Source organism: Syngnathoides biaculeatus, chromosome 7 (genome assembly GCF_019802595.1).
Source record: "Syngnathoides biaculeatus isolate LvHL_M chromosome 7, ASM1980259v1, whole genome shotgun sequence".
NCBI lineage: Eukaryota > Metazoa > Chordata > Actinopteri > Syngnathiformes > Syngnathidae > Syngnathoides > Syngnathoides biaculeatus.
Genome location: NC_084646.1, coordinates 3,577,697 through 3,644,660, shown reverse-complemented (window position 1 = coordinate 3,644,660; position 66,964 = coordinate 3,577,697). Strand labels below are relative to the sequence as shown.

Below are 66,964 nucleotides of genomic sequence, written 5' to 3'. Positions count from 1 at the left end.
AGAGCAGGACTCCACCTCGGACAGCTCTTCTTCCCGGCTGGCTTTGCAGGCCGCCCTGCTCGACGGAGGTTCCGCATCGGACGTGACGGAGCAGCTCGACTCCAGGTCGGACACGTCGGCCTCGTGGGTGGAGCCCGCGGGAGTGCAGGGCTGCTCGGGGCTGTGGAGTCTGGAGGCCCGGGTGCATCTTCTCAACGCAGACGTCTGCGGGTCTCTCGTTGCTTCTTGAAGCCGTCCGCTGGTCTCCGCCAAGTCACGGCGCGTGGGGATCTCGGCTTGTCGAGGAGTACCGCTCCTGGTTCTTCTACCCGTGGATGGAGTGGCCTGCATGGCGACAGGGGAAAAACAGCATGAATGCAGTTTACTCTTGTGTTTTAATAATTTCTACAAATGTAACATTTGAGATATGTGTGTGTAATTTTAATCTTTGTTCTTTATTTTCCTTTTATGCTTTTAAGTCTTTATGCTGTGACTGTGAAATTGTCAAATGCTATACAATAGTTGTCGCCGTAACGTTTGTTAGATATAGTGGCGTCTTAAAATTTGAGTTTAATTTGTTTTGTTACCATGCGCATCGCTCAAAACACTCATTTCTCAAATCATCTTCCACATTTCAATGAATGAAACGCTATTAGTGTTAAGGCAGTGGTTTCCAAACTATTTGCAGCATCTTCCTTTTGGAGATTAAATTATTTACTACATATACGCATAGAATTAGCTTGCAATTATCAAAAAGGCCCAAAAACAAGGTCGTGGTTCCGATACTTCCTAACTTTAGTATGAAATACTATGCCTTGTCAAAATAAGGGCTGGGTAACATCGTCTAAATGAACAAACGAAAATTTTGTTTGAATTTATTTTTGTTTTAAATAACTGTAGACCACATCTAACAGAGTGTAAGATCAATGGAAGGTGCGTTATTTTGTAAGGTTTACGGACAAGATCAATAAATATGAGCGTAACATACATTTCTAATCCATGTGTCATCTTCCGTTATTTTGAAAACAATACAGTATTTCCGAGATTGAGAACTAATACAGAAAACTGAGTGAGATTTCTTTTTAATAAGTATTAATTCGCATTAGTTTTATTTGTCTGTAGCAAACAAATGTTTGTGGCCACGAAGTCGTTCGAAATCTTTCATGCGCGCGGTGGCCAACGTGTGTCGGAGCAGCCGGCTACACGCAGCAGCCAAAACATTATAAACCTTCCCCAAAACGTCTCATATTGCCCCAGGAAAACAAAATGAGCGTGCGGTGTTCGGAGAAAGTTAACGACGCACTCACCTGAACAGGGCAGGACTGCTCAACGTTTGTTTTAGTTTGAGAGGACTCACGCGCTCCCCTCCTGGTGGCCACCATCTTGGATCAACGTGTCTTTTCCGGTTGGGAGACCAGGCAAAAGCAATCGATGCGCGGAGGTCAGACGTCGAGCGTTATTGTGGATGCTATTAAATCGATAAATATGAAATGTTGCTTTTTTTGTGCTGTACCTTTCCGTCCCTTTCACATTTTTTTTTATAATTAACGTATTAATATTGATGGCAACGTGAAATTAAAATACGGGCTACATGTGGCACCAAGGGCGATTCGAGGACCAGAGGTTTAGGGGTAAATTTTACTATTTTGTAAATTTTAATACAGAGTACCAGACATGACATGAACCTGAAAAGGATCCAGCAGTGGTGGTGTGATGTTCATGAGTTCTACAACAAGGCATTCAAAGCACTCAATTTTTTCATTTTTTTCAAATTGTTCAAAAATTTAAAAGAAATAAATGCTATCTTCACTTAAGTAAAAAAAAAAACAAAAAACCTGAATATTTTATACTTAATGTAACAGAAATTTTCATCACATTTTAAGTATATTTAGATATACTTTGAATATTTAATATAAATTCTATACATCATCATCATTTATATCATACACTCCGATCTTAAAATTATTTAAATCCAAACAGTAGTCTTTTACATACATTTTAATAAAGCCAATTTATGACATACCCATGAATGACAGTAGACATGTTTACAGTACAGCAGAGATTATTTTCAAGCAATTTACTGGATCATGTGAGTTTTGATTCATAAATAAAAATACCTTATAAAATGTCATTTCAAGATCTCTGGCACTGTCAAAAAATATGAGGTTCTATCAATATTTAATCTCATGACAAGTCACAAATGAGGGTCATTTTAACAAATCATTAAAATGTTATATATATTTTTGAAAAACAGCTTTCGATGGTAGAACTGTATCTGAATTATTGCATTTTTTTTCAATGTGGAATGAAAATGGTAAAATATCTAGAAACTGAACAAAATCTGAATTTTATAAGCCACTTCTCTTTCACAATATACAAATGATTAGGAAAAAAATAAAGACATACATTTTTTGACTTTGCAGTCGAATCGAAAGCTTGATAATACGAGCAGATGCGAGGAAGAGACGATCAGCTGCGGTGAGGCACTTCACATTTAAACAGGGCCGAGGGAACCACCACGCGATGTAAAGCTACGGGTCACGAGTCAACGCTTAGGCACACAACGACCTTTGACATTGACTCCCGAAAGGATAACAGTGAAGGCTTGTCATCATAACTCCATCCGGATCATTTGATTATGGATAGCTGAGTTTTTCTTTGAGCATAACATCCTATGACAACTTAGCACAAATGTCTAGCGTTGGAGGTATGTTTCGTGTATTGTCATGTGCGCACTTAAAAATGCACTGGAACAGGCCCACTTTCATACACTACTCACAAAAAAAATAATATTACCATAATTTCCGACCATTTTTCCCACACGCTTTCAACCCTGCGGCTTACGCAGTGATGCGGCTAATTTGTGCATTTTTTTTTCTCACGGCCAAAAGGGGGCACTCGAGCGGAAAAGGTAAGAGTGATGCCGGCGGAATATATGTGCAGAGGAAGTGACTTTTACCAGTATGTTTTTTTTTAACAGGCCCTGTTAGCGCTGCGCTAGCCTGTTGCTGCTGTGTTACTGTCGCGTCGCAATGCTTTTTCACAGTATGTTTTTTTTAACTGGCCTTGTTCGCGCCACGCTAGCACGTTGCTGCTGTGTTTCAGCGATATAGGTATGTTGTTTCTTTTTTTTTTTTTTACTGGCCGTGTTATTGCTGTCCTACTGTGTTGCTACTAAGCTAAGGAATTAAAACTTTGAAAACTCTTTGTGTACCCTCTTTCTTTGTAAACATCTCGTGTTTCAGCGCGGGTTTCAATGTGGGCACTTGCGGCTTTTACACAGGTGCGGCTTATGTATGCACCAAATGGTATTTCCTTTACAAATGTACTCGGTGAGGCTTATAATCAGGTGCGCTCTGTAGGCCGGAAATTACGGTAGTAACATTGGAGTTTTGGCGTGAAATTTCAGGATGAATCCACGTTGTAATGCAGCCCTTAAAATTGAACATAATTGGACCTTCGCTAAACTTGTAAAAGCAGAGTCCGACTGTTCAATGTTTCAGTACTTTTTGCAATAACAAGTACTTTAATGGCATAATTCATAAAGCTGTGAGAAGGCCTGCATTTTAATTTCATCCTGAAACTTCACCGAAAAACCAGATATCCCAAACTTTTTGAGTAGTACAGTACGTCGATTTTTCTTCTCCCAGAATGATTTGGTTCAAAAGCGCTTTCGCTCTCATATTTGCGCTAAACTTCACATTTACACCTGCTGCTCATCAAATTTTAAATCAATAAGTTTTGGAAATTAGGATTTCAACATTGGCTCTTTCAGCATATGAGATATTTATACACATTAAACCAAGGCAGCAAAAAAGTAATTTTTGATTAAAAAAGACTTTTTCAATTTCACCCATCCACTTTCTTTGCTGTTTATTCTCACAAGTGGCGCGGGGAGTGCTGGAGCCTATCCCAGCTGTCAACGGGCAGGAGGCGGGGTGTGCCCTGAACTGGTTCCCAGCCAATCAGAGGGCACATGGAGACAAACAGCAATCGCACTCACAATCGCACCTAGGGGCAATTTTGAGTGTCCAATTAATGTTGCATGTTTTTTGGCGGGGGAACATGCAAACTCCACACAGGCGGGACCGGGATTGAACCCGGGACCTCAGAACTCTGAGGCCAATGCTTTACCAGCTGAGCCAGCGTGCTGCCCTTTTTTTAATTTGATTAATAGAATTATGGTATATGGAAATAACCCAATACTTGAATTTTACAAAAATACTACGTATTTTTATATTATTATTATTACCACCCATGTTTCATATTGCATCATTGGACCGAAAAAGTAAATCCTAGTCTTGACGATACCTTTCACTGACCATGGCAATAAAATCCATTGCGATTGAGAAGAAAACTTTTTCAGAGTACGCGACAGTAAATGTGCAAAGGGGGACGTTCAAGTTGATTGGCGGCTTCCGCGTTTGCAAACCGTTGACTTTGCACGGGGTCGCGAACGGCTCCTTGTCCCGCTAGAGTTCCGGCTTCCTGGCGCCGAACAGGTAGCCCGTGGCCTTGATGATGCCGCGGCTCTTGACGATGACCGAGTAGCGCAGGAGCCACTCTAGCCTCCAGTCAGCCGCGCTCACGTGCTGCGTTCCCTCCTGCATTGCCTCCTGGAACGTGGACGCTGATATCAACTCTGGATGGAAACGAGATAACCCCAATTTGATCAGTTTCACTCCGCAGTCTGCTGTCACACACACACACACACATAGAATAATAGCTAATAACTATGAATATAGCACTGATTTTGCGTTCAACTTTACAGGTGCAACTTTCACACTGACAGTGCACTGTATATACTTTTAGTGACATATTTTTTTCTGATGTAAAATACAGTGATGCCTCGGTTCTCGACCACAATCTGTTCCAGAAAACGGTTCGAGAAGTGATTTGTTCGAAAACCGAATCGATGTTTCCCATTACAATGAATGGAAAAAGAAATAATGTGTTCCAGGCCTAAAAAAAATTGGCCTTTTAAAGCATTTTTTTTTTTAGCTTTTCCTGATAATAAAACTACACAGTAGAAATACATGTATAGTTTAAATACTTTATATAATAAAATTATTTAAGAAATATATTTTTTGCTTAGAATAGAGGCCCTGTAGCTCAGTGGTTAGAGCACTGGTTTGATAAACCAGGGGTTGTGGGTTCGTATCCCACTGGGGCCTCCACTCCCTGAGAAGGGTTGCGTCAGGAAGGGCATCCGGCGTAAAAATTGTGCCAAACATATGTGCGTTCATCTGAGATGACACGCTGTGGCGACCCCGAAAGGGACAAGCCGAAAGAAACTTACTATTTTTTGCTTAGAATGTATGCTTTAGTAGTAGAGTACGCTAGGCTGGGAGTGCATTGCCGTATCCGTAGCAACTCGGCCCCCAGCCTTGTAAACTTTTTTTTATTAACAAAAGTGCAGAATAACTTTAAACACGCAACTTCCCTTCTTTGGAGCCACAATTGGGGGATTAATATGGTAGTCCTCGATAAGAAGAAAAATAACAGGCACTACCAGGACAGGTCTATGCACAGAGGCTGCGTTATACAGAATAGCAAAAGTGCACTAGTTGCACCGCACGAGTTATGTTATTTACGGGGTTTTTTTTTTCGTGGGCCGTTCGAATTGACAATAACAAAATGTGTCGTAGGTGGGGAGCATTATGCTATTTCCGGGTTTTTTCGGCAACGCAGGAATTCATAACAAAAGCGCGTCGTGGGTCAGCTGGTCTGGCCGCGCGCAATATGTTATTTACGGGTTTTGTCGGGGGCGTTCGTGTACCAATTTTCTTTTGAAAACAGAAGCAAAAAAAAAAAAAAAATCTCAAAATTTTCTTTCGAAAACAGGGACGTTCAAGAACCGAGGCTTTACTGTATGTGCTTTGGGCGGATCAGCGGAGGTTGGAAAACAGTGAACTGGTGAATGTATTTCAAAATAAGGGATACAGAACACTAAAAAAGTATTCACAACTCATTTTCCACATTTTGTAATGTTGTGGCTGTATTAAAAAAAATGGAATACAATAATAACACCCGCCTCTCAAAATCCTCCAACCATGAACGTCAAAACTGAGCACAGGTGGATCCTGTTTATATTAATCACGCTTGAGATGTTTTTACAACTTAATTGTAGGCCATTTGCGGTAAATTCCCTCGGCTTGAATATCATTTGGAAAGGCACTTACCCGCATAGGTAAGATTCCACAGTTGCCAGTGCATGTCGGCGCACATCCCAAAGATTTAAAGCGAGTCAAAGCAATTACCTGTAGACTTTCGAAACAGGATTCGCTCAAAGAAAAGCTTCCAGAAAAAAAATAAAATAAAATAAAAAGCTGTGTGAATAATTTTGAGGGAGGGGAAAAAAAATGTAATCAATTTTGGCTTTGAGGCTGTAACATAACACGGGAAAACGGAAGCACTGTGAATACTTTATATTGTTAGATGATGTGTAGCGGGAAAATACTTCAACGGTGTTGATATCAATTCCAATCGCCATGGCAACTTCATGCCACTTTTGAATTGTATAAAAATAGAGCGACAATTTGAGCCCTGTTTTGACTGAACAGACACTTCTTTGTTAGGATTCATTTGAGGAGTATATTGAATATAAAGAGGCTCGCCAGCTCTGTCCTCCAAATACTCCAAATAAAAAAAAAATGCTCAAACATCTGACAGGAAAAGTCCATTTATAGAACAAGAAACAAAAATGAAAAGACTGAAAAAGAAGATGTTCACCCGTAGGATCGTTGTGTGTGAGCAGCTGGATGTCAAATTCTTTGGCGAAGGCGGTCAGCTCGGGGGGCATCACGCAGCAGGAAGCCAGGTTCACTTGGTTGCTGCTGGGCTTCACCTGGATCAGAACCATGCACACTCAGTACGTGTTAAACGTAAAACTCGTGACCGCGGCCCGGTACGCGACACATTTGCAACCGACCTGAGCCCAGTTGTAGAGCTGCTCCAGCAGGTCTTTGTCCAAGTCCGAGGTGCCGATGGCGGCGATCCTCTGGCTGCGGACGAGCGCCTCCAGCTCCTCCCACGCCGGCTGAAGCGGAGCCAGCGTTTGGTCGTCGCTGTCCAGGAGCCGGCGCGGCGCTATGATAACCGAGTCCAGCTGGGACACAGCCAGCGTTTGACAGGCTGGAGAGAGACACAGACCGTTAGGGGAATACTGGATAACACTTTTGTTTGAAAGATGCATTTATTTTGATCAATAAAACTCCTACTTACCCATCTCCACTGCATCTCTGATGGACGACTGACCCGACTCAAAGAGGAACAACTTGGCTGTCAAAACAAACCCATTGTTTCATATTGTAACATTTCTTTGACAGTTACAAATGCTTCACGTTCACATGTGGAAGCCATTAGGTAAGCCGATCGGGGTGTGTGTTGGCTTCGAGAAGTCAAAAAACAACTTTTTAAGACCTAAAAGAATGTGTAATGTTCCCAAATACTGTTTTGAAAATATTATTCTGTATAGAAAAAAAGTAATTTTCCACTCTAAACGAGTCAATCCTATCTTGATTTATAAATAGGGCTGCAACCAATGCTTATTTTAATCATGCATTGATCCGTTGATTTTTTCTAAATTAATGAATGAATCGGATGAAAAACAAATTTTCATGCTTTTTTTTTTAAAAAAGTAGGAGATTTTTTTTTTAATTACCAATGTGGAAAATACACAAAAATAAATTGATTATGATTCGGTTGTTGGTTTTGCCCATGACCAGAGAAACTCAGCAAAACTATTGATTATCCATCCATCCATTTTCTTCACCGCTTATCCTTACAAGGGTCACGGGGAGTGCTGGAGCCAATCCCAGCTGTCAACGGGCAGGAGGCGGGGTACACCCGGAACTGGTTGCCAGCCAATCGGAGGGGACATGGAGACAAACAGCAATCGCACTCACAATCACACCAAGGGACAATTCAGAATGTCCAATTAATGTTGCATGTTGTTGGGATGTTTGGAGGAACCCGAAGTGCCCGTAGAAAACCCACGCAGGCACGGGGAGAACATGCAAACTCCACACAGCCCGGGTCCGGGATTGAACCCAGGACCTCAGAACTGTGGAGCCCAACGCTTTTCCAGCTAATCCACCGTTCCGCCCTCTTGATTATTGTTTTCCAAAATAAAAGCAGCTATTTGCAAATGTCTTATTTTGATGAAATACAAGAAAATCAGTCTACTTTCATGTCGGATTACAGAAATCTGAGTTGAGAGCCTGTAACTCTGAGGATTTGGACATTACCCGATTAAAAGATGAACTTTTTCACCCCGACTTACAAGTACCCCAAATTTTTGGGAGTTATGAGCAGTCTCTTGCTGACTTTTTTAAAATATGTCACGAGACAAAATTTGAGGTACACGGCTGCTCAAGGGAATAGCATCAATTTTTAGGATACTGCAGTTTTAAATTTCTGTACATCAAATTACAAGTTTGATTAACGACTAAAGTACACACCTGAAACTTTAAGTTCGTCTCTCTCCTCAGGTACGATGGCATCTGTGGCCTGCGGGATGTTACAGACTACTGTGTCTGGTACGTCCTATCAAAAAAAAAAAAAAAAAAAGAAAAGATGATAATACTGTATATTCACTTTATTTGCCAAACGCAACCTGTGGACATTTGACAACCTTGACTTCAACATTACTATGTCCTGCATTTCGTTCTATACACATGTGACTCTTGCAACTTCCTTTCACATTGCAATTGGACTCCACTGGATGTTGTTCTGAAAGCAGATTAGCAGAGCTCAGCACAGCCAAAATTGCACGTCACCTCCCCTCCATGTGAAATATCACTCACCACGCTCCTTTCTCTTTATCTTGGCTTCCACTTTAACATGGTGGCAATGACATGATCACCATTTCATGTCACCCTCCTCAGCCGCGCCACTCATCCCAACCGACAAATGAGACTTTTGGAACTGCTATCCAGTACTGAATGAACATTTCCCATGACGGCTCCTTTTCAAGACACCTAAAGGCATCATTTGGAGTCTATCACCACAGCGGTTATGCCAGAACTCTGCCACCTGACCGTGTGGGGACACGCCCCATAAGATAATTACAGTACAACCAGCTAGTCGGTCTGGTCTTCAGTTCAAACAGTAGTACACTTCGCTTCCTCACCCTTGGTAAATACTTAAAGGTCAAGTGTCATCCCAATAAACATTCTAAAATAAATATTGTAATGAAAAATACATACAACGTGACTCACTTCAATGTCCGTACGAAAAATTAAATATGAGCGGAGAGCGCGTCGTCCATACGCAAAGTTTTGGAAGTGTCATTCGACATGCAAGTGGTCGCCATATTGGCTGCATTTTCTCTCCGTGATGTCACACTGGGACAGTCGCCACTGAAAACACGCTTTGCCACCTACTATGGGAGACGAACACGCCCCTTCTGACACGGAAGCTCTTTTCGAAGAAGAGAACATCTCACAACTGAGTGAAATGACCGGGGAAATATTACCCTGTCACTTCTAGCCATATTTGGATGATATGCGGATTCCGGCCAAACTGCATCTGGGCAAACCACCTCGGTAAAAAACAACGCTGCCCGCAGGCAACAACGACGGCCTGGCCAAACCACCCGTCCGATCCACCTTCGCGGCAGAGATGAGCCACCGCGGCCCGGTGCCTTGACGAGCCACCCTGGCCCGGCTCGGTGCCATGATGAGCCACCCCAGCTCAGCGCCGGAATGAGCCACCCCGGCCAAAGCCGTGCTCAGCGCCAACGTGTACATCTACACATTTAGCACCCCTGACTTAGGTGCACGGATCTTTTGTTACATTCTGAGAGGATTACGCCCCCCCCAAACTATGTTTTTTTTTTTTTTTTTTTTAGTACCTGTATACACATGTAGCTGTCATTTGGAACCCACGAAGCTCTCGTCCTTTGCACCCATGCAATCCATTTGTCACGACGAATCGGGTCTTTTTGAAAAATATGAAGAATTAATCCATCCTCCCGAGTGTTTGAACAATATCCAGCAATACAATGAGCAGGCATTTTGACTAACACCTTCCAGCTACCTTCCAGCAGGTAAAACTAGTGGAAACATACGAGACCGCTTGAGTGGGTGTCTGCTACTAACGTCACTTCCTGCTTCTTGTCGAAAACAAATCCCTCAAAAGGATTTTCATGGCGGGAGTTAAAAAAGCCATATACGTCAAAATCATGTTTTGTGGTTAAAAAACGGATGAGTTCATACCGGCTGCTGTTTTTTTCATTAATAACATACTAAAAATCATGCATTTTATGACCGTGGATCTTTAAAGTTAATGCTGATATATATATATATTTTTTTTTAAATCCTCATTGTGCATTTCTTAATTGTTCATATAGAATTTTCCATACATTTAGTATGGCTCTTGGAGGAGCGAAACAGCCTCTGAAAGGAAATGCGTTCCCCACCCCTGATGCAATGGGTCAAAACGGTCACCTCACCTCATTTGGGCCGTCTGTTGTGGAGAACCAGCTGCTCATTGTAGCTTGAATGCATTCCTGAAGCTGAAAAAGACAAACTTGCATTGGTTTGAAGTCGCCAAACGTTCCTTACAGATGATTCTCAAGACTCCAAGAATGTTCCCTGACAACTGATGAGGCGATTCTTCCAAAAAGCATACAGAGCGGGGTGTAGCAACAATGTTGTGACATCCACCATTCCAAAGCACGTGAAGTCACGTTAAAGTGCTTCTTAGCGGCTTCTGGGTGTTGAGGCCAGCTGCACCGAGAATCCAACACGGAAAAATAATGTGATAAATAAACACACACTGTAAATGCTGTTGAACACGTTTCATAATTGTGGAAGGGTTTCAAATGACAAGCCTGTGGCCAGAGTGAGGATCTCACATTAATGCTTGGGTTTCAAACAAAGGACAGTGTTTCAAGGAGGGTTAAAAGATGTGGTTCATATTTTAAATAAAGGTGGTATAATCATATTGGTGATGACATAACCTATGAAATGATATCCTGACAGACAGAGCTCTTGTGTGTGCTACGCAGGTTCTCCGCTTATACAAACAGAGCAGTTAGTGTTAATGCAGATGACGAAATAACTTCCAGGAATAAAGGAATGTTATTAAAGTTATGTAACTTAGCGCAATATGTTATTTTATTCACAATGCCATTTACAACATAGTAGAGGGCACCAGGGTTACCAACCTATACAGCAAATCTGGGGTAGCCCTTCGCCATTCATCAGTACCAGAGAAGTGGCTATCAATTTTTAAAAAATGCCTGTATTATCTCACAACAGTTAATAAACAAATCGTAAAAGGGGGGGGGGGGGCGTTTACCAGCCATGTTATGACACTTTCCTCATTGAGGAAATGTTGACACAAGTCACCGTCAGCCACGTTTCCCCTCTCAGGTTGTTTTCACACACCTGCTCCGCTAGCTAGACGGACCCTTAGCCTCGCTCGCTCGACGCCATAAAAGCGAAGTTTACCTCCTCGCCGGGCGAGCACGGGCATTTCTTCTTCAGCCGGGTTCTGTTGACTAAATTTCCCGTGTGCAGCCTCAGAGACTTGGCACGGCTCAGCAGCGTCCTCTTCGCCTCCGCGTTCGTGCCGTCGGGGTCCATTTGTCCCGTCTTTTGTTTTGTGGTGGGAGAAAATAATAGTCGCTCGAATTAAAAATAAATAAATAAATACATAAATAGAAGAAGAAGAAGAAGAAGCGACGATGTGACAAGAAGCAGGCGCTTGTTGTTGTTGTTAACTATTTATATGTGACTGCGCCCTCTTCGAAGGGACCAATAATACGGCTGCGTAAGATTTACTATGGGGAAAAAAAGCATAAAGTCAGGATGACTTGCTTCTTCCGTTTACGGTGACACAGTAATGGAGGAGGGAGGGAAAAGCCGGCCGTTGGGACACGCCCACCAGTAGTATCGACGGGAAAAAAAACAGTTTGCTTTTCATTTTATAGTTCCCCGACGCACAGCTCTTGATTAATCTTAAAATTATCACCTTTTCAAATAATTAAAAAAAAACTTTTGGATTCCTGTATTTTTTTCTTGGTTGGACACAACGGAAGCGGAAATAGATGAATCAAAATAGAGTGCGCATTATGAAATGATGAAAGTAGATTTTTTTTGGGGGGGGAATAATCGGTTCTGATATACGAAACTTCGAGTTTACGAACCAAACGCATCCCACAATGCTTTCATTTGTTTCTCCCTTCTTTTCTTTGAAAAAAATGTTTCACTTTCCATTACATTATCTTTTGTTTCGTATTTTTTTGTATTCAGTCAATTCATCAATCAATGAATCCATCAATCTTTTGAGATTGATTAATCGCTCAAAATAGGTACTGTAATTATGACTTCTCTCAAAATATGTACTGTAATTTTGACTTCACTTCTGTGTAACCACAAAAAGAGGTTCTGACCTCCGTCCATAGTCGTGTTATGACGCCGCTTGTATGAGCAGAACACTGTCAAAACTGAAGACCGCTCATACTTCAAATTTATAAAAGTATATATTGTGTAAGCTTATATATTTTTGATTAGAATACGAAGTTGTATTCCAGTTAGTTAAATACGGTACAAATGCATGTGTGAACCAAATATAAAAACAACATGTTTGACCAAAATGAACTACAGTTCATTGAAAACACATATGTAATGAAAATAATGTAACATTACAGAATAAAAACTTAATATAAATCCCTAAAAATGGCAAATATTCCTCCATAAAATTCTGTAAAACAACATACTGTTAAAATAAAATATCACTGACCGTGTTCAGCAAAACTTAATATAAAAGTAGTACACGACTTGACCAGCAGATGTCCCCAGTGCTTCTATGCAGCAATTGTCTTAACTTTAAACCTTTTAAATTAAGCATTCCTGTTGAAGTATATAATAATGCATGAGTATATCGTGAAGATATAAATGAATAAATATAAAGCATATATACCATTTAATGAGTTGTGCTTTGACAAATTATCAGAAACATTATCATCTCACTTTTCGGGCCAATTATTATAAAATAAAATAAAATTGTCTACACCAAACAACATATATTCAGGAGATACACACAAATGTACAGAGTCACTGAGCAATTTAAAGATATCAATATTGCGTTTATGCTGATAAAAAGAGCCTGCAAGTCCTTAAGAGCGGGTAGAGGTGAACCGACATCCTTTTTTTTTTTCTTGAGTTCCACCTGTCTGTTGTAGTCCAATTGTGCCTTTCTTCGCAGCAACATCAAACCTTCATCGTGCGTGATTATTATGATTTCATAATGATAATTGCATAATTCAGATTTGTAATTCAGGATTGAGAGCATTCGTTCACACACTTGTTAGTACTACTATTTGGTGGGCTCCCGGGAGAAGCAGTAGCGCTTCCTTTTGGCACACTTTTATGCTGTTATACTGCGTTTTTGTAAAGTATTTATGATAGTTTTTATAGTCATGTTGTGGTGGTGGCACTAAGACACAGGCCTCAAACTCAAGGCCCTGATTTTACAGTGGCTGAGAAGTACAAAACAATATCAACCAAGCCATCCATTTTCTTAGCCGCTTATCCTCACGAGGGTCGCGGGGAGTGCTGGAGCCTATCCCAGCTGTCAACGGGCAGGAGGCAGGGGACACCCTAAATTGGTTGTCAACCAATCGCAGGGCACGTTGAGACAAACAGCCACACTCACAATCACACCTACGGGCAATTTAGAGTGTCCAATTAATGTTACATCTTTTTGGGATGTGGGAGGGAACGGAGGAAACCCACGTAGGCCTGGGGAGAACATGCTAACTCCACACAGGCGGGCCTGGGATTTGAACCCGAGTCCTCAATACTGTGAGGCCAACACTATCCAGCTGCGCCATCGTGCCGCTGCAAAGCTGTAAAATATATTCAAACATATTGTGAAGCACTTCACAATTATAACGGCCCTGTGAGGGAAACTAACTAAAATGCGGACCACGACAAAAATGAGTTTGATGCCCTTGTACTAAGTGGTGGATTAGGTGGGTAATATATGTATGTGTGAGTGTGTATGAGAGAGAGAGAGAGAGAGAGAGAGAGAGAGAGAGAGAGAGATTCAAATGGTTAAAACAGTTTAATTTACATCTCCAAATGCATCCGCGATCCTTGCGAACATCTGGATTCAATCAATTCATTGCAGGGGATGAAGTAACTATAAATTTAGGATTCTTCCCTTTTTCCACATCCAGTGTTCCATTTCAGAGTGGACTCAGTCCCAACTTGCAACACTTGAAACTTTTCCAGAAGCCAATGACGGCGGCGATTCTCTGATGCCGTTTGCTTACCTACGGCAAACTTGCACTGTAAAGCCATTAACATTGCGCAACGTGTTCAACTACGCACTTGCAAGAAGCGCACGGTGGTGCATGTTCAAAGGGGGACTGTGTTTGCGCGTGTCCATTCGACTGAGGGGAGGGGGCTCGTTCATACGTGCGCAATAACAGTACAAAACCGCAACACCGAGTGCGGTTGTTTAAACTGAGAGTTGTGGGTCAGACCATTTTCTGCGAGTCGATCAGAAGGTACGTTCGTTTGCATGCTTCCACTTCATCTCTCACTTTAATGCACCATATTTGTTCACAATTCATCACAAATGCATGGATTTACACGGAATAACATGGAAAGAATTCTTTGAAAAAATTAATAAAAATCATGATGGTTGTTCGTGCTGAGGAAAAAAAAAACCGATGTAGAAGCAGCATTTTTTTTTCTTTGTTCGTTTCTTTCTTTGTTGTCTGGTTTACTCGATAATCCAAGTTTGTCTTTTGTTTTTTGAACAGCCAACCAGAACGGCAACAGCAGCCATGAAACTCCACGGTTTTTTGTTCCTCGTGCTGCTCGTCTGCACCACGCTGTGTGTGGCGCAAGGTGAGTGGGCCCGCGGGCGACGCGCGAGCGGCCGTTTGCGCCACTGCCGCCCAAAGACAAAAAAAAAAAAAAAAAAATTATTGGCCGGCAAAATGCGGCGCGCGCTCAAATTATCGGCGCAAATAAGTGCCTTGTTCCGCGGCGTGACGTCACTAATCGAGTGAGAGTATCAGTTGATGTACATTTTTTCTCCCCCGTGCGAGTAGTTTTGTTTTACTTTAGATGGCTGTGGGGGAGCAAATGTGTGACCGCATCTGTTTTTCATAATCCACATTCTTCCCTTAATTTGCTTTTAGAACCGCTTTGGTCCCTGGTTTATTGTTTTCATTAATGTTTTGCAACCTTCAATTTGAGGAGACGTATCTTTGTTCGGAGCTCTTTTCCAAAACGCGACCAAAAGGCCAATAAATTGTTTGTAAAATTTGCTGTGAATAGGTACATATAAATATAATTGAATTATAGTGTTTTTGGAAAAGAGGTTCACATTTATGTTGTGTCTGTTTCAATGTCATCACTACATAAAGTAAAAACAGGGTTAAACAGTTACTACTGTGTAATAATCATTGTACTTCATGACAAAGTGCGACATTTGACTGGTACTGACCATATACACAAATCAACATGTTTTTTTTTTTTTTTATTTTAGCTGACATTTTTTTTTTTTTAATTTTTGGCGGCACGGTGTATCAGCTGGAAAGCGTTGGCCTCACAGTTCTGAGGTCCCGGGTTCAATCCCGGCCCCGCCTGTGAGGCGTTTGCATGTTTTCCCCGTGCCTGCGTGGGTTTTCTCCGGGCACTCTGGTTTCCTCCCACATCCCAAAATTATACGACATTAATTGGTCACTCTTAAATTGCCCCTAGGTGTGATTGTTTGTCTCTATGTGCCCTGCTATTGGCTGGCAACCAGTTCAGGGTGTACCCGCCTCCTGCCTGTTGACAGCTGGGATAGGCTCTAGCACTCTCCGCGACCCTCGTGAGGATAAGCGGGAAAGAAAATGGATGGATGGATGGATGGATGGATAGCTTAACTGTGAATATTGAGAAAGGTTCAAACCATTTTTGGGCAAACTTTCTTTCAGGGGCATATTTGATTTGCAAATTGGAGAGATGAGCCACATCATTTGTTTATGAAGTAATTTTTAGAGGCTAAAAATATGAGTACATTTTAATGTATTTTTATTTTTATCATCCATAATGAATTTAATTGTAACTCATTTAAACAGTACTTGATTAAAAAATACTGGATGTAAATGTGAAATCCTTCCATCCCTTTTCTGAGCCGCTTATCCTCACAAGGGTCACGGGAAAACGTGAAATAGGTTATTTTATAAATGTTTTCTCATTTTATAATTCACACTAAATCTATTGACAAGCAGTTTAATGAGATAGATAAATATGAAATAAGTAAAAATAATTAATATGTTTCTGATGAACCAATTTCGGTTATGGGAATGTCACGGCCGCCCACCGATTTTGCTCAACGTTACCAGGATCCTTTAACATTGTAAAAGATGGTAAAATCATCCCATATGACTCATTTCACAAGATTAAAACAATGAGAATAATGATTTCTTCAATCTTTTTTGTGGTGATATTTCTCCAAGCCGGGGCATACCAGTCCACCATATAGTGACGCAACTCACGTGTCATCTGCTGCATGCTGAGGCCCCCTTTTCTCTCAGATGAGACGGATTATCCTCTCCTTGTGACTAGCTGACCGTGCGACCCCCACCCCCATCCCCCCACCCACAGGCTCTTTCGGTGACTGCTGCCTGGGCTATGTGCGGAGGATGAGAGCGAGCGCAAAGAAGAACGTCGAGAGCTACAGGATGCAGGAAACAGATGGCGATTGCAACATCAGAGCCGTCGTGTGAGTCCCTAATCTCATTGTTTCCCACTTCAGCCGCACAATTGCAAGTCGAAATGATCTGGCACCCAGAAATGGAAAACTGAAAGTACCTACTTGGCGAGGAATGATTCAAACTTTGGACGCTGCTCGTGTCTGTGTGGGTCCAGGTTTGCGGTGAAGGTCCGGTCTGGACGTGAAAACACCCGCACGGTCTGCGCCAACCCAGACCACCTTTGGGTTCAGAGGCTGAAGGAGCTTGTGAGCTTGAGGATGAGGGCTCAGAATTAGGTAAAAGTCCAGCAAACTATAGCGGTACCTTAACTTCGACGTGTCACTTGTATCTGGAATCAGTTTTCTCCATTAAATGAATACAAATGCCTTTAATCTGTTCCAGCCCCCCAAAACACAGTCGCACTTTTTCTTGTACTGTGTTTTTTCACCCGGTCAAATAGCACGTTATAGAACTGTAATGTATAAAAATATACATTATTAAGTTTAGAATAAAATGCTTTCCTCACTTTTAACTCCAGTGAGTTTCAATTAAATTCTTCTTTTCCATGCTTTCTTTCAACGGACCTCGTCAACTTCTTCCTTTCAGCAGCCCCTTTCTTTCGACCCCCCCCCCCAAAAAAAACATGTGGTTGTAGTGGATATTTAAAATACATACGTTTTATGTTTTGTTTGACAGTAAATTTTAACTTGAGTGCCAATAAATGGGGTGAACGCTCTCTAACCCTTTTTTTTTTTTAAAGAATTGTTCACTATCTGGCGGCACGGTGGATTCAGCAGGGAAAGTGTCAGTCTCACAGTTCTGAGGACCCAGGTTCGATCCTGGCCTCGCCTGTGTGGAGTTTGCTCGTTCTCCCTGTGCCTGCGTGGGTTTTCTCTGGGTACTCCGGTTTCCTCCCACATCCCTAAAACACGCAACATTAATTGGACACTCTAAATTGCCTCAAGGTGTGACTCTTGTCTGTCTGCATGTTCCCTGCGATTAGCAGGCAACCAGTTCAGGGTGTACACTCTCCCTGCCCGTTGACAGCTGGGATAGCCTCCATCACTCCCCGTGATCCTTGTGAGGATAAGCGGCAAAGAAAATGGATGGATGGATGTCCGTTAGCTGGAAAATTGCTGCTTTTATTCAAGTTAAGTTGACTGCATTTCTCTAAAAACCCATAAGGCGGGTCCCACGTACCTCAAGGCACCATCCAGCCATCCATTGTCTGAGCCGCTTATCCTCACAAGGGTTGCAGGAGCGCTAGAGCCTATCCCAGCTGTCATCGGGCAGGAGGCAGGATACACCCTAAACTGGTTCCTAGCCAATCGCAGGGAACATAGATACAGGCAACAGATGCACAAACAGCTGCACTCACAATCTCACCTATGGGCAATTTAGAGTGTCGATCAATGCGTGTTTTTGGGATGTGGGAGGAAACCGAAGTGCCCGGAGAAAACCCAGGCAGGCTCGGGCAGGGACGGGCAGAACATGCAAACTCCACACAGGGAAGGCTGGGATTGAACCCAGGTCCTCAGAACGCTTTACCAGCTGCTCCACCGTGCCGCCCTAAAGCTACCACTGCATATGAAATAATAGATAATGGGAACTTTCTTTTTTTTTCTTTCCAGGAGAGCAACTGGGGATTTATGTGACTCAAGAGCCAACGCAGATTTTGGAAAAGCTCACGGATCACATGAGGCGCTTGTAAATTTGTCGTTTCCTGTCACTGACAAAGAATGTACATCACCTTTGCGAAATGCTTCCATTTTACGGCGCAGCGGCACACCACGACAAATTTCAATGACTTATCTTTTTATGTCGCTGTAATTTTTAATAGTCTGCAAGCAATGAGCCAACATTATTGGGCAGCTTTGATTCATAGACTGGATGCATTTTTAGTTGAAAATGACGTGAGAAATTGCCAAAGGATTGCAAGACTTGTAAAAAAAAAAAAAGCAATTTTCATGATTTCTCTCCAAAATGGTTTACTCGTTATATTTATATGCACGCCCAGTATTGTAAACATTATATTTTAAAATGATCTGCCTGATGCGAGTTGTTATTATTTACTTAAACGTTTCCCCATAAGATCATCATGAATCATAACATATTCATCATATAATAATGTAAAAAAAAGTATCTCTGAAACTTTAATATGACTCTGTTCGTGTAATAATGCGATGTCAAAACACTTTTCCCTTCAAAATATGACAATACAGTATGCAGTATTTAGAAATGTGATTTCTTTTTGTATTCATGAATATAGATGAATACGTTCATTAAAAAAATAAATAATCCTTTTCATTAAGTCTCTATGGTTAAGACTAAAAAATATCATTTTAGGGAAAAAAAAGAGAAATATGTAAATATCAGACAATCCAAATGAGTATTTTTGTGGAAAAATGTGATAGACTCTCATGAGAAGACATTTTTTTCTAAAAACAAAACAAAACAAATAACAGCTGTATTATCATAAGATCCCAACAGCATAAATATACTTTTAAAAAATGATCTGAAAAATATGACTATATCTGAATACGTGTCTGAGATTTTTTTCCAAAGATGTCATTTTTTTCTACATTAAAAATAATCTTTTTTTTGAGAACACTTACTTTATTCTCATAATATTACAACCTTTTTTCTAAAAAAAAAAAAAAAAAAAAAAAGAGGATCTTATTTTTGTAATGTTATTTTTTTTCCTTTGTGGCCCCAATACTCATTGTTAGATTATCTCCATTTTACCATATTTGGCCCGTATATGAATCATTATATGTACAGTTGGTGCGTGTATGCATTTAGTTTGTATGTGAGACGATCACTTTGTAGTTTTTACAAATCACCGGATTTTTTTATATTTGTAACAGCGCTCCACTTGTACTTGGTAATAAATGAGTGCAATAAAAGAACTCTTTTTTTTTACAAATGACCAGAAAGCAGCTGGTTCACATCATTTTGGGGCTCATTTGTGTTTGTTTTCCACTAAAATGAGGCCACGTTTGTCGACGCCGATTAAATTCGCCATCAAGCGGACGCGGCTCGACCCCCCGCCGAGAGGCCCGACGGGTCACGTTGACGGGTCACGTTTTGTCGTGATTGCTGGCAGGACTTGCGTAAACACTACATGTTTCCCGAAAAACACACCAGCCTTGAACGTTCATCCAACGACCTCCGTTTCTTTCCCCAAGCCGCTTTTCACTCCAAGCTCGCTCGCTCGAGGATTGACCCGAATGTCAAAGACGCAAGTAACAATTCAGAACTGCGTCGCTAATGTGATGTGACAATATGTCCTTACGCCAAACCCAAATTGCTGTAAGCTCGTTTTGCCTTTTCTGGCTGCAGTAGGATTGCGAAATAAAAACAAACAAAAAAAAAGCAAGTAGCATTCCAAAGAACTAGAAGAGCTCAGGGGAGCTTCGAGACTATTAACCCTTAATCTCCCCTCGGTGTACCAAGACAAAGATGAAGACAAAATAAAATGTTTTTAAAATGTCATGTGAGCCAATAGCTCTGCACACTGTCGCCCAAAGACGGCTTTACGAGCAGGAAGCTAAGCAGTCTGGCTTAATTGCTATCCATCCCATTGTCTTAGCCGCTTATCCTCACAAGTGTCATGAGCGGGGTTGGAGCACTGCCAGAAGGGGGTGTGGCCAGGTCACCACTCTGTGCGGTGCCACCCCTAGCACTCGTCACAGCAGGTGCACATTTGGCATGTTAATTAATCACGTATTTATGTTTGTCAGTGGCACTGTGTGCGGAGACCTCTTCTGCAATACAACCCACTGGACATTATGCCGTTGTCTCGGAGTCCTGCATTTGGGTCCCTCCCCGCACCGATGGCACGTGATGGAATGAACAGGCCAGTTCGTTCTGTCACGAACCAAAGGTGCACAGGCGGAGCCAAATGCAGGACTCCAAGACGAGGACATGATCTTCAGTGGGTTTGATTATAAACGAACGTTGTGCACGACAACACGGTCCAAGAAGGCAGGATCCAAAACACAAGAAATAATGTCTGATAACGATGAGTATCCTTTCCCGCAGTCCGCCACTGCGCCATTATAGTCCAGTCACGCACCAGTCATGCTCTTTAGTTGACTCATAGTTGTCGGACATTGTTTCTTGTGTTTTGGATCCTGCCTTCTTGGACTGTGTTGCCGTGCACAACTTTCGTGTATAATAAAACCCCCTGAACATCATGTCCTCGTCTCGGAGTCCTGCATTTGGGTCCACCTGTGCACCGTTGGTTCATGACAACAAGGGTCGCGGGAACCTGAACTGGTTGCCAGCCAATCGTGGGCCACATAGCGACAAACAGCCGCACTCACAATCACACCTAGGGGCAATTTAGAGTGTCCAATTAATGTTGCATGTTTTTCGGGGATTTGGGAGGAAACCGGAGTAACCCACGCAAGCACGGGGAGAGCATGCAATCTCCACACAGGCGGGTCTGGGATTGAACGCGGGACCTCAGAACTGTGAGGCTAACTATCTGTGAAAATAATTTGCCCTGCCTCCCATCTCGTACAGTGTGAAGAAAAATTCCATAAACTGTAGTCTGATGCTCGTTTATATTAGGGATAAACAAAAAATGGAAAATAACATGTTCAGTTAAGGGCTGAAGACACTTCACTCAAATGGAAGTGGATTCCACAATTTGGGGGCAATGGACTTGATCTTTAGTCTCGTGTGAAGGACATTGACAACGTGACTGACAAGACAACAAAATGATTGATTATCTTGATTTTGAACATGGAAGCAATAAAACAACAACATCAATAAAATGGAATTAACAGAAAGGTACATTAAAATGAAATGAAGTCAATGCAGGTACACGTTCACATGCTTGAAAGCGGGTAAAAGGAACTTACCTCAAGTCCCACTGGGATGAAACCAGATCTACCAAGTATGGAGGAGTCCTGAGCGCTGAGGTCTCTGTAAGTCAATTTCAGAATTTTACACTGAATCTTGAAATGGACCTGGAGACACCGAAATGTCGACACAACAAGATTTATGTGGCTGGATGGGATCATTACAAAAGCCCAGCGGCGGCATTGCGGGTTGGTTGGAGATTGTCTAAGGAAGTTCTGGTGAGACAGCTTAAGAGGTGGAACGTGACCCCCAGGTTTCTTGAGCATTTTGGAAAAATTACCCCAAACAGGTGCTAATTTCAGGAGCTAACCTGTCAAGGGTAACGGCTAATACTTTCGTTTTCACCGCGTTTAACTGAACCGAGTTGTAAATCACACACCCATTGATTGGTGTCAAGTAATTATGCATTGAACTTGTCTCATTTGTGCTATGGGGGTTAAAATAAAATTCAGGAGAGCATCCGCATATAAGCAGTACCTTCAGATTTGCTGACATCCCTTACAGGAAGAAAAAGGATGGGGCCCGAGATTGACCCTTGAGAAACGCCACAGGAAAGAGACACAGGGGCGAGCAATCTCAGAGAAAGACATATGATAGGAAGTATAAAAACACCCGAGTTACTGACCCTTTTACTCACATTGACTATTTTTGACGTCGAGATACCATCAGAATGACAGCAACAAGACTGAAATTGTTAAAAAAAACATCACATCTGTTCCACATGATGACGAGCGAGTTTGCAACATCCACCCTTCCATTTTTCTATCAAACCATTTATCCTCACTTGGGTCGCGTGTGACCTGAAGCGTAATCCCGGCTGACTTTGGGTGAGGGGTTAGAAACACCGCGGAACGGTTGTCAGCTTTCACGCTTAAGGACGATTTATTTGTCTTCAATAATTTAACGTGTTTTGTAAATGTGGGAGGAAGCCAGATTGCCTCGATAAAACCCACACGAGTGCAGGGAGAACAAGTCAACTCCACACAGATCCTGGATTGAAATCCTATGAGGTGGATGTTCCAACCCACAGGTGTCAAACTCAAGGCCCAGGGGCCAGATCCCCCCCCCCCCGCCAGAGGATATTATGTGGCCCTGCGAAGGAAAATGTAGAGTGTCAACTTGCATGATTCTTGTGAAAATATGTACCAAAATTTCAAATCGCCATTCATCATGAATGATAACGTTTAGGATTTTTGTGTCACCAAACGTGACCAATACTGCAAAAACCTATTACCAGTCATGAGCAAGGTAGCACCACGGCCAAGAAGGGCATCTCTGACACCGGTTGCCGGTCACAGCTGAGTCACTGTGATAAGACCATGTTGGAGTTTTGCGTTGCATTTACTGCATGTTGGATTCTCCGCTACTGTGCATAGGTTGCAAGTTTAGTGTTGAGCTTTTCTTGTCACAGCGAGTCTGTGCCCTTTTGTTTATCCACGTCTTGCCAAGTCTTAGTTCGTGTCATAGTCATCGGACTTCGTTTCAGGTTTCTGGATCCTGCCTTTATTTAGTGATTTTGTGCCTCGGCCTTGTCAGACTGCTACACCGTGTATGACCGTGGAAAAAAAAAAAACACTCCAAACACTATGCCATTGTCTGGAAGTCCTGCATTTGGACTAACCCTAACCCCGTACCGCCGGCACCTGACATTAACCCTCAATTTCTGATTCCAAAACTAGTTCACAAATTCCTTGTGTAAATACGATGAGGCCATTAAAAATTTTATGGCTTAACACTCGTAGCGGCCGTGACTACGGCATTGGATTTCTTTTTCGAGAAGCAGATGAACAAAAGCAAAATCGGACAAACAAGTTTGGGGAAATTTCGGCAGGATATGTAGCGGACTTGACGTGATCCTTATTGTACTCGCAAGGTCCATTAATTCAACAGAGGAAACAGGAAAGAAACGACTTGAGCAATCGCAGGCTGCTGTTCGGCACGATCAGGAAAGGAGAAATTGCTCCGGCCTTGACTCCGGGGGACCTTGCTCGCAGAACACAATAAAAACGTGATTGCGGTCCTCATCGGAGGACGCCGGGAGGACAATTTTTTTTCATGATTGAGCGGTGCCAGCAGCACGTAACTCCAAACGTTAGCATCTCAAATAATTTTTCCCCATTAAGATGAATGGAAACTAAGCGATCTGTTCCGGTCTCCCCCAGAAAGCAAACAAAAATGTTTGCAAAGCGTTTTAATAAGAAAAATAGCACATTATAAGTTGTGGTTTATAGAAATGCAAATAACTGCATTGCATCATGCAAACAGCCGCTCCTTATATTTGTGTTGCCATGTGAAACGCTGCTAAAAACCACAACCACAGATAAAGATTGCGAAATTAATATTTCTGCTTTATTTCTCAAGCCATAACAAAAGCAAAACTACAATTATGAATACAGTCTTGATTCATGTCATCACGATGTGAATAATACTGCAACTGGCTAAGTTGAGAAAGAGAAAGTTGGAGTGGCCTCAGACGACCCGCAGTTGTGGCTTAATAACTGAATGTTTCCGCAATAAGGCTCCTTTGATACCCGAAACCGCACGTTGGCCAGCAATTTCATAATCATACCTGATTATGTCACAGTCGTGTAAAATCTTGCAGCCATCGCATTCCATTCATCAACACTTAGCTGTCCGGAAAGATACTTGGCACACGTCACACATACAAAAGTTGCTTCAGTCGTGTTGCGGTTTGTCTCAATCTAAACATCCTCGCGTTGGCTTGGAAGTTTGGCTGGGTTGGGAGGCACGTGGTTACATCCAGAACTCTCGCTTCGTGTGATCCATAAACCAAAACGCCGCCTACGCAAACACTTCAGTTTCTCAGAAGTGAAATGATTTCTTGGTCGTCCAGAGATTTGTAAATAAAAATTGATGGGGGGGGGGGGGGGTTTGCTTTCAGTTTCCCACACATTAATATAAGTCAACAGTTAATCTTCAAGTCTTGTGGCTCTTTTTTTTTTTTTTTTTAAATGAAGGTCTCGGATCCATCTTGGATTCATGGATAGTTTCAAAATGGTGCATAATTACACGCAAAATGTCTTGTGGCCTAATGAAACCAAGGTTAAAAGTTTTGATAATATTCCAAAAGATGTTTGTCACTGATGGTGTCGCGGTACACACGCCTGTCTTTGGTGCGGGCAGCGTGGGATCGATTCCCGTACAGTGATGGTGTCGACGTCTGCCCTGTGACTGACTGGGGACCAGTTCAGGGTGTAGTCCGCCTTTCACCCAAAGCTAGCTGGGATAGCTGGAGCTTTCCCGCACCCCTTGTGAGGATAAGCAGCTTGGATCATGGATAATTCCTCCCACATGTTTGGGTCAGGCCAGCACGGTGGATCAGCTGGAAAGTGTTGGCCTCACAGTTCTGATCCTGGACCCGCAAGTGTGGAGTTTGCATGTTCTCCCTGTGCCTACGTGGGTTTTCTCCGGGCACTCAGGTTTCCTCCTACATCCCAAAAACACGCAACATTAATCGGACACTCTAAATTGCCACGAGGTGTGATAGTGAGTACGACTGTTTGTCTCAATGTGCCCCGCGATTGGCTGGCAACCAGTTCAGGGTGTGCCCCGCCTCCTGCCCATTGACAGCTGGGATAGGCTCCAGCACTACGGTGACCCTCGTGAGGATAAGCGGCTAAGAAAATGGATGGATGGATTTTTGGGCCAAATACAACACTGCTCATCACCAAAAGAACACCGTCCCTACAGTGAAACATGGCGGCATCATGCTATGGTTGGGCTTATTCAAGATGGAGAGAATTATGCAAAGTCCCGGTTAGCGGGCAATATTAGCACAAAACCTCAAACAGGCGACCCATCCAACAATAATTGCAGTACTTATTAATTAAATTCAATGAACATTTTGGACTCATCTTCACATTTGTAGCGCGAGAATGTGAATCCAACCATCTGACTTAGATTCGAAATAAGTATTGAATATTATTTGAGGGAATTTGCCATTTTAGATTTCCAAGAAATAACGTCACTTCACCCAAATTTTTATTGAAAGTTCGAACGTGTCGGCGTAACCACTTGCCGCTGTTTTTGCGTAAACAGAACCGATTCATGGATTGCGTCGGTTTCCAACGGACATCATTTTGTGGGCGACGAGCTCTCATGCAACGAGAGAAAATGATAACAGGGACTTTCACCACATGAGTATTGAGCAAGATCGCAGATTAAACAAAAAAACGGGACTTCTGCCCACACACGGCGCTCACATTCCTCCGGGAACAGGGTTCATTTGAGGGAATTGCCCAAAAAAAAAAAAAAGAGTGCAAAAAGATCATCATCATCTTCATCATTATTATTATTGCTTATCAGACTCTGGCAGGGCTGGCAAGGCATCGCGAGGTGACGGTGAAAAGACTGACAAAGCTTTGAAAGATTAGCATGAAATACTGTAAATTGGACACGCTAAGACTCCAAAGAATCCAAATCTGAGGGTTTGGCAAGTTTATGCTTTGAGGGCTTGAACTTCCCACAGGAAATGTTAGTTGTAATGCCAGACAAAATCATACGTAACATATTTCACTTATATATGACGCGCTTGTGGTGTAACTTGTTTTTATTGCACTGTTAGCTTTTACTACAATAAGTACAGCAATTTGATTTGAGTCGCCATTTTTACTGTTTTATGGCCCGGACGCATTCTTGGACATCTGCAAGTCATTGACAATCTCTTATCGTCTGAAGGATGTAGAACAAAAGGACATTTGTTACATTTTTACTTATCCATCCATTGTCTTTGCCGCTTATCCCCACAAGGGTCGCGGGGGAGTGCTGGAGCTTATCCCAGCTGTCAATGGGCAGGAGGCAGGGCACACCCTGAACTGGTTGCCAGCCAATCGCAGGGCACATGGAGACAGTCACACCTTGGGGCAATTTAGAGTGTCCAATTCATGTCGCATTATTTTGGGATGTGGGAGGAAACTGGACTGGTACGTACGTGGCAGGCACGGAGAACATGCAAACTTGAACCCGGGTCCTCAGAACTGTGAGGCCAACGCTCTACAGCTGCACCGACTTGCCTCCACGGTGCAGATTTATACTGTGCCTAAAAAAGATCGCAAGATAGAGATAAAAGCGCAGTTATTCATGATTGCTTCACATTAGTCAGCTGAATAGTGAGTCATGGCGGCACAGCGGGTCACAGCTCATTACTTGGGAAAAATGTTTGCGATAAAGAACTCTCACAAGCCTCATGCTCATCCGCCGCTATGCCTCTGTAACGTGCAAAAACAAAAACAATAAAGAAAGAGGTTCGTGGTAGCTTGGCGGATGGGTTTAACCCGTTTGGTGACCTTGGCCGAAACTCAAATTAAATTTCCCGATTGAAATAAAATGGAAATGCCGATATTCCATTGCAGCCACCTAAAATTACCCAACAATATAGTATTATTTCTTTCTTTTTTTTTTTTTTTGGTGTTGAAAAATAGCAAGGTATTTTACAGTAATAACATAGTAATACAATAGTTATACAGTATTAACATAGTAAAATAGAATGTAGCCAATAAAAAAACACCAAAGTTGTAAATGGTCTTATATGATGTTGCGATATTACGAACATTTTTTTGCTGTTACTGACCCCCTTTTGAAAGTAAATTATTTTCTTTAACTACTGATCTAAAAAGTGAAAGTGATTATATGTTTCGGCAGCACGCTGGATCAGCTGGTAAATCATTGGCCTCACAGTTCTGAGGTCCTGGGTTCAATCCCGGCCCTGCTTGTGTGGAGTTTGCATGTTCTCCCCGTGCCTGTGTGGGTTTTCTCCGGGCACTCCGGTTTCCTCCCACATTCCAAAAATAACATGCAACATTAATTGGACACTCTAAATTGCCCCTAGGTGTGATTGTGAGTGTAGGTGTTTGTCGCCATGTGCTCTGTAATTGGCTGGCAACCAGTTCAGGGTGTACCCTGCCCCCTGCCCACTGGGATAGCGAGCAGGAGGCACTCCAGCACTCTCGTGAACCTCGTGAGGATAAGCGGCTCAGAAAATGGATGGATGGATTATATGTTCCTCTGATTTTAGTCATAACGGACCTCTGAAGAAAATAAAAGCTCCAAAAATCAATTTTACACCCCGGTACATATTGTAGAAGTACTACACTTGTACTGATTTACCAAATGGACTACACATACAACCCTGTGACCCTTGTGAGGATAAGCGGCAAAGAAAATGGATGGACAGATGGACTACACGCACACTTTGCTCATGTTATTTAATCAAGCTTTCATTCAAAAGACAACGTCTGCTTTCATTCTTACCACTCTCTTCCCCAGAACCCATCGTGAGAAAAAAGAAATTTGGCAACAAAGCAGCCTTAAAAAAAAAAAAAAAAAAAAAAAACTCATAAAAACTGAGTTGCGGCACCGTGGATCAGCTGGTAAAGCGTTGGCTTGACAGTTCTGAGGACCCGGGTTCGATCCCGGCCCCGCCTGTGTGGAGTTTGCATGTTCTCCCGCCCCGATGCGTGATTGTGAGTGCGGCTGTTTGTCTCGATGTGCCCTGCGATTGGGCTGGCAATGAGTTCAGGGTGCACCCCGCCTCCTGCTCGTTGACAGCCGGGATAGGCTCCGGCACTCCCCGCGACCCTCGTGAAGATACGCGGCAAAGAAAATGGATAGTTGGATGGATAAAAACTCACAATTTGGGCGGGCACTGGTTTCGTCAAAGGTCCACGATGTTAGAGTACAACGCACACTGCAGATGGGTTGTGCTTGTCCACAGATGTGACACACCACTTGGCGTGACCGTCGTAGTCATCGGGGCGAACCCCCACGTAGTCGACGGCCTCCACGGACCTGCGTTTCTGGACCCTGTGGAGGAGGATGCGGTAGGTCCCGGTCAGAGGGCTCTTGGAGTCCAAACAGGGATTGTTTTGCAAGTGAACGGGTATGATGCCCAGATCTGACAGAAGAGTCTTCACCTCTTTCTCCTCATCGCACAGAGCGTTGGCGGCCTGGGCCAAGCGGGCCGGGGTCAAGGGCAGGGGCGAATACGGACCCGGGTACCGCATCCCCCTCAGCCAAGCGCTGCCTGAAACTTGGCTGAGAGACGAGCGGTCAACCGGCACGGGCCGCAACAAGCCCTTGATGACGAGCTGGCATTCGTCGGGCACGTAGACGGGGATGCTGTAGGCACCTTGGAGGATGCAGCGCTTCAACCTGCGCAAACTGTCCCCGTAGAAAGGCAACGCGGCGGTCACCATGAAGTACAAAACCACACCCAAAGCCCAGATATCCGAATAGCGGCCCACGTAGCCCTTTTCCCGAAAGAGCTCAGGCGCGGCGTACGGCGGGGACCCGCAGAAATTGGTGAGCGGCTCGTCGGGTGTCCTCTCGCTGCTGAAGCCGAAGTCGCCCACCTTGATGCAGTAGCTGGTGGTGTAGAAGATGTTCTCGGCCTTGAGGTCCCGGTGGACGATGTTGTTCTCGTGCTGGAACATCGCACAGGCAGACATGTCGGCGTTTGCACACTTATGAAACAATACAAAAATGAATCGCTGGCTGAATATAGAACATTAACACTCTTCTCAGTGGTGTGTCAAATTTACAAGACAGTGATTTTCACTTCACAGGGACTTATTATTTGTGTTATACAGCTGCAATTAAGTATTTGAACACCTGAGAAAAACAATGTTAATATTTGGTACAGTAGCCGTTGTTTGCATTTACTGAGGTCAAACGTTTCCTGTAGTTGTTCACCAGGTTTGCACACACTGCAGGAGGGATTTTGGCCCACTCCTCCACACAGATCTTCTCTAGATCAGACAGGTTTCTGTGCTGCCGTTGAGAAACATGGAGTTTCAGCTCCTTCCAAAGATTTTCTATTGGGTTTAGGTCTGGAGACTGGCTCGCCCACACCAGAACCTTGATATGCTTCTCACAGAGCCACTCCTTGGTTTTCCTGACTGTGTGCTTCGGGTCATCGTCATGTTAAAATAAAGTCCAGCCACGACCCATCTTCAATGCTTTGACTGAGGGAAAGAGGTTGTTCCCCAGAATCTCACAATACATGGCCGCAGTCATCCTCTCTTTAATACAGCGCAGTCGCCCTGTCCCATGTGCAGAGAAACACCCCCAAACCATGATGCTACCACCCCCATGCTTCACAGTAGGGACGGTGTTCTTGGGATGGAACTCATCATTCGTCTTCCGCCAGACACGGTTAGTGGAATTATGACCAAAAAGTTCCATTTTGGTCTCATCTGACCACAAAACATTCTCCCACGACTCCTCGTATCATCCAAATGGTCATTGGCAAACTTACGACGGGCCTTGACATGTGCCGGTTTAAGCAGGGGAACCCTCCATGACGACCATGACGTCTTAGTGTATTACCAAGTCACCTTGGAAAGGGTGGTCCCAGCTCTTTTCAGGTCATTGAGCAGGTCCTGTCGTGTAGTCCTGGGCTGATTGCTCACCTTTCTAAGGATCATTGAGACCCCGCGAGGTGATATCTTGCATGGGGCTCCACTCCGATTGAGATTGACCGTCTTGTTTAGCTTCTTTCATTTTCTTATGATTGCTCCAACAGTGGACCGTTTTTCCCCAAGCTGCTTGGCAATGTCTCTGTAGCACTTTCCAGTTGTGTGGAGTTGTACAATTTTTTTCTCTGGTGTCTTTGGACAGCTCCTTGGTCTTGGCCATGTTACAAGCTTGAGTCTTACCTATTGTATAGGATGGACAGGTATCTTTATGCTAAGCTAATGACCTCACACAGGTGCATCTATACATGGAGTGGAGGTGGACTTTTAAAGGCGGACTAACAGGTCTTTGAGGGTCACAATTCTAGCTGATAGACAGGAGTTCAAATACTTATTTTATTGCTGTATCACACAAATAAATCATTATAAAATCATCCATTGTGGTTGCTGGATTTTTCTTTTTAGATGATCTCTCTCACATTGGACATGCACCTTTGATGAAAATTTCAGACCCCTCCATGATTTTTAAGTGTGAGAACTTGCAATATAGCAGGGTGTTCAAATACTTATTTTCTTCACTGTCTGTCATTTTCTTTGTATGTTGCGTGTGAGTGCACGGTGCTAAAAGAGAGGGAGCGCGGCTCACGCTCACCATGTGTTTCACAGCAGAGACGACTTGCGCAAAGATCATCTTGGCCTCCAGGTCGTTGAGCTTCCCCCTGGTGGTGACGCGAGAGAACAGGTCGCCGCCGCTGCCGTATTCCATCACCAGGAACAGCTTCCTGTTCGTCTCCATCACCTCGTAGAGACGCACCACGTTCGGGTGGCACAGCTTTTCCATGCAACGGATCTCCGAGGAGCTGCAGGCGCGGGCGGCCTTTTCTGCCTTACGCTGCTTTTCCATGATCTTGACGGCCACCCTCTCTGAAACCGCGGAGGAAAGCAGATTTAAGAACTTCCACGTCAAATAACTAACGAGGAGCACGGATTTTGCCACCATGATGAGCAAGGCAGCACTTGGGTTTTACAGGACCAAGTTAGAGTTTAGTGTAAAAAAAAAAAAAAAACAAAAACATCAAACAAAGACAACTACCGTATTTTCCGCGCTATAAGGCGTGCCGGATTATAATGTTCTCCTCATGCCTACGTGGGTTTCCTCCCGCATCCCAAAAACATGCAATATTAATTGGACACACTAAATTGCCCATTTGTGTGATTGTGAGTGTGGCTGATCGTCTCTATGTGCCCTGCGATTGGCTGGCAACCAGTTCAGGGTTGTACCCTGGTTCCTGCCAGTTGACAGCTGGGATAGCCTCCAGCACTCCCGCGACCCTCGTGAGGATAAGCAGCAAAGAAAATGGAAGGATGGATTATTCAAATGGATTGTTTTGTCAAGTACAATACTAAAGTGCTCCATTTTTTTTTAATCAAGAACATATTATTTTTTGTTGTTTTGGGGGGAGGCTTGAACGGATTAATGGCATTTCCATGAATTTCAATCAAGAATGATGATTTGAAATGTTATGTGTCGCAAGGTGGTTGATGGAATTCAATTAAACTCACACCTCAAGGCGCCCGGTGGGCAATTCCAAATATTCACGTCAGGGCTTGGACCCTTACTCCCGTAAATAGCAAGGTTGTACTCAATTTAGGGTTAACTGTACTCACTTTTCCATCATATCTTCCCTATAAACAATTTGAACAAAGATAGAGGCACATGTCTGCTGATTAGGAGAGTAAACATAAAAAAGTAGGAGACCTTTGGTCAAAGCGTGGATGCCCAGTCTGACCGATGAGAAGTTGCCCTGCCCGATCTCGCCTCGCAGCTCGTAAAATCCGACCCTGCGACCGAGGATGAGGTCGTTGGCGATCCTCTCGCTGTGCGCCATGTCGTAGACCACCCTCTCGAAAGACGTCAGACGCGTCCGCTCGGCCTCGCTCAGATGTGGGGGGGCGGCGGCGGACGTGGACGCCGAGGCCGTCGGGGGGGATTCATCTTTGGGGGTTTTATTGGCTTTCTGCTTGGCCCGTAGCTTAGTTTTGATGGCTTTTGGAGAGAGAATATAAAGAAATGGCACATTTTTGAAAATACATTTTGGCTACTTGGATGCTTGAGGTCATGAAATAAGCAGGATGGATCTATTTTATATAATCTATTGCAAATGTTATTTTTGCATCATTAAACACTTTCTGATTGTTATTAACTCCATTTTCCATTAAAAATGTGATACAATTAAAATGCATGATCATTAATATTATTATTATGAGCTTGTGTACTATTTTGTCTTACTTTTTTCCCCATTTTTATTATTCATTATTATTGTTTTTGTTGTGATGTGCACCACGTGTTCATTCTTAATATTGTTTTTATTGGTTAATGAACTTTAACTATAAAAAGTCCTATAAACGTTGCATACAGTGAGGCATTTCTTTAAATGTATTCATCATTTTTTAAAATTTATTTAAGCTTTTATCTTACTAAATATCTCACCAAATAATTTTGTGAACTGATTTATTGTAAACAAAAAAAAACCAAACCGCTGAATAATTGTCTAAAAAATATCATAATTATAAATAATATCTAAAATTGAGAAAGACTCATTGTTTTAGCAAAATAGACCATTTTATATACACACACACAGGCATTTTATTTGTTGACTGCGTCATCTCCAAATGACATGGCCCATTTACCTATTTTAAAAATTAAATGTGGTCTTTGAGCACAAATGTTTCCCTATTCGTGTTATAAAATAGGCCACAATATTCGGATATCATTTCGACCTTTTAGTTTAAAAGAATGAATGGATGGATGGATGAATGGATGGATGGATGTTATTTTGGGGACAAAAATTCCCTCAATCTTAACAAAAACAGGCTCTAATAACAAGACCAAGTTCATGCAGCACATACAGTCTGTCGGGCATAAGTGTGTGTTAAAATTAGGCGGTAGCTGGTTCAGTCAGTCCTCAAAATGGCAAGGATTAACTCTTTTAGATGCAGCATTAGTAGAAGCCTGTTGGGACAGAAAGTCGGGTCATGATGGAAGATTTCCGTTGCGCATCTTAAGATAAGATCCTCTTCATTTGTCGCTTTTTTCTATGGCATAATTATGGAAGTGTGTGTAATTTAATTCTCCCCGTGCCTGCGTGGGGTTTCTCCGGGCACTCCAGTTTCCTCCCACATCCCAAAAACACGCAACATTAATTGGACACTCAAAATTGCCCCTAGGTGCGATTGTGAGTGCGGCTGTTCGTCTCTATGTGCCCTGCGATTGGCAGGCGACCAGTTCAGGGTGTACCCCACTTTTTGGCCGTTGATGGCTGGGATAGGCTCCAGCACTCCCTGTGACCCTTGTGAGGATAAGAAGCAAAAAAAATGGATGGATGGATGTATTTTAAAGTTGTGTTGTTTAAAACTGAGACTCATTGTGCACTAAACTCCAATTCCCCAACAAAATGTATGTATTTATTTATTTAGCCAGAGAGCGTAAACTTGGATTGCGTTTCTGCTTCTCCACAATTTTATTCAAACAGCGCCACCCTGAGGACCCCTGACATGTTAAACCACAACAAAATCAAGCTAAGGAACTATTTTGAGCGTGAACATTAGTGCGCATGGATCATCCATCCATCCATCCATCCATCCATTTTCCTTTGCTGCTTATCCTCACGAGGGTCACGGGGAGTGCCGGAGCCTATCCCAGCAGTCAAAGGGCAGGAGGCGGGGTACACCCTGAACATGTTGCCAGCCGATCACAGGGCACATTGAGACAAACAGCCGCACTCACAATCGCACCTAAGGGCAATTTTGAGTGTCCAATTAATGTTGCGTGTTTTTGGGATGTGGGGAGGAAACCGGAGTACCCAGAGAAAACCCACGGAGGCACGGGGTGGACATGCAAACTCCACACAGGCGGGGCCATCCTCTGAACTGTGAAGCCAACGCTTTACCAGCTGACCTACCGTGCGCATGGATCATGTCTCACAAAAATACATTTCAGCACTATCTATCTGATATATTGTCCTGGTCCAAAAGTGATAAATTATCCAGGAATCCAAGTGATAGCCAGATATGAAAAGTATATACAGTATGCATGAGACAGAAATGAATGTAGTTTACCTGCATGATTCTGCGAGTCCTTCATGCTGTCCCTGAGGCCGCAAAACCCGACTGCGACTGGATACGCGAGTGCGGCTTCATTAGGCGAGCCTCAATCCTATTAACGCGGTTTATTAGCGGACTGCTTATTGGCCCTCACGACATCAGCTGCAAGGTTGGGAAATGCTGCATACACACTTTTACAGTGTCAACCAATTGCTTTTTTAATACTACACAGCCGCCCGTTTGTATATGTGCGGCTTTCCACCCCTCTGTCTGTTAATCTTTTATCATAGCATATTTCATCTTTTATTGGCACTCATATATTTTATGTTTCGTAAAATGTACACTAAATTCATCTGAAAATTATGTATTCACTACAAATAAAGTATATTTGTTTCTAAATCTATGCTGGTAATGTGTAGTGACAGGCAGAACAATTAATTATCTTCTATTGGATGACAGAAAGTTCTTAATTATCGTGTGCATCCACTTTTGGTGTATGGCACTGTGACGTGGATTCTAAAAATTTTTTTAAATATGTGCCTTAATTGGCTCAATAAACCTTGGGAGACACTGATATAAGTTATTGTCATTACTGTATTATTATTATTATTTTTAAGTTGGTTGGAGACCATTACAAGTGTATAAGCGAGAAGTAATAAGAGTATTTTCATCATAATATTAAGTACGTTTGAAGAAAATATAAAAAGTAGAACTCACTTTATCAATACGGAAGATACCAATCATCATTACTGTAGTCCAGAGCACTGACCTAAAAACAAAACAAAACTGGATAGCGCATTCACATCGAGCGGTATGTCGATTGGTTGAAGCCAGTTGGCCGCCATTTTAGTACTCCCAAAATGTGTGGAGGACATGGTTTCCAGGTTGGATTATGGCGGTGTTTTTCCTCAAAGTTTGACATGTAGAATTAAAACTGATTGCGTGAGCTTGACATTTTTTTCAGTTCTGGTAACATGAAGGATTTTTAATTCGACTTTGTAAGCCAAAAAGTGCAAAGGAAAGACATATATCACCGTGACTACCAAGACACCTTGCCTATTACCTTGGGCCCGAATTCCGTGACATGTTTACTTTTCCCAAAATACGCTGTGAAGCACTATTATCATAACATAGCAAAAAACTAAGCATTTTTTTGTCATAAAAACATAAAATTTTACGTCGATCAGTTAGATAAATTTTTTGAAATAATGACTCGCAATGGGAAAATACATGCGAAACGCATTGTTCGTTTGTTGTCCCTGCGACGTCCTATTTCAGACAGAAAATTTAAACTTATTTCCTCACATTTGAAAATCAAATTCAATTTGCAGACTTCTGTATTATACAATTCATCAAAGATTTCACAGAAAATTTGTTTTCTTGTTTAATCCACTGATGAAGTTTGGGAAAATATTTACATCACTTTTTCACGAAAAAACGTCAGTCTATAAAGATGAAGCAGAGAGTGAAGTGAACAACACCTGTAAACAAAATTTTGTTCAAGTGAATTAATCTCATTAGAAAATTAAAAAAAACACTTTACAAACAAAGATTAACAGTATCAAAGTAAATCTTTCTAATTTACCCGTGGAATGTTTTCTCACAGCCGTGAAACTGCCGATTCTGCACAGGTTGGCATGGTTGTTTTGGGAGTATCAAGATGGCGGATGGTGACTTCAGTTTTGGTGGCCAAAGAGCCGTCCAGTCTTTTTTTTTTTAGCTCAGTGGGCCAAAGCAGCAAAACCTTACTCGATTGGCTCTCAATTCTAGCCAATTGTAAAAGTCGTGGTTTAGAATCGAGCCAATCGTCGACGACTATCAAGTTGGCGGGAGAGGAAAAGGCGGGACATGAGCAAAGGCTTCTGACGAATCAGCGGCCTCGGCGCCCACGCAACCGGAAGCACATGTTAGTGCTCGTCCACTGTTGTCATTTGTGTCATGTCGCGGGCAAAAACGTTTTCTCTTTGTTTTTGTAAAATTTAACGACGGGGGAAGAAAGCGAAAAAATGGCAGCTACGGCGGCGGTCCTCGCCGCCCAGCCGGAACACGAGTCGGACCGCTGCGGGAGCGAGGAGGAGGAGAACCGCGGGGCCGAGGCGCCGTCGGAAGAGGAGGGCGTTCAACAGCACCAACAACAGGCGACGGGTCCCGCGGCAGCCGGAGGCCACAACCGGCTGTCCAAGCTACCGCTCACCCGCATTAAGGCCTTGATGAAGACCGACCCGGACGTGTCCCTCGCCAGCCAGGAGTCCGTCTTCATCATTGCCAAAGCTACGGTAAGCCCAAACAAACAAGACCCAAGCGCTGGATAGTCCTTGTCGAGAGGCGAGTAAGTATCGCGATATTTAGCTGCTGCGGTGTGGAGTAACGTGATTTCCCACGAGAACGTGGCTCTGAGTCATTATAATATATCAGAATCAGATTTAATGCCCAAATATGTAACAACACAACTAATACTTTCACTTTGTAAATTTACAACGAAAAACAATAATATGGACTTTGGCTATTTATGTACACTTGCCCTTCATTTGTTTAGCCATATCAGGTGTGTTCAGGACATTTCTTTTTGCCAGCTCTTTAAAAATATCAATATCAGTATTTTTTTTTTTTTTTTTTGACGGTGCTGTTTGCCCCACAGGAGTTGTTTGTGGAGATGATCGCCAAAGACGCCTTGGTGTATGCGCAGCAAGGCAAGAGAAAAACATTGCAAAGAAAAGACCTGGGTAAGCGGGGAAAAATAATAATCTATTAGCTCAACCCCATTAGGTACACCTACATTGATTGAACAAAATTGGGATATTTGATGCAGCTCTTGTATTGGATTCTATTAAATTGTGCAGCTCTACCTACATAAATTCAACTATTTGTGGTTGTTGTTCTACAGACAACGCAATTGAAGCCATAGACGAATTTGCATTTTTGGAAGGTGAGCTTCTTTATTCTTTTTTTTTTCTGACCACTGTATACGTATCCTTTGATAATTCAAAGTGGGACAAAGCACAGCACCACTCCTCCAGAGAGCAATACAATATTCTTTTAGTATAAAAAATGGGATTTTGGTCTGAAAACGCTTTTAAAAAGAATTCATTTAGTTTTTCCCCATAGTAAATTACAGCTGTAATCAAAGGTTCATCCCTACACATTGTTTTTTGAAAGTGACTAATATGGCTGATTTCTAATTGAGTTGTATTAATTGTTTTTTTAATTTTTTTTTTCTACAGGGACGTTAGATTAAGATGTGCGACGACTCGAGACCATCTCTTTTTTTTATGGACATGATACAAAATAAATAGATCTCTGCTACTTTTTTTTTCCCCCACCATTTGGATATTTATGTCTGAGTTTTCTACGGTGTTTTGGATGCAAAGATGTCATTCTTCACATTTTAAACGGGTGGCCATTGCAAGTGTACATTTATCTGTAAATATTGGTGAAATGTTGCTCTTCGGTGAAATAAAAGTAAGTTCCAGACCACTTGTTGTTTCATTCGGAATGAGTTATTTGCATGGTTTTATGTGTAGAAAGTATGTACTGTTGCTAACACGCATGTGCAAATTATTAGATTGTTTTTACAGTACTAATTAGAAGATAAGATCTTAATTCCAGGTAGAAAAGGGCCACTATAGAGCTTCATGTTTATAATGCATTACATTTCGAGTTCTAAAGCTACACATTCACTTTCAGCCGCTTACACTGTACTACAGTAATGTCCGGCATGTAAGTCGTGACTTTTTTCACACGCTTTCAACCGTGCGGTTTATGCGGTGATGCGGCTAATTTGTGCATTTTTTTTCTAACGCCCGCGAGGGGGTACTGAAGCGGGAAAGATAAGAGTGAGACTGGTGGAATGTATGTGCCGAGGAAGTGACTTTTACCGGTCCGGCCCTGTTAGTGCTGCGCTAGCGTGTTACTGCCGTGGCTCAGTGATTTTTATCAGTATGTTTTTTTTTCCTAACTGGTTCTATTAACGCAGCGCTAGCGTCAGCATTAAACTCTGTGTACTGTCTTTGTAAATATCTCGTGTTTCAATGTGGGCACTTACGGCTTTTACACAGCTGCGGCGTATGTATGTACCAAATGGTATTTCCTTTACAAATTTACTAGGTGAGGCTTTTTACGAGGTGCTCTCTGTAGGCGAGGATTTACGGTATTTAAGGTCACATGTGAACTAGTGTCGCTAAGCAGGGTCCAACCAGTCATTACCAGTATTACTGCTATTTTGCTAATATGCTTAGCTTAGTAGGAAACCACTGAGCATTGATGATTTAATGTATTTGTGAACTCTAAACTCTACAAGTGTCTACATTATGGATTCATGATAGGTGAGATGGTAGACATCCAATCAGGTGACCGTGACAAAGTGATCGCTGTCCAAGGTGCTGACTGCGGTGTCTTCGTATTGGTATTTCAAAATTGTTCCTTAACATATGCAGTTGAATGACAATTGAACTTTGCTTCATTTTCTTAGCCGCTTATCCTCATAAGGGTCGCGCCCAGCTTTCAACGAGCCAATCGCATAGCAAACAGCCGCAATCACACTTAGGGGCGATTTAACGTGTCCAATTCATGTTGCATGTTTTTTGGGATGTGGGAGGGAACCAGACTGCCCGGAGAAAACCCACACAGGCAAAATAAAAAGTTACCAGTTATCTTACTATTTTTAAATGACACACACAAAAAGAAAAGTCTTTTGATTTTTAACATTTACATGACTCGAAAATTCGGACAAATGTGCTTCATGCATAACATCTGTCACAAAAGGGAACCTTTTCCTTCCATCTGTCTGTCTAATTGCATTGTTTTCAACTCCTGTCCATACAGGACACCACAAGACATGAAGTCAAGGGGGCAAAATATTTTCAACAAATCATCTAAGTTCCATTTTTTTGTCATTAAAAATGTAACCGGTGGCACTCATTCATTTCAGTGGAGAAAGTTGCATTGATTTACAGGTAGCCTGAGTTAGAATCTTGTTCACAATAAATTAAAATTTGAAGTGTATTAAGTCCAGCAGTACCTACAAACCACTGCAGAGTTAGATTTTCTGCAAATACTGTCCTGTTACTAAAGGTTGAGTTGTTTTACTTAATTATATTTTTATTATAGTGTTTCAGTTCTCCACACTGATAAAGGAAAATAAAGTCTGTACATCAAAATCAAATAATGAAGTGTTTAATTTTGTCCCACATTGCTCGAGTTATTTTACACGCACAAAGTGCTAAAACAATTATTGAAACAGTTAAGGTTGAATACTTTTGAATACTCATTCTTTGTTGTGTGACGCTGAGAAAAACCTCACAAGTTTGAAGCTTACGTTCGGAATGTCTGGGATTTCTGCATGTTGTTCTTGCTGACGGCATACAGGAAACACCTACAAAGTGCTCTCATTCACATTGGAAGTACAGTCAAGCCCCCACAAGTTGTTGTACTATGAATTTTCCAAACAAACGTCTGGGTGTATTTGAGCGGATTTTCTGGGTTGAGTGTTTCGGACGGCGATGTAATAGAAGGATGAGAATCACAGTTGTTTGCTTCTAAGAGTGCACCAGTCAACTCCCTGCAGAGGAATGTTTTACTGACAGAAAAAAAACCCAAAACCTGTTGTTGAACGATTTGGACTTTGCCTTCCTTGACTGTGGAAATAAAATAAATTCTCATTTAAGGCAGAGTCAGGTGAGAAGAAAATCTGAAGACAAGACTTGAGGCCTGGCTGGCCAAACGGTCGCTTTCATTTTCATAAACCAAATTCCCCAAAGAATTAGTGCCACCCAACACGATTTCCATCCATTCATTTTCTTTGCCGCGTATCCTCACAAGGGTCGCAGGGAGTGCTGGAGCCTATCCCAGCCGTCAACGGCCAGAAAGTGGGGTACACCCTGAACTGGTCGCCAGCCAATCGCGGGGCACATACAAACTGTTGCACTCACAATCGCACCTTGGGGCAATTTTGAGTGTCCAATTAATGTTGCATGTTTTTGGGATGTGGGAGGAAACCAGAGTGCCTAGAGAAAACCCACGCCAGCACGGGAGAACATGCAAACCAGCTGAGGCACCATGCTGCCCCGACAGGATTTTAAAAATAAATAAATAAATCATAAAAATGTGAAAAAGAATTCCAAGAATATATATATATTTTTCCCTTATTATAACGGATCATTGAATATTATTTTCCACAAAAATATAACCCGTATCCCCTAGCAGAGGGGTCGGCAACCCAAAACGTTTGACCCCAAAAATAAATCTGGCTAGACCCTGCTACAAAAAAAATTAAAAGCCTTATGATGAAGCCAACGCATGCAATAATGTCCATATTAGCCCACTATGAAAATGACATCACGACCATTCATAATTAAATGTTTATTTTTTCGTGCAGCGCATCCTGGAGAAAATGACGGACCACGTGACTACGCTGTTGTGCGATGGGGTTTGAAGTTTAACTTCTGTAATTGATGTTATGTTTCGCCGCATTGATGAAATTATAGAAATATAAAAAGAAAACATATTTTAACGTCATATTTATTCAAGGATTCCTGCACCACCCCAAAAAAAAGAAACATACCTCCTGTAATTGCAGCCCTCCTCATTTTCACTTTATCTGGGCAACAGAGTAAAGAAAACACAGCCTGCAATGATAAAAAAACAAAACAGCAGCTTTTTGAAAAGGTAAAGTATGTAAAATTAAAATAAGTTTAAATTCGATTGCTGGGCGCTTTACTCTTTAGTTTTTTAAAAACGCTAAAGGAAAGAACACTTATTAATGTAGCACATTTCATACTCAAGGTAACTGAATGTGCTATACGTGATTAAAAAGATTTAAATACAAAAAAAGCAAGCGCAAGGTAAAAAAATAAAATAAAAAAATAAGTAAAATTGAAGAAAAAGTATAAAGCATCATGCACACTACAATGCAGCCATCCTCAGACCTGAGCAATAAAACAGATTATCCCTCTCTGTCATTCCAAATACATACACTGACAAAAAATAAGCACTTGACAAACACAGGCACTTTGTTACCAAATATGCGGCCATGACAGAATTGTATTCTTCCCCGTTTGGCATGACTTCTGTTTTTGGACTTCGCTGGACGGCTATGCAAGATTTACCTTTAATCTTGACACATGACTTCAAGCAATTAAAAAAAAAAAAAACTCTTGAAAATGTTCTTGAAAATAAAAACGTTTTTTGAAGGTCACTTTTTTTTTGTCTTGAAACATAACTTCATGACCATTTTTTTTCTAAAAAGAAAAATGTCATTCTTAAAATAATTTTGTTACATCTTTTTTTTATTCAAAAAAATTCCTACAAAATTATATACTTTTATAAAAATGATACTTTTTTTCGTCTTTTCTATTACTCAGCTGAGGTGAATGAACCTGATTGAGGTTAATTAGGACACAAGTGCTGGGCTTTTGACCTCCACTGTGATTGGTCGGCTGAACTCCCGAACCTTGTTTAAAGTCTGTGTCTGATGTCTCCTGTTTCTAGTTCCTTGTTCTCGACATGATGATCCATCTATTTTTGGTTCTGCTCTGGGGTGCCACAGTGATTTCTGGCCTCCTTGCGGCGCCATCTTTGCCGGCAATCACTTGTGACAAGGAAAGCCTTCCGGTGGCTGCGAGCCTCGGTGTGCGACACATCAATAGGAAGCACAAGCATGGATTCAAGTTCCAGCTGCAAGAAATCCAGAGCAGCAAATATCAACAGGTTGGCACTTTTTTTTTTTTTCTTTTTCAAGTTTGTATGGCTTTTCCCTGCCACCCCACAACCCTTAACAAAACTTACAGTATTTGTTCAAATGTAATGACTTGGTATGGTGAGTGTGGAATCATGTGGCATAAGGAAGACCGCAAGGGTTGACTCAAGAGTGGGGCTAATGTCTTTTTTTTTTTTTTTTTTTTTTCCCCCTCCATGCAGGTATCAGGAGGTTGCCACATAGATGTGAACGTGAAGATGGTGCAGACCAAATGTCACTTCACCAACCCCAAACCTGACGACCAATGTGAGCTGTGGCAACTGAATGAGCGGGTACATAAAAAAAAAAATTTGTCTCTCTCTCAGGTTCCAGCTGCTTATGTAGTTGACAGGCTGTGTGTTGTTGTTTCTTAGGGTGCTGTTGCCACCTGCAGCATTGAATTTTGGCTGATGTGGGGCGTGGCCAAAATCATCCAGCACGAATGCACCACCAGACCAGGTCACAATTCACAACTGCTGTTTTTGTCTTTCTGAAACAAAATGAAGTAGAATTTACCTCAGATCAAACTATTTGAGCTGGATTAAATAAATGGAAGGTAGCTTTGGTATAAATTGTACAAATATTCAAAACTTATTTTTTTTAAAGTTTGGCTTCTTGCTATAACATATTTTGACTATTTGGTGCCATACTGGGTACTAATTTTAGAGCAAAATAACTAACCTTTATAGTAATGTTTAGACTTTTGAAATTCCTCAATACTGAACAAATGCCTTTATCGTAACACCAGCAGGATTTGCCCTTGACTTGGTTCTTCAGCTTAATTTAATTTTTAATGTAGCCTTTATGAAATCCATACCACTTGTGTTCAGAACTTACCAACGAGGAATTGGTGACAGTTTGTCCCACTTGCCCCAAGTTGTTGCCTCTGGATGACCCGACAGCTGTGAAGGCTGTTAACAATGCTGTGGCAAAGTTCAACTGGAAGAGCAAACAGGAGAATTACTTCACCCTCATGGAAGTGGCTCACGTGACGATGGAGGTGAGGACTTATTTTTTTGCATGCTTCTTGCCCTGTCTTTTTTTTTTTTTTTTAATGCTGTATCCTTCCTGTCTCAGTCTGTTGAAACAATCGGCCCGATTACCTCGCTCAAGTTTGCCCTGGTTGAGACGGCATGTCCCAGAGAAGCCAGGAACATTTTTATGGGTTGTGCGCCTCGTTGTCCAGACATAGCTGTGAGTTGACTTTAACACTAATGGTTGTTCAAAGATGAACACATTGAAATATCTTGCTTTTTGATGTGACTTTTCTATTTTTAAGCATCATGCCTTTTGTCAAACCACCTATTACAACCTGCACAAACAAGTGGGAGAACTTGCGTGTGAATTGTATCCCCCAAAAGTAAGTTAACAAGTGGTGCTGCTTCTTACACAGAGTGGCTAATTGTTCAAATTTTCTCTACAGAATCCAAGCATCTATCACACTGATGTACCAGGTCCTGTTTGCAGCCCGTTGTTTCACGAAAGCCCAGAAGCTTGTATTTGCAAGGCCCGGCTGAACAATCCCAATCATGCTATTCACCACATTTGTCCATTCCCACTTAAGTGATGTCATTTTGGAATAAAGTACTTTCCTGCCACGTGTGTTGGGAATGTTTAAAAATTTTGACTCTGCTTTGAGCATATTGAACTAAAGGCTTGTGTGGTGTTAACCCAATTGAGATTTCTTGGTTTTTGCAAAATGACTTTTCACAAATTGCTATGTGCAAGTTCTAAGATTGTAGCCTTAATCATTGTGAATGTAAATTAGTCTTGAATTCTAAATTAGTACCTCAATTGTTCAAAAATCTTGCATTATGATTGAAAGTCTTTCTCCCCTAAAAAAAATTACTTTTGAGACCTATGGACTGCAAAAAGGACCATATTAAAAAAAAAAAAAACTGCCATAAACCAGGATACCAGTACCCATTTTTTTCCCCCTCTATTTACTTTGTCCTTGACTGATTTCCCTCACTGTGCCAGCTCTTCATTTAGGTGGTCAATTTAGTCTTCCTAATGGATTAAGAATTTCATTTTACACCAGTCTTAACAGGATGTGAGGAGGTTCATGGTTTGTGCCACATTTTCCTCTTCTGGTGTTTCCTCCTGTTTGTGTGGCTATATGCAAATTACCACTGATTCCTAGTTTTTTTTTTCCTTCCCTTTGCTCTTAAATGTGGGGTCAGTCTTATCTCTCCGCCATCTACTTTTATACTAGTGTCTTCCAACAGTGTGCATGCACATTTTAGCACTATCAATGGACATGGTAGTGTGCAGTCCTTTTCCTAACTCTTCCTGAAACCACAGATTGGCCCAACTTTGGAGGAATGAGTACTATTGTGTGAACACCATGGTTTAATTCCTGGATGAACTTTTTTTTCCTCATTTAGTTGGGATCTTTCACATGCACTTTTGTCTACTTGGGACATTTTGTCTACCCTGCTAAAGTGTGATTTTTCATAGCAAAACTGGTATATGCATGCAGATCCCAGTTACCATTAATGGTAAACTGCAAAAAAATGTGCATCTGTGGCAGTGATTTTCCACTTTAAGCAACATTGAACATTAACGTTGCTGGAACTGACCTGATCATTTGCAAAAATTAGTGCCATACTGATGAGCTCTGAGTAATTTAGATGTTTCAACTATCTTTATACTTCCTCCAGTGGCCAAGGGACACAAAAATGAGAAGCAAAATTGAAGTGTGACAAAAGCAGTTTTTGGCCTCACAGCATGTTTAATTCTTTAAATATGTTCCTGTACATTTATATTTTTTCTCAAAATATTTTTGGGGAGGTATAAACAGATTGGCTTTACTATTCATAATTGTGCTTTGAGCTACAATTGAAGTCCAGGAATTTAGTCCTAAAGGTTCCAATTTAGTAGAAAATTAGAATTGACCAAAACTAGCATGAGAAAGCACATTAATGGAACAGCCTTGATTAGTGTTCTTGCATCACATAAGATAAGTAGGGTTGGGCAATGAGAACCGATTGGAGCCAGGACTAATGTTCTGGTTTGCCAGAATAGCTCACATTTACAAATTCCGGTTTCAAATTCTAGTCTGCCAAACCCCAAACAAAAAGTGCAAACCAATGAGTTCAAAGACATACTTCTGCCCAATGACAGCAAACTAATTGGACTTTAGAAGTGAACCTGAATATATTGTGCAAAATAGGTTGAGAAGCATCAGACAGGCTCTGAGCCTCAGAAAAACTTGCAAATAGTATCAAACTTGTGCTATAAAGGAAAGGAATCATTTGGTTCCATCTGTGGAGAGAGAAAAAAAAAGTCAATCTTCTATTAACAAAATTTAAGCATGTACAACATCCAAAATAAATTATACCCCCCCACCCCGGACACAGCCTTTTCATTCATAGCTTTGATATACTGTTAGAGAACAATGTCATTTTAGTCTATGCTGCAGACTGAGGAAAAAGGTCATAATTTAGAAAAGATTTCCAGTGGAAAACACAACCTTGCTGATAAAGTGAAGTACTTTCAAATTTTGTTTTATTAAGTTTGCAAGCAATATCACTTAAGTGGGAATGGACAAATGTGATGAAGAGTGCGATCGGGGTAGTTCAGTCGCTCCTTGCAAACGCAGGCCTCTGGACTTTGGTGGAACAACGGGCTGCAAACAGGCTCCGGCAAGTCAGTCGGATATGGGCCTGGATTCTGTGGAGAACACAAGTTGAACAATGAGGCGCTCTGCAGGAGTAGAAGTAAAACTTGTGTAGACTTACTTTTGGGAGATACAATTCACAGTCAAGTTCTCCCACTTGTCTGTACAAGTTGTAATAGAAGGTTTGACAAAAGACGTGATGCTTAAAAACAGAAAAGCCAAAAATCAAAAACCAAACCTTTGGAGGTCTTCATCTTTGGTCATTAGCATAAACTCACAGCTCTGTCTGGACAGCGAGGCGTGCAGGACACAAAAGTATTCCTGGGACACGTGGTCTCAACCAGGGCAAACTTGAGCGAGGTAATCATGCCAATAGTTGCAACTGACTAAGGCAAGAAGGGTAATTGGGTTTTATAAAAAAAAAAAAAAAAAACAGCCCCCCCTCACCACAAAAATATACATCCTCACCCCCATTGTCACATGAGCCACTTCCATCAGGGAGAACTGATTCTCATATTTGCTCTCCCGGTTGAACTTGACTACAGCATCATTGACAGCCTTCACGGCTGTCGGGTCATCCAGAGGCAACAACTTGGGGCAAGTAGGACAAACAGTCACCAGCTCCTCATTGGTAAGTTCTGCACACAGTATGTTACTATAAAGTAAAAAGCATGGCTTTCATATCACATTACATCCATTTTCTTTGCAGCTTATCCTCACGAGGGTCAAATGGCATGCTGGAGCCTATCCCAGCTGTCAACGGGCAGGAGGTAGGGTACACCCTGAACTGGTCACCATCCAACCGCAGGGCACATGGAGACAGACAGTCACACCTATGGGCAATTTAGAGTGTCCAATTAATGTTGGATGTTTTTGGGATGAGGGAGGAAACCAGAGTGCCCGGGGGGGGGGTTCATTTGTACCAAAAGAACAACTTCATTAAAAATATAAGGATTAAGAAACATGACAAATCAGTTGTGACCTGGTCTGGTGGTGCATTCGTGTCTGGTGACTTTGGCCACTCCCCACATCACCCAAAATTCAATGCTGCAGGTGGCAACAGCACCCTAAACAAGAGAACACTACAGTCAGCATGTCAACCACATGAGCAGCTGTAATCTTTCAGAACCAAAATTCTTATTTACCCGTTCATCCCGTCGCCACAGCTCACATTGGTCGTCAGGTTTGGGGTTGGTGACGTGACATTTGGTCTGAACCAGCTTCACGTTCACATCGATGTGGCAACCTCCTGAAACCTGGAAAGGAGAAAAAAAAAAAAAAGTTTTCAAATTGTTAATGTTCTTCCAAAAAGCATCCCCACCATGTGAAGTCACATTTGAACAAAACATGTCAACTGTTAAAAAGTTATCAAAGCAGGTATTTAAGGATGTTTTTCAAACTCTGGGCTTGAAAAGCACCAACCTGTTGATATTTGTTGCTCTGGACCTCCTGCAGCTTGAACCTGAACCCATGCTTGTGCTTCCCGTTGATGTGTTGGACACCGAGTCTCGCGGCCTCCCACACGCTTTCCTTGTCGCATGTGACTGCCGCAAGAAGGCCAGGAAGCACTGCAGCGCACCAGAGCAGAACTGTTAATAGGTGAGTCATCATGATGAGAAAGAAGAACTCAAACCAACATACTGTAGACCAGACGGACACGGACTTTAACCAGGCTGAGGAGTTTTGACAGCCAATCACAGTGGAGGACAAATGCCCATCACCTGTGCACTAATTAGTGGTGGTTGGTATCTGCTTCATCCAAATTTGACTAGAACCACCCCCTTTCCTCTGATTGGTTGGAAGACCCACATGTGAGACCACAAATTTTGGGTCAGGAGTGGTAAGGGAAGCTTTTTTTTTGTTTTTGGAGCTATCAGTGATAATAATAATAGATAAGAATAATTCTTAAGGTACCACCTTAGTAAGAAAGTGGTAAATCCAGCTATTTTCCGAGCCGCTTATCCTCACAAGGGTCGCAGGAGTGCTGGATCCTATCCCGGCTATCTTCGGGGAGGAGGCGGACTACTCCCTGAAATGGTTGCCAGCCAATGGCACGAGTTCTCTGAGAATGATGTTTTGAGTATCTGATCTGTTAGCGGTCAGATATATTACTTAAAAGCTAAAAACCCATCCACATATGCTAATCATTTACTAGTCTATAGATAGTTTCCCGTTGATTTTTTGAACAGGAATGTGCATACCCATTTATCTGAGACACAGGAAACTGCTGAAGGACTGCAAGGTCTGTGTGAAAGATCCATTGACTATGTATTAAATGAGGGGTCATCTGGGATTTGAACCAAGAACCCCTCACACCTGAAGTATCATACCCCTAGAGTCCAGTCATGAACATCTGATAACATCCATCCATCCATTTTCTTTGCCGCTTATCCTCACGAGGGTCGTGGGGACTGCTGGACCCTATCCCAGCTGTCAATGACCAGGAGGCAGGCTACAACCTGAACTGGTTGCCAGCCAATCACACGCAGATAGAGACAAAGCGTCACACTCATAATCACACCTAGGGGCAATTTAGAGTGTCCAATTAAGGTTGCATGTTTTGGGGATGTGGGAGAAAACCAGAGTGCCCGGAGAAAACCTACGCAGGCACAGGGAAAACATGTAAACTCCACACAGGCGGGTCCGGGATTGAACCCAGGACCTCAGAAGTGTGAGGACAACGCTTTCCAGCTGAGACACCGTGCCGCCTGTACTTTTTCTTATCTTAAAATAATTCACAACTTTTTTGAAAAAACAAAAATAATAATAATAATAAATAAATAAATCTATATATTTTTTTGTCTTCAAGGTTATTTTTTAGTCTTGAAAAATTCAAAAATTCATGACAAATAAATTTTTCAATTTGTTTAAATAATTTTTCAAAGAATATTTTTTTTCCTTCTTGAAAAAAAAAATTAAAACAATGCAATATTTTTTCTTTCTTAATGGTCAGCTGAAGTGATCGAACCTGACAAGGACACAGGTGTTGGCCATCTGTCCTCCACTGTGATTGGTCATCTGAGCTCCTCAGCCTGGTTAAAGTCTGTGACCGTCTATGCTCACCTCTGCTAGTTCCACTTCTCATCATGATGACTCACCTACTAGTAGTTCTGCTCTGGTGTGCTGCAGGACTTCCTGGCCTCCTTGCAGCACCATCTTTGCCGGCAGTCACCTGTGACAAAGAAAGCGTGTCGGCAGCTGCAAGACTTGGTGTCCAACATATCAACGGAAACCACAAGCATGGATTCAGGTTCAAGCTACAGGTGGTCCAGAGCAGCAAATATCAACAGGTTGGTCTTTTATTTTTATATTAGGAAGTAGAAAGTATGAGTGGTATCCCTTCTCCATGTCCCCCTTCTCTTCAGGCTTTTAAACACAAATTCTGATCATGTTATTTGTTCAAATGTAGCAAAGTAGTGTGATGAAGGTGGGATTATGTCATATCCAAAATGAACCTCAAGGATTGCTTTACGAGGGAGGTTTATGGTGGAACAACCCTCAAACGTTTGGAAAATGTCTGTTCCTCCTTTCCAGGTTTCAGGAGGTTGCCACATAGATGTGAACGTGAAGCTGGAGCAGACCAAATGTCACTTCACCAACCCCAAACCTGATGACCAATGTGAGCTGTGGAGACTGGAGGAACGGGTAAACGTGAATTTGACCTTTTAATGATTGCGGCTGACTCACGAAATTGTTTAATTTTTCTCCTTAGGGTGCAGTGGCCACCTGCAGCATTGAATTTTGGGTGATGTGGGGCATAGCCAAAGTCACCAAACATGAATGCACCACCAGACCAGGTCACAATTGCTTTTTCATCATATTTCTTTGCGTAAATTATCCATAGATCTTTCTGCCATAATTCAACTTGTTTGACTTCCTACGATCACACATTGCAATTTTTTTGTCGCCATACTGGGGACTAATTGAAAGCAAAAGGGTAAACTTTGATTGTGAAGGTTATTTTGTAACCCCCAACCTGGGACACTGAACAAATGTACCTTTTATTGGATCTTAACAACTTCATTAAGTTTTTATTCTTGCTGTAACCTGTTAAAATGATTCATAAGAATTCTTCCACGTTTGTGCAGAACTTACCAATGAGGAGCTGGAGACAGTTTGTCCCACTTGCCCCAAGTTGTTGCCTCTGGATGACCCGACAGCTTTGAAGGCTGTTAATGATGCTGTGGTCAAGTTCAACCGGGAGAGAAAATACGAGAATTACTTCACCCTGATGGAAGTGGCTCATGTGACAACGAGAGTGAGGACCCCCCCCCCCTTTTTTTTCATTAGTTTCAACTTGCTAAGTCCCATCCTTAACACTTATCCCTCCTGTCTCAGTCTGTTGTAACTATTGGCACGATGACCTTGCTCAAGTTTGTCCTGGTTGAGACCACTTGTCCCAGAGAAGCTAGGAATACTTTGGTAGCCTGCACGCCTCGTTGTCCGGACAGAGCTGTGAGTTGACGTTTGGTCTAACATGAATACTTCAAAACACAAATGGCTGTTTTTAATTTTCATTAACCCCCCCCCCTTTCTTCCAAGAATCACATCTTTTGTCAAACCACCTATTACAACTTGCACAGACAAGTGGGAGAACTTCAGTGTGAATTGTATCTCCCAAAAGTAAGTCTGCAAGTTTTACTTTTCCTTTTTATAGAGTGCCTCATTGTTCAACTTTGGTTCTCCACAGAATCCAGGCCCCCACCCGACTGATGTGCCAGAGCCTGTTTGCGGCCCGTTGTTCCACCAAAGTCCAGAAGCTTGCGTTTGCAAGGCACGGCTGAACAATCCCGACCATGCTGTCCACCACATTTGTCCCTTCCCACTCAAGTGATGTCAATTTGAGTGTAATTAAAACGAAAAACTGGGCACTTATCTTTGAGTCTACTTGATCCACTGACATTTCATGGCTTTTTAGGTTCTAGAAGTTGTCTATATCCATACATTTTCTCAGCTGCTTCTCCTCACAAGGGTTGCAGGGAGTGCTGGAGCCTATCCCAGCTGTCAACTGGTAGGAGGCGAGGTACACCCTGAACTGGTTGCTAGCCAGTCTCAGGGCACATGAAGACAATCACACCTAGGGGCAATTTAGTGTCCAATTTTATGTTGCACATTTTTGTAATGTGGGGGGAAGCTGCAGTGCCTGGAGAAAACCCACGCAGGTACGGGAAGAACATGCAAACTCCACATAGGTGGGTCAGGGATCAAACCTGGGACCTAAGACCTGTGAAGCCAACACTTTCCAGCTGACCCGCTGTGCTGCTGCTTGTCTAACATGCTAAAATTATACTTTTAAATATTTTTGGACCCTGCTTGTAGCTCAAAATGCGTCTTTGCTTCAGTTTGGAAGTACATTTTTTTTTTTTTTTTTTTTTCTCCCCTCCTGCATTCCCCAAAACTAATTTTGAGATTTACAAAAGAGTAGGTTTTTTGTCATTACTGTACATTTTGAATGTCACTTTGGCCACCAGTATTATACACTGGTGTAGGCATTTTCACTTGAATGCAAACACTCCACCTCCATCTGACAGCATATTGTACCATGTTACATTTTAGTGTAACAGACTAACCATTCCTGCTGCTCTACATTTATGTACTGTAAAGCCTCCACTTAGAATTTGAAAGTTTAATACCAAAACAATCTGCAATGTGTAGCAAGGTGTTTTCTCAGTGGGTTGAAATATCCAAGTTTAGGTAGTCAGTTTTAAGAGGGTGCATGATACTTTTTTTTTTAAGCACTTTGACTGGCTCACAAAGGTTAAATGTGGAGTCATGTGACTGCCTTGTCTTCTGATTGAATTGGATTCAAATGACTGATCCCATTTAATTGGAGCAGGCGGTGGCTGATGTGGAGGTTGTCTAAAAATAGACTACAATATGCAAATGGATGCGCAAATGAATAAAATTAGTGAACGTCATGTTGGTCATTGTAATGGAGGCCTGAAATTGGGTCATTAGAATTTCTCAAGTTTCCGCTTTCCGCTCACGGGTTAGCGCTGTCACTGAAACGTGATCTTACCAGTGGTTCTTCGGCATGGATGCAACCAATCAGAAAACGGGGTGGTCTGAGACAAATATGGACAATATAGATACAATACTTGACCAAAAAGAAGTAGCTGTCAGAGGGGACATTTGTGGACACTTGTATGATTTTTTTTTTTTTTTTTTTTAATGAAATGACAAATTTTAGAGTCACTCTATGCAAAACCTTCACAATAGCACTTCCATTCATCCATTGTCTTACCTGCTTATCCTCACAAAGGCCGCAGGAATGCTGGATCCCATCCCAGCTGTCTTTGGGCAGGAGGCGGCGAACACCCTGAACTGGTGTCCAGCCAATCACAGGGCAAAAATCAATAACCAGTCGCTCTCACGTTCACACTTATGGGCAATTTACTTGCGTGGAGTTTGCATGTTCTCTATGTGTCTGCGGGGGTTTTCTCCTGGTACTCCTGTTTCCTCTCACATCCTGAAAACATGCATGATCGGCTGATTGAAGACAGAAATAGATGTGAGTGGAATGGTTGTTTCTTTGTATACGTCCTGCGATTGGCTTGCAACCAGTTCAGGGTGTACTCTCCTGCGCAAAGACAGCTATGATAGGCTGCAGAACTCCCAAGACCCTTGTGAGGATGAAGACCTCTGACAATGGATGGACGATTTAATTGCAACTTTATTAAGAGTACAATTTTTTCAGTTGAGAAATATAAAATACACAATTCTTATAAAATTATGAATTGTTTTTGAAAAATTTTATTTCTTGTGGAAAAAAATCCTTTTTAGATTTGTTCTTGTATAAAAGAATGTTTTTTCTAAATTTTTAAAATATTAGAGGTACATATTTTTCTCAAATTTGAATATTTTCCTACAAAAAAATCTATTTTTTAGAATGATACTCGAGTTAAGGTCGTTCTTAATGCTCACCTGACGTGAATGAACCTGATTAGGACACAGGTGTTGGCCATTTGTCCTCCACTGTGATTGGTCGTCATAGCTTCTCAGCCTGGTTAAAGTCCGTGAGCGTCTACTTTGACATCTACTGGTTCCACTTCTCATCACGATGACTCACCTATTAGCGGTTCTGCTCTGGTGCGCTGCAGCGCTTCCTGGCCACCTAGCGGTGGCATCTTTGCCGGCAGTCACTTGTGACAAGGAAAGCGTGGCGGCGGCTGCGACCCTCGGTGTCCAGCACATCAATGGAAAGCACAAGCATGGATTCAGATTCAAGCTGCAGGAGATCCAGAGCAGCAAATATCAACAGGTTGGCACGTTTGAAGTACTAGTCCCTCTGCTTTCCTTTTATAAAAATAGTTGAAAGCCAAGCATGATGGTTCTGCCCAACTCAAGAGTGGGGATGTTAATGGTGGACCATAAACTATATTTTGAAAAGCTTGGAGAATGTCTTTTCCTCAATCCAGGTTTCAGGAGGTTGCCACATAGATGTGAACGTGAAGCTGGTGCAGACCAAATGTCATGTCACCAACCCCAAACCTGATGACCAATGTGAGCTGTGGCGACGGGATGAACGGGTAAATAAGAATTTCGGTTCAAAAAGATTACAGTTGCTCATGTGGTTGACATGCTGAGTTTGGTGTTCTCTTGATTAGGGTGCAGTGGCCACCTGCAGCATTGAGTTTTGGGTGATGTGGGCCGTGGCCAAAGTCATCAGACACGAATGCACTACCAGACCCGGTCATAACCACTTTCTTTGCCTTTTGGGGGGGAGGGAAATGGAGGGGAACCTCATAGAAACTTTTATTCTGAAGTGCAGAATTCCCAGTTTTTAAATGAATTGAACTAAATGTTCAAATTTAGAGCTGTGTGTGTATATAAGTTGGCTTTAAAATGTAACGCCACCTGATGTGCAGAACTCACCAATGAGGAGCTGGAGACTGTTTGTCCCGATTGTCCCAAGTTGTTACCTCTGGATGACCCGACAGCATTGAAGGCTATTCATGATGCTGTGGTCAAGTACAACCGGGAGACCCAGCACCATAATTACTTCACCCTGATGGAAGTGGCTCATGTGACAATGGGGGTGAGGGTTTTTTTTTTTCTCTCTCCCCCCTGTCCTTGCTTCATCATATCCTTTTAACACCATCTTTCGTGTCTCAGTCTGTTCCAACCATTGGCAAGATTACCTCGCTCAAGTTTGCCCTGGTTGAGACCACGTGTCCCAGAGGTGCCAGGAATACTTTTGTGGCCTGCACCCCTCTCTGTCCAGACAGAGCTGTGAGTCGACTTTCATTCTAATTGAAGATGAATACAAAAGGCTCAAGTTTTGATTTGGCTCATAATGCTCCCCCCCCCCCCTACCCCAAAGCATCACGCCTTTTGTCAAACCACCTATTATAACTTGCACAGACAAGTGGGAGAACTTCAGTGTGAATTGTATCTTCCAAAAGTAAGTCTCGACAAGTGCCATTTCTACTTGTTCAGAGCGCCTCATTGTTCAACTTTTGCTCTCCACAGAATCCAGGCCCTCACCCGACTGATGTTCCAGAACTTGTATGCGGGCCTTTGTTCCACGAAAGTCCGGAAGCTTGTGTTTGCAAGGAGCGGCTGAACTACCCTGACAATGCAATCCACCACATTTGTCCATTCCCACTTAAATGATATTGCTTGGCAACTCTTAATAAAAAGAGCACCTTGTCACCTTTTTGTTTTTTTTCCCAGTTTTTTTTTTTTTTTTTTTAAATTACTGGCTGTTAGTTTTCATGGTTTAACTGTCAATGTACTCTCAGCCTGCAGCTTAGACTTAAATGACTATTTGACAAGTCTCAACAATACTCATATCAAACCTAGGAGCTCCAAAAGTTTCAGCAAAGTTATAAATAGCATTAAAATTGTTTAACTTCCTGCTTGGAGCATATTGCACTTTTAAATGGATGGGAATTTTTTTTTTTTTTTTTTTAAAAAGTAGTGAGAAATTAGATTATCCACTTTATTCTCCCACCTATTGGTGCAACCAGTTTGCTGTTTTGCTCATCCAGTTAACTTCCCTGTGATCTGGATACTGTAGCCTGAGGCTCTAAGCATGGTTGACTCAATACACTGAGTTTACTTTGCACAATCTTTTTATAAGCAGTGCACTGAGTTGTCATGATGAGCAGTATACCAAGACCTGAAAAATGTTGTTTAACAATCTGCTTAGTCTGATCTACTGTCTGCTGCACTGACATCCAACAACAAAATTGACACCTTTCCTGAGTCATTTACCACTTTAAAACCAGATTCTGTACTGTGAGCTCTGAAAGCTGATTAAAATTAATTTAAATTCAAGAAATTGCCGACTTGATTTAAAAATAACTCAAGCTAACGCGTAAACGTCCAGGGCTCTGTTGGAAAAGGCTTCAAAGCAGGTACTCTGAGATTTAGAAAACTCACCAGACTGAAGTGAGCGATTGTTGCAAATCATTGATTTCAGTCATTTTGAAAAAGTCAGATGGCAATGAGTCAAGACAGCCTGTTGATGGTTTCAGTTGCTGAACAGTTTCATTTACAGTTTTTTTGGGCAACTATCAAATTCCCTGGATGGATTTAGATGGTGTATCATCTTGCTGATTTGTGCTGGTATTTAACCTGATGGATTGTATTTTTTTCACAATAAACAGACCAAATCATTTATCAACTGTTACGATTTCTAGATCTACAGTATCCAATTCGGGGTGGGCAGTGAGCTTGTCAAGATTTTTTTTTTCTTGCAAAATTTTTCTTTACATTTTAATCCAACTTCTTTCTCAGAAAATTCCAACTGTCAGCAAAAAAAAAAAAAAAAAAATATATATATTATATATATATATATATATATATAATAATTCTCATAAGAGTATAAATTTGAAAGCAACATTTTGGGAAAAATTTTTTTTCATTCTTTCATAAAATTTCATCTTGTAAATGTACTTGTACTATATACTTTTTATTAGCCACTGACGGTGTAGCGGTGTACTTGCTTGACTTTAGTGCAGGCAGCAGTACCCACTCAGTGATGGCGTCTAAGTGCCCTGCAACTGACTGGCGACCAGTTCAGGGTGTAGTCCACCTTTTGTCTGCAGTCAGCTGATAGGCTCCAGTGCCCTGCTACCCTAACCAGGATAGGCAGAGTTGAAAATGGGTGGATGGAGATGTAGTTTTTCTTCATAGTTTGAAACATTTTCTTGAAAAGAAATATATTTTTTTTCTCTTTTTTTTTTTTGGCTTGAAAAAAATTCCTGACAAAATGTATCTTTTTTTTTTTAAAAAAATCATGTCTATTTTTATATTTCTTTAAAAAATAATTATAAACTGTATACATATTTTTAAATGATACAACAGTTTATTTTTTCCTTTCCTAATACTCAGCTGAGGTGAATGAACCCGATTGATAAAAATGACAGCCACCACTAATTGAGACACAAGTGACGGGAATTTGTTCTTCACTCTGATTGGTTGTCAGAACCCCTCAGCCTGGTTAAAGTCTGTGTGCGCCTGGTTAGCTGTGTACTGGTTCTGGTTCTCCTTTCCCATCACGATGCTGCACGTATTATCAGTGCTGCTCTGGTGTGCTCCTATGATTTCTGGCCTCTTTGCGGCGCCATCTTTGCCGGCAGTCTCTTGTGACGAGGAAAGTGAGGTGGCGGCTGCGAACCTCGGTGTCCAACACATCAATCAAGAGCACAAACATGGATTCAGGTTCAAGCTGCAGGTGGTCCAGAGCAGCAAATATCAACAGGTTGGCATTTTTTTTTTTCAATCCTTTTAAGGTGTTCTGTTCAGTCATCATAAAAGGAATACAATAGCCTACTATTGTATTCCTTTTATGATGGAACAATTTTACTATCTCTCAGTGGACATTTAAAGCTGCTGCTGTGGTTTCTAAGTATTTGTGTATTTACTGCAAGTCACTCAAATGGAACAAGGTTTCTAAACTGGAGAACAAAGACATTAGATAAGTACTGGGGGGAAGCATGCAAGTAGTGTGGTAAATTTGTCTACATGACTAGTCAGTAACTCCATCAAATTGATTTGAGAGGTCTGGTTAGGTCCACTCTCTAGAGTATCCAGTTGGACTAGAAACATGCCCTACTGAGGTGATGTGAAAACTAGCCACCCACTGGTGGTCACAGAGTCCCATTGTGAGAATCTGTCCCATGTTTGACAAGAGTACCCGCTGGGGGACTTCAAGTTTTCATGCAAACTAGTTGAGTTATTTTGAAGGCCAAAATGGCTTTTCTTCCCCCACCATGACCTTATTGCCCTGTGGCAGGGCCAGTTTGGAAATGACAGTATCACCTTATCTTCAAGCTTTCAAACTAATGCTGTTTTAAATCTCATTTGTTCAAATGTAGCAAACTAGGATGGGGTGGTTAGGGTCATGGATGGGAGATATTTATGGTGCATCACTTTGAAATGTTTTGGCCCATGTCTTTCTCATCCAGGTTTCAGGAGGTTGCCACATTGATGTGAATGTGAAGCTGGAACAGACCAAATGTCACTTCACCAACCCCAAACCTGATGACCAGTGTGAGCTGTGGCGATTGGATGAACGGGTATTCGAGAATTGGGTCTTTTACTGATCACAGCTGCTCATGTGGTTGACATGCTGAGTGTGGTGTTCTCTTGTTTAGGGAGCTGTGGCCACCTGCAGCATTGAATTTTGGGTGATGTGGGGAGTGGCTAGAGTCACCAAACACGAATGCACCACCAGACCAGGTCACAACTGCTTTTTGTAAAGTTTCTTTGCCTTTCTCAAGCAAATTATGGAACCAGAGTTAAAACTTTTTTGATAAATTCAACACAGAAGGTAGAAGTATATTATGGAAAGATCTTTCTATTCTTCATCTCTCCACCTGGTACAATGAACAAATGCACCTTTTAATACTAACAGGATTGGTTCCTAACTAGTTGAAGTTCCCCACCAATTTGAACACTTTCTTACTGTAACAGCTTGAAATAAAATCATCCCAATTTGTGCAGAACTGACCAACGAGGAACTGGTGACAGTTTGTCCCAGTTGCCCCAAGTTGTTGCCTCTGGATGACCCGACGGCCGTGAAGGCTGTCAATGATGCTGTGGTCAAGTTCAACCGGGAGAACAAACATGAGAATTACTTCACCCTGATGGAAGTCGCACACGTGACAATGAGGGTGAGGACATTTTCTAAACCCTGGCCCTTGTTTCTCCTTACTGCAGCACATCTTTAACTCTTATCCTTCCTGTCAGTCCTTTGAAACTATCGGCACAATTACCTCACTCAAGTTTGCCCTGGTTGAGACCACCTGTCCCAGAGAAGCCAGGAATACTTTTGTGGCCTGCACGCCTCGCTGTCCGGAAAGAGCTGTGAGTTTACTTTCAAACACAAATGGCTCAAGTTTTGATTTGGCTCATAATGCTTCCCCCCCCTCTACCCCAAAGCATCACGCCTTTTGTCAAACCACCTATTATAACTTGCACAGACAAGTGGGAGAACTTCAGTGTGACTTGTATCTTCCAAAAGTAAGTCTCGACAAGTGCCATTTCTACTCGTACAGAGCGCCTCATTGTTCAACTTTTGCTCTCCACAGAATCGAGGCCCCCACCCGACTGTGCCAGAGCCTGTGTGCGGGCCGTTGTTCCACCAAAGTCCGGAAGCTTGTGTTTGCAAGGAGCGGCTGAAGGATCCCGATCATGCTATCCACCACATTTGTCCATTCCCGCTTAAGTGATGTCAGTGCTTGTAATAAAGTGAAGTACTTTGGCACACGTGTGGTCATACTTGATACAAGAGAACTTCATGGGTTTCTCATGTTTGCTGAAGTTTCCTTTCTAATGCTAGTCTTTAATTCTACATTTTAGTTAAGTGGTACTTTTTTTCAAACTACAATTTATCTTACCATATGCTTTGAAATTAAATGTTCCCAAAGGGGGGGGAACCTACAAATTCTGACCTGTAATGCTCACAGTATGCCTTTGCCACTGGGGGAGGTATATAGTTAATGCCTAAAGTTATCAGTATGGCACTGGTTATTTGCAAATGAGCATAAAAGCTGTCCGTGTATGGTTTTACCCCTGTTCAGGTGTGTTAAAAGGGAAACTCATTCTAAGTGTCAATTTCCCATTGAATTTCAAGTCCTCCATGTTCATACATCTGGTTAGCTGGTATGCTAGACAGGAAATTGTTAAAGCACGGCAAAGTTTAGATGAACCATCAGCTCAAGAGTTCTCATTGAAGTATTGAATGCAGGACCTCTCACACACAGTACAAAACATACCCACAGTCCAACAATTGTCAAAAATCCTACTTTTACATGTCTAGGCACTTTTACTTGTCTGCTTAGAAAATCCTGAAGATAGTTAAGTCATCAGTTTATAACCCCAAGATGAAGCAGACTGGTTCTGCAGCAGGACCACAATCCACAGTAAACTAAGTCAATTTCTGAATGGCAAAAGTTTCAGGAGTCAAAATTCAGACTTGAATCAGATTTAATTGCACTGGATGACCAGTAGCAGACCTGAAAAAGCAAATGTATATAGCACATTTCATACACATGATTAAATTCTTTAAATCCAAAAATCAGACATTTAAAACCAAAAAAAATTACCAAAAATGTGTATAGTGCAAAAAACTGAAAAGTAGAAATACTCCAAAAATGAGTTTTTAACCTAAATTTGAAAACATTTACACTTGGGGCTGACAGCACCTCTGTTGGCAACTTATTCTATTTCTGTGCAGTATAATAGCTAAATGCTGTTTCATGTTTGCTTTGGACTCTGCGCTCCACTATTTGATTGGGTGATTTTTTTTTTGTTAGAAACATAAGATTTTCCATCCATCCATCCATCCATTTTCTGAGCTCCCTATCCTCACAAGGATCACAGGAGTGCTGGACCCTATCCCAGCTGTCAACAGGCAGGATTCGGGGGACATCCTGAACTGGTTGCCAGCCAATCGCAGGGCACATCGAGACAAACAGCCGCACTTAGAATCACACCTAGGGGCAATTTCGAGTGTCCAATTAATGTTGTATGTTTTTTTTTTGGGAGGGGGGGGGGAATTTGGGAGGAAACTGGAGTGCCCAGAGAAAACCAGCGTAGGCACAGTGAGAACATGCAAACTCCACAAAGGCGGGCCTGGGATCGCCTGGCCAACACTTTACAGCTATAATGTGCTATGTCATGACAAATAATTTTTCTAAAAAGAAAAATGTTTCTATATTTTCTAAATAAAAAATATTTTCCTCCAAAAAAGCTATTTATTTTTAAAATGGTACACCCATTTATTTTTTTTCTAATGTTCAGCTGAGGTGAATGAACCTGATTGAATGAGGACACAGGTGTTGGGCATTTGTCCCCCAGTGCGATTGGTCATCAGACCTCCTCTGCCCGGTTAAAGTCCGTGTGCATCAGTTGTAAGGTGTACTGTTTCCAGTTCTGGGTTCTCAGCATGATGGCTCACCTAGTAGCGGTTCTGCTGTGGTGCGCTGCAGCACTTCCCAGCCTCCTTGCGGCGCCATCGTTGCTGGCAGTCACTTGTGATAAGGAAAGCGAGGCGGCGGCTGCAAGCCTCGGTGTTCAACACATCAATCGAGAGCACAAACATGGATTCAGGTTCAAGCTGGAGGTAGTCCAGAGCAGCAAATATCAACAGGTTGGTAATTTTCAAGTGTTTTTGTTCTGTTAGGTCATGATAATCTATATCCCTTTTATGCTGGAATGGTTTGACTTTGACACAGTGGACTTTTTAAATGCTGCTGTGATTTCTAAGTAATTTGATGGGCATTTATTTGAGAATGGGAGTTCAATAGAATGAGGTTGGGGGGGGAAAAATACTACTGTTAGTAAATTTTATTATATCTAGAACTGAGACTTTGTTGGATGGGGCAGTCATGTTACACCCTGTTGGAGAAGGGCAGGAGAAAATTTGTGAACCTGGCTGTGCAACTAAAATAAGGTGGGAGCGGTTGAGAATTGATTAATGTATTAGTGAAGAAATACCAAAGCGATTTCTCTATTCATGACTTGTTGTAATAAGTGAGTGGCCTCAAACCCATAGAATAAGTACCAGGGTTATTTTCTTTTGCAAACGCATGCACAATAATTTTATATCGTGGCTGATGACCAGTCTAAATCAAATGAAGGTCAGGCCCAGGAGTCTACCAGATAGCAGCCTGTTAGATGGGACGTCTAACACTGAGAGACCCAAGACTGTTCACGGCTTCACCGAGGTGACCAGAGAGCCATTCAGCTAGCCCCTGTCTCTAGTTTTGATGTACTAGGGGAGCAGTTGCAGGGAACACTCTTACATTTCAAAATGAAAGCCAAAGCAACTTTGCCTCTCCCCCACAATGACCTCACACTGCACTGTGGCAGGCCCAGTTCACCTTTTTGAGTGTAACCCTCGACCTGTTAACCTTTTTGTTCAAATGTAACCATACACACACACACACTAGCATGGTGAGGTTGGGCCCATGTGGCACAACCAGGAAGTCCATACAAGACTAGCACAATTTGACTTTTGGAGGTTATGGCAAAACAATTTGGATCATGTCTTTCTCCATCCAGGTGTCAGGAGGTTGCCACATTGATGTGAATGTGAAGCTGGCGCAGACCAAATGTCACTTCACCAACCCCAAACCTGATGACCAGTGCGAGCTGTGGCGATTGGATGAACGGGTACATATGAATTTGATCCTTGACGATTATGGCTAAACATGTGGCTCACATGCTAAGTGCGGTGTTGTCTCTTGTTTAGGGTGCAGTGGCCACCTGCAGCATTGAATTTTGGGTGATGTGGGGCGTGGCCAAAGTCACCAAATACGAATGCACCACCAGACCAGGTCACAACTTTTTTTTTTTTTTTTTCATGCATCTTTACCTCTCAAATGTAATTAGAAAACTGTTCAATGTTCCCCACAAGCAAGTTGAAAATTTCAAGTAACAAAATAAATATCAATTCTTTTTACTGTATGGTATGACTTCAGTTTCCCACTAATAATAGGTTAATGTAAAATCCATACTTTTTACATTATGGTAACATTGCTATCTATGTGCAGAGCTTACCAATGAGGAGCTGGAAACGGTTTGTCCTGTCTGCCCCAAGTTGTTGCCTCTAGATGACCCGACTGCTGTGGAGGCAGTGCATGACGCTGTGGTCAAGTTTAACCGGGAGACCGAACAGAAGAATTACTTCACACTGTTGGAAGTGGCTCATGTGACAGTGGAGGTGATGAGTATTTTGCCAGTTTTCCTCTCACTGCATTACATCCTTCTAACGCATTATTATTCCTGTTTTAGTCAGTCGCAACCATTGGCGCCATCACCTCACTCAAGTTTGCCCTGGTTGAGACAACATGTCGCAGAGGTGCCAGGAATACTTTTATACCCTGCACACCTCGCTGTCCAGACAGAGCCGTGAGTTAACTTTTATGCTCGTGGTTGGTCACAAATGGCTCCATTTTAATGCTTAACATGACTTTTCTATTTTTAAGCATCATGTCTTTTGTCAAACTGCCTACTACAACTTGCACAGACAAGTGGGAAAACTTGAGTGTGAATTATATCTGCCAAAAGTAAGTTTAAAAAAAAAAAAAAAGTGCTACACTTTACCTGTGCAGAGTGCCTCATTGTTCCTCCTTGCTCACCGCAGAATCCAGGCCCCTACCCGACTGACGTGCCAGAGCCTGTGTGTAGACCGTTGTTCCATCAAAGTCCGGAAGCTTGTGTTTGCAAGGAGAGGCTGAAGTACCCTGATCATGCGATCCACCACATTTGTCCATTCCCACTAAAGTGATGTCATTGCATTTCAACTTGATTGTAATAAATAAAAGTCCTTTGCCACTGAAGAACATTTTATGGCTGTCTAGTGTTTGACTGAAGTTGGCCTTCTAAAGCCAGTCTTGGTCATTTTGAAAATATATATTGAGTAATTCTTCAGCTTTCACTTGTAGCTCAATACACAATCTTGCTCCATTAATCTTAAATTCCTACGGCCCACCCAAAAAGTGTGGCAATATTTCAAAATGCATGGCAATCAGTCTTGGCATTCAATTCTGAGCTCAAAATAGCCAATTTGTAGATTGTCTAAATTTCATGCATGTTTCCTTTGGGGGTTGTCCTATGCTGTTTCATATTCCATGAATACTGGCAGCTTGTGACAAAACTTTTACTCCAGTACAAAGATCCAAATGTTGTTCTTTATGGGTTAGCAGCTATTGTGAGACTTTGACTTATGCAGTGGGTGGTTTATGCATCTAAGTGCCAGTGATTTTCACCAAATGAGTGATGACCATCTATTGGGATCGTGGGCATAGGTATTTCCACTAGCAAGCAACCCTGGCTAATTGTACCTAAAGTCGATGGCCACCATTATGGGAAGGTTCTTGTCACCTTGAAGGCGACTGTGGTCCTGGTTTACATTTAGATGAACAAATTTTTGTCTGGTACTCTACCCAAATATTTCACTAACTTAAAGTATTGAGCAGTAAATTGCATTTTGTTTGTGCTATTTACTGTAATTTCCAGCCTCTAAGATGTGACTTTTTTCACACGCTTTCACCCCTGCGGTTTATGCAGTGATGTGGAAATTTTACATTTTTTTCTCACAGCCGCAAAGGCCACTCTAGCGGTAAAAGGGAAGAGTGAGACCAGTGGTATATGTGCCGAGGAAGTGACTTTTACCGGTTTGCGCCTGTTAGCGCTGCGCTAGCGTGTTACTGCTGTGTCTCAGTGATTTTTACCAGTATGTTTTTTTTTCTTTTTAACTAGCCCTGTTAGCTGGCGCTAGTGTTAGCGTTAAACTCTCTTTGTACTGTTTCTCTTTGTAAATATCTCGTGTTTCACAGTGGGTTTTAATGTGAGCACTTGGGACTTTTACACAGCTGTGGCGTATGTATGTACCAAATGGTATTTCCTTTACAAATGTGCCGGGTGAGGCTTGTAACCACGTGCACTCTGTAGGCCGGGAATCACGGTACTACTACGGTACTCAGTAGTTATTTTGGAGTGTACTTTTTTGTGTACTTTTTATTTGAGCCACATTGTAAAAGTACTTGAGTAAAATGTTTGGCTGCTCTACTCCTCTGGAGTAGGCAATGGATAGGTTTCCAATGACATCACCACAGTCCTTAGACCAATTGGATAAATTAACGATAGAAAAAAACATCATGCTTCACCTGTGTTCTCTGACCTCCATGACACACAAGATGGTGTAGTTGGAAACCTATCCATTGCTACTCTTCGGATCAGCCAGTGTTGTATTTGTTGCTCTGGTCCTTTGAATTTTCTGGATGAGGTTCTGGGCATCATAGGCGTGGTTGCGGCCCCAACAGAAACATGAAGCACATCCAAAATTGGCGACGAGAACTGATCCACTAGTCCATCTTTTATTACTTAGAAAATGTGGCTACAATTAGTTTATGGATGTTATGTTAATGTTAAATGCATTAAGCAAAATGGAAATGAACAATAAAATTTGTATACCTTTTCCTGGAGGATGCATTTGCCTTTGAAGTTGGTAGAAGTAAAACAGTTAATGATTTAGGCAATTATTTTCCAGAATGAGAGGCTTCTATTCATGTTGTGCAGGTGGAGATTGGCCTGGCTCAAGTGGGGGCCAAAACAAACAAGTAAAGAAATGAAATAAAATTTTAATTTTAACCCTATATTTTTCATGATCATATACTTGAGTATTGTGAAAGTTTTCGTCCGAGACAAACATTTATTATGGCTTATTGTAGTCTTCAAGTTTTCCAATATTGCTTAATTTAAGATTTGAAAAACATTTCTGAGGGAGCCCGGGGAATCCCCCCAAGATCTCAACTTTTTCATGCCTTTGGTGGTTGCATGTCTGATTAAAGAATTATTTTATCAAACTTTCTCCAATTGTGGTGCTAATTTTGGCGGGCCTTGGCCACCGGAGGATGTTCACCCAGACATCTAAATTCCTCCCAGCTCATAAGTATGCTGTTAATACTTTGCAAATGATTAAGCATACATGACTTCAGTATATGGTCTGTTTATGTTCCACCAATGGTGCTACATTCACATATGCCGCTTAAAGGGAAACAACAGTGCCACAAGTGCTAACTGTTAGCCTGTGTATCAATGTTCATACCTGTTTGGCTGTGAACATCCTACATTTACCGGGGTAGACACAGAAAATGGCTCAAGTAGAACAAAGTCTGTGTTTGGCTTTTGACTCGCTTATGCATTATGTCTGATTTATTTCTACTTTCCTATTGCTCAGCTGAGGTGAATAGACCGAATTGAGAGAAAGTACAACCACCCCCCACCCCTAATTAGGACACAGGTGATGGGCATTTGTCCTCCACTGTGATTCGTTGTCAGAGCTCCTCATCCTGGTTAAAGTCTGCGTGCGTCTGATCTGATATCAGTTCTCATCATGATGATTCACCTAGTAGTGGTTCTGCTTTGGTGCTCTGCAGCACTTCCTGCCTTCCTTGCGGCGCCATCTTTACCTCCAGTCACCTGTGATAGTAAAAGTGTGGCGGGGGCTGCGAGACTTGGTGTCCAACACGTCAATGGAAAGCACAATCATGGATTCAGGTTCAAGCTGCAAGAGGTCCAGAGCAGCAAGTATCAACAGGTTTGGCACAAGGATTCACTCTGGGTTAGGGGGGATTTGTTTGTCAGAAAATTTAAAAAGTTTGGCACTTTCCTCCATCCAGATATCAGGAGGTTGCCACATAGATGTGAATGTGAAACTAGTGCAGACCAAATGTCACTTCACCAACCCCAAACCTGATGACTAATGTGAGCTGTGGTGGAGAGATGAACGGGTAAATAAGAATTTTGGTTCTGAAAGATTACAGCTGCTCATGTAGGTAACATGCTAAATGTGTTGTTGCTTGTTAAGGGTGCAGTTGCCACCTGCAGCATTGACTTTTGGGTGATGTGGGGTGCGGCCAAAGTCACCAGACATGAATGCACCACCAGACCAGGTTACAACCCACAACTACTTAGTCACCTTTTATCTCTGAAACAAAGTGTAGCAGAACCTCAGTTCAAACTTTTTGTTCTGAGTCTGTTCAAGAACTGAAGTGTAAATTTACCCATTTGAAAAAAAAATGAAATGGAAGGTAGATTAGGGGTCTGTCATGCAAAGATTGCAAACTTTTTTTTTTTTTTTGGGGGGGGGATATGAGTTTATCAAACTAGTTTCCTATAAATTTACATTTCAAGGATACTGAGGAATAAGCAAAACTTTTTTTTTTTTCCAATTTTAGATGTAGAGTAACTTCTCCTGATTCTGAACAATGTACTTTTTTTATTGTAACACTAACAGGATTGGATCTTGCCTTTTTGTTCTTCAGTTTCTCCCATAAATCTGAAAAGTTGCTTAACTCATCTTGATATAGCGTAACGTGCCACCTGTGTGCAGACCTGACCAATGAGGAGCTGGTGACTTTGTCCTTACTGCCACAAGTTGTTGCCTCTGGATGACCCGACAGCTGTGAAGGCTGTTAATGACTCCGTGGTGAAGTTCAACCATGAGAGCAAACAAGAGAATTACTTCACCCTGATGGAAGTGGCCCACGTGACAATGGGGGTGCTGAGTTTTTCATTTTATCATTTCTTTTGTCATTGTTTTCTTTTTAAACATTTTTCTTTCTTAGTCTGTTCTAACCATTGGCACAATTACCTCACTCAAATTTGCCCTGGTTGAGACCACATGTCCCAGAGAAACCAGGAATACTTTTGTCACCTGCACGCCTCGCTGTCCAAACAGGGCTGTGAGTCTGACTTCCATGCAAATGGCCTTTTAAAAATGAACACAAATGGCTGTCTTGATTTGGGTATTAACTTGGCTATTCTCTTTTTAAGCATCACGCCTTTTGTCACACCTTCTATTACAACTTGTACAGACAAGTGGGAGAACTTGAGTGTGACTTGTATCCACCAAAGGTAAGTCTCCAGAAGTGGTACTTCTGCTTGTACAGAGGACCTCATTGTTCAAATTTTGTTCTCCACAGAATCCAGGCCCCCACCCGACTGATGTGCCAGAACCTGTATGCGGCCCGTTGTTCCACCAAAGTCCAGAAGCCTGTATTTGCAAGGAGCGGCTGAACTACCCTGATCGTACTCTCCACCAAATTTGTCCATTCCCGCTTAAGTGATTTCATTGCTTGTCAACTCTAATAAACTGTATACTTGCTGCCACTTTTGTGATCATACTTGATGCAAGAATGCTTATTAGCTTAGTGTTTGGTATTGTAATGCTAGTCTTTCTAAATTTTAAGTGCGATATTAAATTTCTGGACTGCACATGTAGCTTGAAATTGCCATTAAGCTGTTCTCTCTCTGCCAAAACCATTTTTGAGGGAACTATACAGGTGGTCATATTGCAGCTGATTTTTAAATACTAAGTGAAACTTAAGTCAAAGTACTAGATATAAGTCCAAATTGAGTGTGAGACTATTAAAGATGTCTTAAATGGTCTTTTTCTATAGGCTACACAATGAGGATGACTATTACAATTGACACCTTGCACAAGTGATGCAAGACAGTGCTGAAGAGGCTGGCTGTTCAAAGAG

General features: G+C 42.0%; 12 protein-coding genes across 16 annotated transcripts in view; 8 read left to right on the top strand and 4 right to left on the bottom strand.

Annotated features, from left to right (window-relative positions):
• dnttip2 (deoxynucleotidyltransferase, terminal, interacting protein 2) overlaps positions 1–1,438 on the bottom strand; it is a 9,393-nt gene extending 7,955 nt beyond the window's left edge. The window contains exons 1-2 of the mRNA XM_061825777.1: positions 1,287–1,438; positions 1–324 (exon numbers count right to left, since the gene is read on the bottom strand). The exon at positions 1–324 is cut by the window's left edge and continues 1,823 nt beyond it. Of these exons, the coding sequence (XP_061681761.1) occupies positions 1–324; positions 1,287–1,361 (399 nt within the window). The 5' untranslated portion in view covers positions 1,362–1,438. The remainder of the gene's footprint in view (positions 325–1,286) is intronic.
• A 1,662-nt stretch (positions 1,439–3,100) lies between these two features.
• gclm (glutamate-cysteine ligase, modifier subunit) lies at positions 3,101–14,217 on the bottom strand. The gene is made up of 7 exons (XM_061824884.1): positions 11,439–14,217; positions 10,436–10,498; positions 8,442–8,526; positions 7,204–7,260; positions 6,911–7,113; positions 6,712–6,826; positions 3,101–4,621 (listed from the first exon to the last, which is right to left on the bottom strand). Exons 1-7 carry the CDS (start codon positions 11,571–11,573, stop codon positions 4,452–4,454), a joined length of 828 nt encoding a protein of 275 aa, XP_061680868.1. The 5' UTR covers positions 11,574–14,217; the 3' UTR covers positions 3,101–4,451.
• Positions 14,218–14,365: 148 nt separating this feature from the next.
• On the top strand, positions 14,366–18,932 carry LOC133503350 (C-C motif chemokine 25-like). The gene is made up of 5 exons (XM_061824885.1): positions 14,366–14,506; positions 14,765–14,852; positions 16,605–16,722; positions 16,869–16,989; positions 18,325–18,932. The coding sequence occupies exons 2-4, from the start codon at positions 14,789–14,791 to the stop codon at positions 16,987–16,989; spliced, it is 303 nt and encodes a 100-aa protein (XP_061680869.1). The 5' UTR covers positions 14,366–14,506; positions 14,765–14,788; the 3' UTR covers positions 18,325–18,932.
• Positions 18,933–25,029: 6,097 nt separating this feature from the next.
• LOC133503336 (serine/threonine-protein kinase NIM1) lies at positions 25,030–41,412 on the bottom strand. 5 transcript variants are annotated; one of them, XR_009795720.1, is made up of 6 exons: positions 40,661–41,412; positions 31,757–32,044; positions 30,650–30,921; positions 28,498–29,007; positions 28,216–28,387; positions 26,290–26,624 (listed from the first exon to the last, which is right to left on the bottom strand). XR_009795720.1 is itself a non-coding variant. In XM_061824863.1 (5 exons), exons 1-4 carry the CDS (start codon positions 40,683–40,685, stop codon positions 28,255–28,257), a joined length of 1,338 nt encoding a protein of 445 aa, XP_061680847.1. In that variant the 5' UTR covers positions 40,686–41,412; the 3' UTR covers positions 25,030–26,257; positions 28,216–28,254. The 5 variants fall into 5 exon arrangements, 4 of the variants coding, with proteins under 4 accessions (XP_061680847.1, XP_061680846.1, XP_061680845.1 ...); XM_061824863.1 differs by lacking the exon at positions 26,290–26,624 and adding an exon at positions 25,030–26,257 and having other exon boundaries at positions 28,216–29,007; XM_061824862.1 differs by having other exon boundaries at positions 26,285–26,624; positions 28,216–29,007.
• Positions 35,960–37,575, top strand: pole4 (polymerase (DNA-directed), epsilon 4, accessory subunit). The gene is made up of 4 exons (XM_061825257.1): positions 35,960–36,377; positions 36,740–36,824; positions 36,986–37,027; positions 37,323–37,575. Exons 1-4 carry the CDS (start codon positions 36,108–36,110, stop codon positions 37,334–37,336), a joined length of 411 nt encoding a protein of 136 aa, XP_061681241.1. The 5' UTR covers positions 35,960–36,107; the 3' UTR covers positions 37,337–37,575.
• Positions 41,413–41,546: 134 nt separating the features above from the next.
• LOC133503339 (alpha-2-HS-glycoprotein-like) lies at positions 41,547–43,431 on the top strand. Its single transcript, XM_061824868.1, has 7 exons — positions 41,547–41,805; positions 42,016–42,126; positions 42,208–42,292; positions 42,664–42,833; positions 42,911–43,027; positions 43,113–43,193; positions 43,257–43,431. Exons 1-7 carry the CDS (start codon positions 41,602–41,604, stop codon positions 43,398–43,400), a joined length of 912 nt encoding a protein of 303 aa, XP_061680852.1. The 5' UTR covers positions 41,547–41,601; the 3' UTR covers positions 43,401–43,431.
• Positions 43,432–45,326: 1,895 nt separating this feature from the next.
• On the bottom strand, positions 45,327–47,103 carry LOC133503343 (alpha-2-HS-glycoprotein-like). Its single transcript, XM_061824873.1, has 7 exons — positions 46,878–47,103; positions 46,601–46,711; positions 46,438–46,522; positions 45,924–46,093; positions 45,734–45,841; positions 45,577–45,657; positions 45,327–45,508 (listed from the first exon to the last, which is right to left on the bottom strand). Exons 1-7 carry the CDS (start codon positions 47,064–47,066, stop codon positions 45,365–45,367), a joined length of 888 nt encoding a protein of 295 aa, XP_061680857.1. The 5' UTR covers positions 47,067–47,103; the 3' UTR covers positions 45,327–45,364.
• A 1,401-nt stretch (positions 47,104–48,504) lies between these two features.
• Positions 48,505–50,330, top strand: LOC133503341 (alpha-2-HS-glycoprotein-like). The gene is made up of 7 exons (XM_061824870.1): positions 48,505–48,745; positions 48,990–49,100; positions 49,168–49,252; positions 49,544–49,713; positions 49,794–49,910; positions 49,998–50,078; positions 50,146–50,330. The coding sequence occupies exons 1-7, from the start codon at positions 48,542–48,544 to the stop codon at positions 50,287–50,289; spliced, it is 912 nt and encodes a 303-aa protein (XP_061680854.1). The 5' UTR covers positions 48,505–48,541; the 3' UTR covers positions 50,290–50,330.
• A 2,147-nt stretch (positions 50,331–52,477) lies between these two features.
• Positions 52,478–54,110, top strand: LOC133503342 (antihemorrhagic factor cHLP-B-like). Its single transcript, XM_061824871.1, has 7 exons — positions 52,478–52,716; positions 52,874–52,984; positions 53,063–53,147; positions 53,324–53,493; positions 53,571–53,687; positions 53,779–53,859; positions 53,928–54,110. Exons 1-7 carry the CDS (start codon positions 52,516–52,518, stop codon positions 54,069–54,071), a joined length of 909 nt encoding a protein of 302 aa, XP_061680855.1. The 5' UTR covers positions 52,478–52,515; the 3' UTR covers positions 54,072–54,110.
• A 1,793-nt stretch (positions 54,111–55,903) lies between these two features.
• On the top strand, positions 55,904–58,175 carry LOC133503483 (alpha-2-HS-glycoprotein-like). The gene is made up of 7 exons (XM_061825162.1): positions 55,904–56,166; positions 56,873–56,983; positions 57,062–57,146; positions 57,411–57,580; positions 57,657–57,773; positions 57,849–57,929; positions 57,998–58,175. The coding sequence occupies exons 1-7, from the start codon at positions 55,966–55,968 to the stop codon at positions 58,136–58,138; spliced, it is 906 nt and encodes a 301-aa protein (XP_061681146.1). The 5' UTR covers positions 55,904–55,965; the 3' UTR covers positions 58,139–58,175.
• A 1,639-nt stretch (positions 58,176–59,814) lies between these two features.
• LOC133503338 (alpha-2-HS-glycoprotein-like) lies at positions 59,815–62,259 on the top strand. The gene is made up of 7 exons (XM_061824867.1): positions 59,815–60,060; positions 60,975–61,085; positions 61,165–61,249; positions 61,466–61,635; positions 61,707–61,823; positions 61,901–61,981; positions 62,059–62,259. The coding sequence occupies exons 1-7, from the start codon at positions 59,857–59,859 to the stop codon at positions 62,200–62,202; spliced, it is 912 nt and encodes a 303-aa protein (XP_061680851.1). The 5' UTR covers positions 59,815–59,856; the 3' UTR covers positions 62,203–62,259.
• A 2,538-nt stretch (positions 62,260–64,797) lies between these two features.
• On the top strand, positions 64,798–66,560 carry LOC133503340 (antihemorrhagic factor BJ46a-like). Its single transcript, XM_061824869.1, is given in 8 exon segments — positions 64,798–65,016; positions 65,099–65,209; positions 65,287–65,371; positions 65,812–65,836; positions 65,838–65,979; positions 66,047–66,163; positions 66,255–66,335; positions 66,404–66,560. Coding segments are annotated over 8 exon segments (909 nt in total). The 5' UTR covers positions 64,798–64,812; the 3' UTR covers positions 66,548–66,560.
• Positions 66,561–66,964: the final 404 nt, after the last annotated feature.

Coding starts and splice junctions, on each gene's coding strand:
- gclm (XM_061824884.1), bottom strand. CDS start 11,573: ATGGACCCCGACGGCACGAACGCGGAGGCGAAGAGGACGCTGCTGAGC. Junction 6,827..6,910: donor AGCTCTACAACTGGGCTCAG/GTCGGTTGCAAA, acceptor GTTCTGATCCAG/GTGAAGCCCAGCAGCAACCA. Junction 4,622..6,711: donor CACACACAACGATCCTACGG/GTGAACATCTTC, acceptor GTTTCCATCCAG/AGTTGATATCAGCGTCCACG.
- LOC133503350 (XM_061824885.1), top strand. CDS start 14,789: ATGAAACTCCACGGTTTTTTGTTCCTCGTGCTGCTCGTCTGCACCACG. Junction 14,853..16,604: donor CACGCTGTGTGTGGCGCAAG/GTGAGTGGGCCC, acceptor CCCCACCCACAG/GCTCTTTCGGTGACTGCTGC. Junction 16,723..16,868: donor TGCAACATCAGAGCCGTCGT/GTGAGTCCCTAA, acceptor GTGTGGGTCCAG/GTTTGCGGTGAAGGTCCGGT.
- pole4 (XM_061825257.1), top strand. CDS start 36,108: ATGGCAGCTACGGCGGCGGTCCTCGCCGCCCAGCCGGAACACGAGTCG. Junction 36,378..36,739: donor TCATCATTGCCAAAGCTACG/GTAAGCCCAAAC, acceptor TTTGCCCCACAG/GAGTTGTTTGTGGAGATGAT. Junction 36,825..36,985: donor ATTGCAAAGAAAAGACCTGG/GTAAGCGGGGAA, acceptor GTTGTTCTACAG/ACAACGCAATTGAAGCCATA.
- LOC133503336 (XM_061824863.1), bottom strand. CDS start 40,685: ATGAGGAGGGCTGCAATTACAGGAG. Junction 32,045..40,660: donor GAGGGCTGCAATTACAGGAG/GTATGTTTCTTT, acceptor TCTCTCCAAAAG/CCATCAAAACTAAGCTACGG. Junction 29,008..30,649: donor TCTCTGCTGTGAAACACATG/GTGAGCGTGAGC, acceptor GCGATGTTCCAG/CACGAGAACAACATCGTCCA.
- LOC133503339 (XM_061824868.1), top strand. CDS start 41,602: ATGATGATCCATCTATTTTTGGTTCTGCTCTGGGGTGCCACAGTGATT. Junction 42,834..42,910: donor TGGCTCACGTGACGATGGAG/GTGAGGACTTAT, acceptor TTCCTGTCTCAG/TCTGTTGAAACAATCGGCCC. Junction 43,028..43,112: donor CTCGTTGTCCAGACATAGCT/GTGAGTTGACTT, acceptor TCTATTTTTAAG/CATCATGCCTTTTGTCAAAC.
- LOC133503343 (XM_061824873.1), bottom strand. CDS start 47,066: ATGATGACTCACCTATTAACAGTTCTGCTCTGGTGCGCTGCAGTGCTT. Junction 45,842..45,923: donor TGGCTCATGTGACAATGGGG/GTGAGGATGTAT, acceptor TTCTTGCCTTAG/TCAGTTGCAACTATTGGCAT. Junction 45,509..45,576: donor GTGAATTGTATCTCCCAAAA/GTAAGTCTACAC, acceptor TGTTCTCCACAG/AATCCAGGCCCATATCCGAC.
- LOC133503341 (XM_061824870.1), top strand. CDS start 48,542: ATGATGACTCACCTACTAGTAGTTCTGCTCTGGTGTGCTGCAGGACTT. Junction 49,911..49,997: donor CTCGTTGTCCGGACAGAGCT/GTGAGTTGACGT, acceptor CTTTCTTCCAAG/AATCACATCTTTTGTCAAAC. Junction 50,079..50,145: donor GTGAATTGTATCTCCCAAAA/GTAAGTCTGCAA, acceptor GGTTCTCCACAG/AATCCAGGCCCCCACCCGAC.
- LOC133503342 (XM_061824871.1), top strand. CDS start 52,516: ATGACTCACCTATTAGCGGTTCTGCTCTGGTGCGCTGCAGCGCTTCCT. Junction 52,717..52,873: donor AGAGCAGCAAATATCAACAG/GTTGGCACGTTT, acceptor TCCTCAATCCAG/GTTTCAGGAGGTTGCCACAT. Junction 53,688..53,778: donor CTCTCTGTCCAGACAGAGCT/GTGAGTCGACTT, acceptor CCTACCCCAAAG/CATCACGCCTTTTGTCAAAC.
- LOC133503483 (XM_061825162.1), top strand. CDS start 55,966: ATGCTGCACGTATTATCAGTGCTGCTCTGGTGTGCTCCTATGATTTCT. Junction 57,581..57,656: donor TCGCACACGTGACAATGAGG/GTGAGGACATTT, acceptor CCTTCCTGTCAG/TCCTTTGAAACTATCGGCAC. Junction 57,930..57,997: donor GTGACTTGTATCTTCCAAAA/GTAAGTCTCGAC, acceptor TGCTCTCCACAG/AATCGAGGCCCCCACCCGAC.
- LOC133503338 (XM_061824867.1), top strand. CDS start 59,857: ATGATGGCTCACCTAGTAGCGGTTCTGCTGTGGTGCGCTGCAGCACTT. Junction 61,250..61,465: donor CGAATGCACCACCAGACCAG/GTCACAACTTTT, acceptor ATCTATGTGCAG/AGCTTACCAATGAGGAGCTG. Junction 61,982..62,058: donor GTGAATTATATCTGCCAAAA/GTAAGTTTAAAA, acceptor TGCTCACCGCAG/AATCCAGGCCCCTACCCGAC.